The sequence below is a fragment of the Triturus cristatus genome, chromosome 1_1 (genome assembly GCF_964204655.1).
Source record: "Triturus cristatus chromosome 1_1, aTriCri1.1, whole genome shotgun sequence".
In the NCBI taxonomy this organism is placed as follows: Eukaryota; Metazoa; Chordata; class Amphibia; order Caudata; family Salamandridae; genus Triturus; species Triturus cristatus.
The window spans coordinates 701,016,082-701,086,154 of NC_140579.1; positions in this window are offsets into that span (position 1 = coordinate 701,016,082).

Below are 70,073 nucleotides of genomic sequence, written 5' to 3' on the forward strand. Positions count from 1 at the left end.
TTCTCTCCCTCTAAAACAGCTCTGCTGACCTGGTTTCTCTGGCTCTAGAGCAGCTCTGCTGACTTGGTTCTCTGGCTTTGAAGCACTTCTGCTGACCTGGTTATCTGGCTCTAAAGCAACTCTGCTGACCTGGTTCTCTGGCTCTAGAGCACCTCTGCTGAGCTGGTTCTCTGGCTCTACAACGGCTCCGCTGACCTGTTTCTCTGGCTCTAAAGCAGCTTTGCTGACCTGGTTCTCTGGCTCTACAACAGCTCTGCTGACCTTGTTCTCTGGCTCTAAAGTAGCTCTGCTGACCTGGTTCTCTGGCCTTGAAGCACCTCTGCTGACCTGGTTCTCAGGCTCTAGAGCAGCTCTGCTGGCCTGGTTCTCTGGCTCTAGAGCACCTCTACTGAGCTGGTTTTCTGGCTCTGCTGACCTGTTTCAGTGGCTCTAAAGCAGTTTTGCTGACCTGGTTCTCTGGCTCTACAACAGCTCTGCAGACCTTGTTCTCTGGCTCTAAAGCAGCTCTGTTGACCTGGTTCTCTGACTCTAGAGCGGCTCTGCTGACCTGGATCTCTAGCTCTACAGCAGCTCTACTGACCTTGTTCTCTGGTTCTAGAGGAGCTCTGTTGACCTGGTTCTTAGGCTCTAGAGCAGCTCTGCTGACCTGGTTCTCAGGCTGTACAACGGCTCTGCTGACCTGGTTCTTTGACTGTAGAGCAGCTCTGCTGTTCTTGTTCTCTGGCTGTACAGCAGCTCTGCTGACCTGGTTCTCTGGTTCTACAGCGGCTCTGCTGACCTGGTTCTCTGGCTGTATGGTGGCTCTGCTGATATGGTTCTCAGGCTCTAGAGCAGCTCTGCTGACCTAGTTCTCTGGCTCTAGAGAAGCTCTACTGACCTGGTTCTCTGGCTCTACAACGGTTCTGCTGACCTGTTTCTCTGGCTCTACAGCGGCTCTGTTGACATGGTTCTCTGGCTCTACAGCATCTTTGCTGACCTGGTTCTCTGGCTCTAGAGCAGCTCTGCTGACCTGGTACTTAGGCTCTAGAACAGCTCTGCTGACCTGGTTCTTAGGCTCCAGAGCAGCTCTGCTGACCTGGTTCTCTGGATTTGAAGCAGCTTAGCTGACCTGGGTTTCTGGCTCTAAAACAACTTTGCTGACCTGGTTCTCTGGCTCTACAACAGCTCTGCTGACCTTGTTCTCTATCTCTAAAGCAGCATTGCTGATCTGGTTCTCTGACTCTAGAGCGGCTCTGCTGACCTGGATCTATAGCTCTACAGTAGCTCTGCTGACCTAGTTCTCTGGCTCTAGAGCAGCTCTGCTGACCTGGTTCTCTGGGTCTACCACGGCTCCTCTGACCTGGTTCTCTGGCTCTAAAGCAGCTCTGCTGACCTGGTTCTCTGGCTCTAGAGCAGCTCTTCTGACATGGTTATCTGTCTCTAAAGCAGCTCTGCTGACCTGGTTCTCTGGCTCTAAAGCAGCTCTGCTGACCTGGTTCTCTCCCTCTAAAACACCTCTGCTGACATGGTTTCTCTGGCTCCAGAGCAGCTCTGCTGACCTGGTTCTCTGGATTTGAAGCAGCTTAGCTGGCCTGGTTTTCTGGCTCTAAAGCAGCTTTGCTGACCTGGTTCTCTGGCTCCACAACGGCTCTGCTGACCTTGTTCTCTGTCTCTAAAGCAGCATTGCTGACCTGGTTCTCTTACTCTAGAGCGGCTCTGCTGACCTGGATCTCTAGCTCTACAGCAGCTCTGCTGACCTAGTTCTCTGGCACTAGAGCAGCTCTGCTGACCTGGTTCTCTGGCTCTACCACAGCTCCTCCGACCTGGTTCTCTTGCTCTAAAGCAGATCTGCTGACCTGGTTCTCGGGCTCTAGAGCAGCTCTTCTGACCTGGTTATCTGTCTCTAAAGCAGCTCTGCTGACCTGGTTCTCTGTCTCTAAAGCAGCTCTGCTGACCTGGTTCTCTGGCTCTAAAGCAGCTCTGCTGACCTGGTTCTCTCCCTCTAAAACAGCTCTGCTGACCTGGTTTCTCTGGCTCTACAGCATCTCTGCTGACCTGGTTCTCTGCCTCAAGAGCAGCTCTGCTGACCTGGTTCTCAGGATCTAGAGCAGCTCTGCTGACCTGGTTCTCAGGCTCTAGAGCACCTCTGCTGACCTGGGTCTTAGGCTCTAGAGCAGCTCTGCTGACCTGGTTCTCTAGCTCTAAAGCAACTCTGCTGACCTGGTTCTCTGGCTCTACAACGGCTCTGCTGACCTGTTTCTCTGGCTCTAAAGCAGCTTTGCTGACCTGGTTCTCTGGCTCTACAACGGCTCTGCTGACCTTGTTCTCTGGCTCTAAAGCAGCTATGCTGACCTGGTTCTCTCCCTCTAAAACAGCTTTGGAGACTTGGTTTCTCTGACTCAAGAGCATCTCTGCTGACATGGTTCTCTGCCTCTAGAGCAGCTCTATTGACCTGGTTCTCTGGCTCTAGAGCACCTCTGCTGACCTGGTTCTCTGGGTCTAGAGCAGCTCTGCTGACCTGGTTCTCAGGCTCTATAGCAGCTCTGTTGACCTGGGTCTTAGGCTCTAGAGCAGCTCTGCTGACTTGGTTCTCTGGCTTTGAAGCACCTCTGCTGACCTGATTCTCTGGCTCTAAAGCAACTCTGCTGACCTGGTTCTCTGGCTCTAGAGCACCTCTGCTGACCTGGTTCTCTGGCTCTACAACGGCTCCGCTGACCTGTTTCTCTGGCTCTAAAGCAGCTTTGCTGACCTGGTTCTCTGGCTCTACAACAGCTCTGCTGACCTTGTTCTCTGGCTCTAAAGTAGCTCTGCTGACCTGGTTCTCTGGCCTTGAAGCACCTATGCTGACCTGGTTCTCAGGCTCTAGAGCAGCTCTGCTGGCCTGGTTCTCTGGCTCTAGAGCACCTCTACTGAGCTGGTTTTCTGGCTCTGCAACGGCTCTGCTGACCTGTTTCAGTGGCTCTAAAGCAGTTTTGCTGACCTGGTTCTCTGGCTCTACAACAGCTCTGCAGGCCTTGTTCTCTGGCTCTAAAGCAGCTCTGTTGACCTGGTTCTCTGACTCTAGAGCAGCTCTGCTGACCTGGATCTCTAGCTCTACAGCAGCTCTACTGACCTTGTTCTCTGGTTCTAGAGGAGCTCTGTTGACCTGGTTCTTAGGCTCTAGAGCAGCTCTGCTGACCTGGTTCTCAGGCTGTACAACGGCTCTGCTGACCTGGTTCTTTGACTGTAGAGCAGCTCTGCTGTTCTTGTTCTCTGGCTGTACAGCAGCTCTGCTGACCTGGTTCTCTGGTTCTACAGCGGCTCTGCTGACCTGGTTCTCTGGCTGTATGGTGGCTCTGCTGATATGGTTCTCAGGCTCTAGAGCAGCTCTGCTGACCTAGTTCTCTGGCTCTAGAGAAGCTCTACTGACCTGGTTCTCTGGCTCTACAACGGTTCTGCTGACCTGTTTCTCTGGCTCTACAGCGGCTCTGCTGACCTGGTTCTCTGGCTCTAAAGCAACTCTGCTGACCTGTTTCTCTGGCTCTAAAGCAGCTTTGCTGACCTGGTTCTCTGGCTCTACAACGGCTCTGCTGACCTTGTTCTCTGGCTCTAAAGCAGCTCTGCTGACCTGGTTCTCTCCCTCTAAAACAGCTCTGCTGACTTGGTTTCTCTGGCTCAAGAGCATCTCTGCTGACATGGTTCTCTGCCTCTAGAGCAGCTCTGCTGACCTGGTTCTCTGGCTCAAGAGCATCTCTGCTGGCATGGTTCTCTGCCTCTAGAGCAGCTCTGCTGACCTGGTTCTCTGGCTCTAGAGCAGCTCTGCTGACCTGGTTCTCTGGGTCTAGAGCAGCTCTGCTGACCTGGTTCTCAGGCTCTAGAGCAGCTCTGTTGACCTGGGTCTTAGGCTCTAGAGCAGCTCTGCTGACTTGGTTCTCTGGCTTTGAAGCACCTCTGCTGACCTGGTTCTCTGGCTCTAATGCAACTCTGCTGACCTGGTTCTCTGGCTCTAGAGCACCTCTGCTGAGCTGGTTCTCTGGCTCTACAACGGCTCCGCTGACCTGTTTCTCTGGCTCTAAAGCAGCTTTGCTGAACTGGTTCTCTGGCTCTACAACGGCTCTGCTGACCTTGTTCTCTGGCTCTAAAGTAGCTCTGCTGACCTGGTTCTCTGGCTTTGAAGCACCTCTGCTGACCTGGTTCTCTGGCTCTAGAGCAGCTCTGCTGACCTGGTTCTCTGGCTCTAAAGCAACTCTGCTGACCTGGTTCTCTGGCTCTAGAGCACATCTACTGAGCTGGTTTTCTGGCTCTGCACCGGCTCGGCTGACCTGTTTCAGTGGCTTTAAAGCAGCTTTGCTGACCTGGTTCTCTGGCTCTACAACAGCTCTGCAGACCTTGTTCTCTGGCTCTAAAGCAGCTCTGTTGACCTGGTACTCTGACTCTAGAGCGGCTCTGCTGACCTGGATCTCTAGCTCTACAGCAGCTCTACTGACCTTGTTCTCTGGCTCTAGAGGAGCTCTGTTGACCTGGTTCTTAGGCTCTAGAGCAGCTCTGCTGACCTGGTTCTCAGGCTGTACAACGGCTCTGCTGACCTGGTTCTTTGACTGTAGAGCAGCTCTGCTGTTCTTGTTCTCTGGCTGTACAGCAGCTCTGCTGACCTGGTTCTCTGGTTCTACAGCGGCTCTGCTGACCTGGTTCTCTGGCTGTATGGTGGCTCTGCTGATATGGTTCTCAGGCTCTAGAGCAGCTCTGCTGACCTAGTTCTCTGGCTCTAGAGAAGCTCTACTGACCTGATTCTCTGGCTCTACAACGGTTCTGCTGACTTGGTTCTCTGGCTTTGTAGCACCTCTGCTGACCTGGTTCTCTGGCTCTAAAGCAACTCTGCTGACCTGGTTCACTTGCTCTAGAGCACCTCTGCTGAGCTGGTTCTCTGGCTCTACAATGGCTCCGCTGACCTGTTTCTCTGGCTCGAAAGCAGCTTTGCTGACCTGGTTCTCTGGCTCTACAACGGCTCTGCTGACCTTGTTCTCTGGCTCTAAAGTAGCACTGCTGACCTGGTTCTCTGGCTTTGAAGCACCTCTGCTGACCTGGTTCTCTGGCTCTAGAGCAGCTCTGCTGACCTGGTTCTCTGGCTCTAAAGCAACTCTGCTGACCTGGTTCTCTGGCTCTAGAGCACGTCTACTGAGCTGGTTTTCTGGCTCTGCAACGGCTCGGCTGACCTGTTTCAGTGGCTCTAAAGCAGCTTTGCTGACCTGGTTCTCTGGCTCTACAACAGCTCTGCAGACCTTGTTCTCTGGCTCTAAAGCAGCTCTGTTGACCTGGTTCTCTGACTCTAGAGCGGCTCTGCTGACCTGGATCTCTAGCTCTACAGCAGCTCTACTGACCTTGTTCTCTGGCTCTAGAGGAGCTCTGTTGACCTGGTTCTTAGGCTCTAGAGCAGCTCTGCTGACCTGGTTCTCAGGCTGTACAACGGCTCTGCTGACCTGGTTCTCTGGCTCTAGAGCAGCTCTTCTGACCTGGTTATCTGTCTCTAAAGCAGCTCTGCTGACCTGGTTCTCTGGCTCTAAAGCAGCTCTGCTGACCTGGTTCTCTCCCTCTAAAACAGCTCTGCTGACCTGGTTTCTCTGGCTCTAGTGCATCTCTGCTGACCTGGTTCTCTGCCTCAAGAGCAGCTCTGCTGACCTGGTTCTCAGGATCTAGAGCAGCTCTGCTGACCTGGTTCTCAGGCTCTAGAGCACCTCTGCTGACCTGGGTCTTAGGCTCTAGAGCAGCTCTGCTGACCTGGTTCTCTAGCTCTAAAGCAACTCTGCTGACCTGGTTCTCTGGCTCTACAACGGCTCTGCTGACCTGTTTCTCTGGCTCTAAAGCAGCTTTGCTGACCTGGTTCTCTGGCTCTACAACGGCTCTGCTGACCTTGTTCTCTGGCTCTAAAGCAGCTCTGCTGACCTGGTTCTCTCCCTCTAAAACAGCTTTGCTGACTTGGTTTCTCTGACTCAAAAGCATCTCTGCTGACATGGTTCTCTGCCTCTAGAGCAGCTCTATTGACCTGGTTCTCTGGCTCTAGAGCACCTCTGCTGACCTGGTTCTCTGGGTCTAGAGCAGCTCTGCTGACCTGGTTCTCAGGCTCTATAGCAGCTCTGTTGACCTGGGTCTTAGGCTCTAGAGCAGCTCTGCTGACTTGGTTCTCTGGCTTTGAAGCACTTCTGCTGACCTGGTTCTCTGGCTCTAAAGCAACTCTGCTGACCTGGTTCTCTGGCTCTAGAGCACCTCTGCTGAGCTGGTTCTCTGGCTCTACAACGGCTCCGCTGACCTGTTTCTCTGGCTCTAAAGCAGCTTTGCTGACCTGGTTCTCTGGCTCTACAACAGCTCTGCTGACCTTGTTCTCTGGCTCTAAAGTAGCTCTGCTGACCTGGTTCTCTGGCCTTGAAGCACCTCTGCTGACCTGGTTCTCAGGCTCTAGAGCAGCTCTGCTGGCCTGGTTCTCTGGCTCTAGAGCACCTCTACTGAGCTGGTTTTCTGGCTCTGCTGACCTGTTTCAGTGGCTCTAAAGCAGTTTTGCTGACCTGGTTCTCTGGCTCTACAACAGCTCTGCAGACCTTGTTCTCTGGCTCTAAAGCAGCTCTGTTGACCTGGTTCTCTGACTCTAAAGCGGCTCTGCTGACCTGGATCTCTAGCTCTACAGCAGCTCTACTGACCTTGTTCTCTGGTTCTAGAGGAGCTCTGTTGACCTGGTTCTTAGGCTCTAGAGCAGCTCTGCTGACCTGCTTCTCAGGCTGTACAACGGCTCTGCTGACCTGGTTCTTTGACTGTAGAGCAGCTCTGCTGTTCTTGTTCTCTGGCTGTACAGCAGGTCTGCTGACCTGGTTCTCTGGTTCTACAGCGGCTCTGCTGACCTGGTTCTCTGGCTGTATGGTGGCTCTGCTGATATGGTTCTCAGGCTCTAGAGCAGCTCTGCTGACCTAGTTCTCTGGCTCTAGAGAAGCTCTACTGACCTGGTTCTCTGGCTCTACAACGGTTCTGCTGACCTGTTTCTCTGGCTCTACAGCGGCTCTGTTGACATGGTTCTCTGGCTCTACAGCATCTTTGCTGACCTGGTTCTCTGGCTCTAGAGCAGCTCTGCTGACCTGGTACTTAGGCTCTAGAACAGCTCTGCTGACCTGGTTCTTAGGCTCCAGAGCAGCTCTGCTGACCTGGTTCTCTGGATTTGAAGCAGCTTAGCTGACCTGGGTTTCTGGCTCTAAAACAACTTTGCTGACCTGGTTCTCTGGCTCTACAACAGCTCTGCTGACCTTGTTCTCTATCTCTAAAGCAGCATTGCTGATCTGGTTCTCTGACTCTAGAGCGGCTCTGCTGACCTGGATCTATAGCTCTACAGTAGCTCTGCTGACCTAGTTCTCTGGCTCTAGAGCAGCTCTGCTGACCTGGTTCTCTGGGTCTACCACGGCTCCTCTGACCTGGTTCTCTGGCTCTAAAGTAGCTCTGCTGACCTGGTTCTCTGGCTCTAGAGCAGCTCTTCTGACATGGTTATCTGTCTCTAAAGCAGCTCTGCTGACCTGGTTCTCTGGCTCTAAAGCAGCTCTGCTGACCTGGTTCTCTCCCTCTAAAACACCTCTGCTGACATGGTTTCTCTGGCTCCAGAGCAGCTCTGCTGACCTGGTTCTCTGGATTTGAAGCAGCTTAGCTGGCCTGGTTTTCTGGCTCTAAAGCAGCTTTGCTGACCTGGTTCTCTGGCTCCACAACGGCTCTGCTGACCTTGTTCTCTGTCTCTAAAGCAGCATTGCTGACCTGGTTCTCTTACTCTAGAGCGGCTCTGCTGACCTGGATCTCTAGCTCTACAGCAGCTCTGCTGACCTAGTTCTCTGGCACTAGGGCAGCTCTGCTGACCTGGTTCTCTGGCTCTACCACAGCTCCTCCGACCTGGTTCTCTGGCTCTAAAGCAGATCTGCTGACCTGGTTCTCGGGCTCTAGAGCAGCTCTTCTGACCTGGTTATCTGTCTCTAAAGCAGCTCTGCTGACCTGGTTCTCTGTCTCTAAAGCAGCTCTGCTGACCTGGTTCTCTGGCTCTAAAGCAGCTCTGCTGACCTGGTTCTCTCCCTCTAAAACAGCTCTGCTGACCTGTTTTCTCTGGCTCTACAGCATCTCTGCTGACCTGGTTATCAGGATCTAGAGCAGCTCTGCTGACCTGGTTCTCAGGCTCTAGAGCACCTCTGCTGACCTGGGTCTTAGGCTCTAGAGCAGCTCTGCTGACCTGGTTCTCTAGCTCTAAAGCAACTCTGCTGACCTGGTTCTCTGGCTCTACAACGGCTCTGCTGACCTGTTTCTCTGGCTCTAAAGCAGCTTTGCTGACCTGGTTCTCTGGCTCTACAACGGCTCTGCTGACCTTGTTCTCTGGCTCTAAAGCAGCTCTGCTGACCTGGTTCTATCCCTCTAAAACAGCTTTGCTGACTTGGTTTCTCTGACTCAAGAGCATCTCTGCTGACATGGTTCTCTGCCTCTAGAGCAGCTCTATTGACCTGGTTCTCTGGCTCTAGAGCACCTCTGCTGACCTGGTTCTCTGGGTCTAGAGCAGCTCTGCTGACCTGGTTCTCAGGCTCTATAGCAGCTCTGTTGACCTGGGTCTTAGGCTCTAGAGCAGCTCTGCTGACTTGGTTCTCTGGCTTTGAAGCACCTCTGCTGACCTGATTCTCTGGCTCTAAAGCAACTCTGCTGACCTGGTTCTCTGGCTCTAGAGCACCTCTGCTGACCTGGTTCTCTGGCTCTACAACGGCTCCGCTGACCTGTTTCTCTGGCTCTAAAGCAGCTTTGCTGACCTGGTTCTCTGGCTCTACAACAGCTCTGCTGACCTTGTTCTCTGGCTCTAAAGTAGCTCTGCTGACCTGGTTCTCTGGCCTTGAAGCACCTCTGCTGACCTGGTTCTCAGGCTCTAGAGCAGCTCTGCTGGCCTGGTTCTCTGGCTCTAGAGCACCTCTACTGAGCTGGTTTTCTGGCTCTGCAACGGCTCTGCTGACCTGTTTCAGTGGCTCTAAAGCAGTTTTGCTGACCTGGTTCTCTGGCTCTACAACAGCTCTGCAGACCTTGTTCTCTGGCTCTAAAGCAGCTCTGTTGACCTGGTTCTCTGACTCTAGAGCAGCTCTGCTGACCTGGATCTCTAGCTCTACAGAAGCTCTACTGACCTTGTTCTCTGGATCTAGAGGAGCTCTGTTGACCTGGTTCTTAGGCTCTAGAGCAGCTATGCTGACCTGGTTCTCAGGCTGTACAACGGCTCTGCTGACCTGGTTCTTTGACTGTAGAGCAGCTCTGCTGTTCTTGTTCTCTGGCTGTACAGCAGCTCTGCTGACCTGGTTCTCTGGTTCTACAGCGGCTCTGCTGACCTGGTTCTCTGGCTGTATGGTGGCTCTGCTGATATGGTTCTCAGGCTCTAGAGCAGCTCTGCTGACCTAGTTCTCTGGCTCTAGAGAAGCTCTACTGACCTGGTTCTCTGGCTCTACAACGGTTCTGCTGACCTGTTTCTCTGGCTCTACAGCGGCTCTGTTGACATGGTTCTCTGGCTCTACAGCATCTTTGCTGACCTGGTTCTCAGGCTCTAGAGCAGCTCTGCTGGCCTGGTTCTCTGGCTCTAGAGCACCTCTACTGAGCTGGCTTTCTGGCTCTGCAACGGCTCTGCTGACCTGTTTCAGTGGCTCTAAAGCAGTTTTGCTGACCTGGTTCTCTGGCTCTACAACAGCTCTGCAGACCTTGTTCTCTGGCTCTAAAGCAGCTCTGTTGACCTGGTTCTCTGACTCTAGAGCGGCTCTGCTGACCTGGATCTCTAGCTCTACAGCAGCTCTACTGACCTTGTTCTCTGGTTCTAGAGGAGCTCTGTTGACCTGGTTCTTAGGCTCTAGAGCAGCTCTGCTGACCTCGTTCTCAGGCTGTACAACGGCTCTGCTGACCTGGTTCTTTGACTGTAGAGCAGCTCTGCTGTTCTTGTTCTCTGGCTGTACAGCAGCTCTCCTGACCTGGTTCTCTGGTTCTACAGCGGCTCTGCTGACCTGGTTCTCTGGCTGTATGGTGGCTCTGCTGATATGGTTCTCAGGCTCTAGAGCAGCTCTGCTGACCTAGTTCTCTGGCTCTAGAGAAGCTCTACTGACCTGGTTCTCTGGCTCTACAACGGTTCTGCTGACCTGTTTCTCTGGCTCTACAGCGGCTCTGTTGACATGGTTCTCTGGCTCTACAGCATCTTTGCTGACCTGGTTCTCTGGCTCTAGAGCAGCTCTGCTGACCTGGTACTTAGGCTCTAGAACAGCTCTGCTGACCTGGTTCTTAGGCTCCAGAGCAGCTCTGCTGACCTGGTTCTCTGGATTTGAAGCAGCTTAGCTGACCTGGGTTTCTGGCTCTAAAACAACTTTGCTGACCTGGTTCTCTGGCTCTACAACAGCTCTGCTGACCTTGTTCTCTATCTCTAAAGCAGCATTGCTGATCTGGTTCTCTGACTCTAGAGCGGCTCTGCTGACCTGGATCTCTAGCTCTACAGTAGCTCTGCTGACCTAGTTCTCTGGCTCTAGAGCAGCTCTGCTGACCTGGTTCTCTGGGTCTACCACGGCTCCTCTGACCTGGTTCTCTGGCTCTAAAGCAGCTCTGCTGACCTGGTTCTCTGGCTCTAGAGCAGCTCTTCTGACATGGTTATCTGTCTCTAAAGCAGCTCTGCTGACCTGGTTCTCTGGCTCTAAAGCAGCTCTGCTGACCTGGTTCTCTCCCTCTAAAACACCTCTGCTGACATGGTTTCTCTGGCTCCAGAGCAGCTCTGCTGACCTGGTTCTCTGGATTTGAAGCAGCTTAGCTGGCCTGGTTTTCTGGCTCTAAAGCAGCTTTGCTAACCTGGTTCTCTGGCTCCACAACGGCTCTGCTGACCTTGTTCTCTGTCTCTAAAGCAGCATTGCTGACCTGGTTCTCTTACTCTAGAGCGGCTCTGCTGACCTGGATCTCTAGCTCTACAGCAGCTCTGCTGACCTAGTTCTCTGGCACTAGAGCAGCTCTGCTGACCTGGTTCTCTGGCTCTACCACAGCTCCTCCGACCTGGTTCTCTGGCTCTAAAGCAGATCTGCTGACCTGGTTCTCGGGCTCTAGAGCAGCTCTTCTGACCTGGTTATCTGTCTCTAAAGCAGCTCTGCTGACCTGGTTCTCTGGCTCTAAAGCAGCTCTGCTGACCTGGTTCTCTCCCTCAAAAACAGCTCTGCTGACCTGGTTTCTTTGGCTCTAGAGCATCTCTGCTGACATGGTTCTCAGGATCTAGAGCAGCTCTGCTGACCTGGTTCTCAGGCTCTAGAGGAGCTCTGCTGACCTAGGTCTTAGGCTCCAGTGCAGCTCTGCTGACCTGGTTCTCTAGCTCTAAAGCAACTCTGCTGACCTGGTTCTCTGGCTCTACAACGGCTCTGCTGACCTGTTTCTCTGGCTCTAAAGCAGCTTTGCTGACCTGGTTCTCTGGCTCTACAACGGCTCTGCTGACCTTGTTCTCTGGCTCTAAAGAAGCTCTGCTGACCTGGTTCTCTCCCTCTAAAACAGCTCTGGTTACTTGGTTTCTCTGGCTCAAGAGCATCTCCGCTGACATGGTTCTCTGCCTCTAGAGCAGCTCTGCTGACCTGGTTCTCTGGCTCAAGAGCATCTCTGCTGGCATGGTTCTCTGCCTCTAGAGCAGCTCTGCTGACCTGGTTCTCTGGCTCTAGAGCAGCTCTGCTGACCTGGTTCTCTGGGTCTAGAGAAGCTCTGCTGACCTGGTTCTCAAGCTCTAGAGCAGCTCTGTTGACCTGGGTCTTAGGCTCTAGAGCAGCTCTGCTGACTTGGTTCTCTGGCTTTGAAGCACCTCTGCTGACCTGGTTCTCTGGCTCTAACGCAACTCTGCTGACCTGGTTATCTGGCTCTAGAGCACCTCTGCTGAGCTGGTTCTCTGGCTCTACAACGGCTCCGCTGACCTGTTTCTCTGGCTCTAAAGCAGCTTTGCTGAACTGGTTCTCTGGCTCTACAACGGCTCTGCTGACCTTGTTCTCTGGCTCTAAAGTAGCTCTGCTGACCTGGTTCTCCGGCTTTGAAGCACCTCTGCTGACCTGGTTCTCTGGCTCTAGAGCAGCTCTGCTGACCTGGTTCTCTGGCTCTAAAGCAACTCTGCTGACCTGGTTCTCTGGCTCTAGAGCACCTCTACTGAGCTGGTTTTCTGGCTATGCAACGGCTCTGCTGACCTGTTTCAGTGGCTCTAAAGAAGCTTTGCTGACCTGGTTCTCTGGCTCTACAACAGCTCTGCAGACCTTGTTCTCTGTCTCTAAAGCAGCTCTGTTGACCTGGTTCTCTGACTCGAGAGCAGCTCTGCTGACCTGGTTCTCTGGTTCTACAGCGGCTCTGCTGACCTGGTTCTCTGGCTGTATGGTCGCTCTACTGATATGGTTCTCAGGCTCTAGAGCAGCTCTGCTGACCTAGTTCTCTGGCTCTACAGAAGCTCTACTGACCTGGTTCTCTGGCTCTACAACGGTTCTGCTGACTTGGTTCTCTGGCTTTGAAGCACCTCTGCTGACCTGGTTCTCTGGCTCTAAAGCAACTCTGCTGACCTGGTTCACTGGCTCTAGAGCACCTCTGCTGAGCTGGTTCTCTGGCTCTACAATGGCTCCGCTGACATGTTTCTCTGGCTGGAAAGCAGCTTTGATGACCTGATTCTCTGGCTCTACAACGGCTCTGCTGACCTTGTTCTCTGGCTCTAAAGTAGCACTGCTGACCTGGTTCTCTGGCTTTGAAGCACCTCTGCTGACCTGGTTCTCTGGCTCTAGAGCAGATCTGCTGACCTGGTTCTCTGGCTCTAAAGCAACTCTGCTGACCTGGTTCTCTGGCTCTAGAGCACGTCTACTGAGCTGGTTTTCTGGCTCTGCAACGGCTCGGCTGACCTGTTTCAGTGGCTCTAAAGCAGCTTTGCTGACCTGGTTCTATGGCTCTACAACAGCTCTGCAGACCTTGTTCTCTGGCTCCAAAGCAGCTCTGTTGACCTGGTTCTCTAGAGTGGCTCTGCTGACCTGGATCTCTAGCTCTACAGCAGCTCTACTGACCTTGTTCTCTGGCTCTAGAGGAGCTCTGTTGACCTGGTTCTTAGGCTCTAGAGCAGCTCTGCTGACCTGGTTCTCAGGCTGTACAACAGCTCTGCTGACCTGGTTCTCTGGCTCTAGAGCAGCTCTTCTGACCTGGTTATCTGTCTCTAAAGCAGCTCTGCTGACCTGGTTCTCTGGCTCTAGAGCAGCTCTGCTGACCCGGTTTCTCTGGCTCTACAGCATCTCTGCTGACCTGTTCCTCTGCCTCAAGAGCAGCTCTGCTGACCTGGTTCTCAGGATCTAGAGCACCTCTACTGAGCTGGTTTTCTGGCTCTGCAACGGCTCTGCTGACCTGTTTCAGTGGCTCTAAAGCAGCTTTGCTGACCTGGTTCTCTGGCTCTACAACAGCTCTGCAGACCTTGTTCTCTGGCTCTAAAGCAGCTCTGTTGACCTGGTTCTCTGACTGTAGAGCTGCTCTGCTGACCTGGATCTCTAGCTCTACAGCAGCTCTACTGACCTTGTTCTCTGGTTCTAGAGGAGCTCTGTTGACCTGGTTCTTAGGCTCTACAACAGCTCTGCTGACCCTGTTCTCTGGCTCTAAAGTTGCTCTGCTGACCTGGTTCTCTGGCGTTGAAGCAGCTCTGCTGGCCTGGTTCTCTGGCTCTAAAGCAACTCTGCTGACCTGGTTCTCTGGCTCTAAAGCACCTCTACTGAGCTGGTTTTCTGGCTCTGCAACGGCTCTGCTGACCTGTTTCAGTGGCTCTAAAGCAGCTTTGCTGACCTGGTTCTCTGGCTCTACAACGGCTCTGCTGACCTTGTTCTCTGGCTCTAAAGCAGCTCTGCTGACCTGGTTCTCTCCCTCTAAAACAGCTTTGCTGACTTGGTTTCTCTGGCTCAAGAGCATCTCTGCTGACATGGTTCTCTGCCTCTAGAGCAGCTCTATTGACCTGGTTCTCTGGCTCTAGAGCACCTCTGCTGACCTGGTTCTCTGGGTCTAGAGCAGCTCTGCTGACCTGGTTCTCAGGCTCTAGAGCAGCTCTGTTGACCTGGGTCTTAGGCTCTAGAGCAGCTCTGCTGACTTGGTTCTCTGGCTTTGAAGCACCTCTGCTGACCTGGTTCTCTGGCTCTAAAGCAACTCTGCTGACCTGGTTATCTGGCTCTAGAGCACCTCTGCTGAGCTGGTTCTCTGGCTCTACAACGGCTCCGCTGACCTGTTTCTCTGGCTCTAAAGCAGCTTTGCTGACCTGGTTCTCTGGCTCTACAACAGCTCTGTTCTCTGGCTCTAAAGTAGCTCTGCTGATCTGGTTCTCTGGCGTTGAAGCACCTCTGCTGACCTGGTTCTCTGGCTCTAGAGCAGCTCTGCTGACCTGGTTCTCTGACTCTAAAGCAACTCTGCTGACCTGGTTCTCTGGCTCTAGAGCACCTCTACTAAGCTGGTTTTCTGGCTCTGCAACGGCTCTGCTGACCTGTTTCAGTGGCTCTAAAGCAGCTTTGCTGACCTGGTTCTCTGGCTCTACAACAGCTCTGCAGACCTTGTTCTCTGGCTATAAAGCAGCTCTGTTGACCTGGTTCTTTGACTCTAGAGCGGCTCTGCTGACCTGGATCTCTAGCTCTACAGCAGCTCTACTGACCTTGTTCTCTGGCTCTAGAGGAGCTCTGCTGACCTGGTTCTCAGGCTGTACAACGGCTCTGCTGACCTGGATCTTTGACTGTAGAGCAGCTCTGCTGTTCTTTTCTCTGGCTGTACAGCAGCTCTGCTGATCTGGTTCTCTGGTTCTACAGCGGCTCTGCTGACCTGGTTCTCTGGCTGTATGGTGGCTCTGCTGATATGGTTCTCAGGCTCTAGAGCAGCTCTGCTGACCTAGTTCTCTGGCTCTAGAGAAGCTCTACTGACCTGGTTCTCTGGCTCTACAACGGTTCTGCTAACCTGTTTCTCTGGCTCTAAATCAGCTTTGCTGACCTGGTTTTGTGGCTCTACAACAGCTCTGCTGACCTTGTTCTCTTGGTCTAAAGCAGCTCTGCTGACCTGGTTCTCTGGCTCTACAGTGGCTCTGTTGACCTGGTTCTCTGGCTCTAAAGCAGCTCTACTGACCTGGTTCTCTGACACTAGAGCGGCTCTGCTGACCTAGATCTCTAGCTCTACAGCAGTTCTGCTGACCTAGTTCTCTGGCTGTAAAGCAGCTTTGCTGGCATGGTTATCTGACTCTACAACAGCTCTCCTGACCTGCTTCATTGGCTCTATAGCAGCTCTGCTGACCTGGATCTCTGGCTCTAAAGCAGCTCTGCTGACCTGGGTCTCTGGCTCTACAGCAGCTCTGCTGACCTGTTGCTCTGGCTCTAGAGCCCCTCTGCTGACCTGGTTCTTAGGCGATAGAGCAGCTCTGCTGACCTGGATCTCAGGCTGTACAACAGCTCTGCTGACCTGGTGCTCTGACTGTAGAGCAGCTCTGCTCACCTGGTTCACTGGCTGTACAGCAGCTCTCCTGATCTGGTTCACTGGCTCTACAGCGGTTCTGCTGACCTGGTTCGCTGGCTCTACAACAGCTCTGCTGACCTGGTTCTCAGGCTCTAGAGCAGCTCTGCTGACCTTGTTCTCTGGCTCTACAGCAGCTCTACTGACCTGGTTCTCTGGATCTACAACGGCTTTTCTGACCTGGTTCTCAAGCTCTACAGCAGCTCTGCTGACCTGGTTCTCTGGCTGTACAACGGCTCTGCTGACCTGGTTCCCTGGCTCTAGAGCAGCTCTTCTGACCTGGTTATCTGTCTCTAAAGCGGCTCTGCTGACCTGGTTCTCTGCCTCTAAAGCAGCTCTGCTGACCTGGTTCTCTCCCTCTAAAACAGCTCTGCTGACCTGGTTTCTCTGGTTCTACAGCATCTCTGCTGACCTGGTTCTCTGCCTCAAGAGCAGCTCTGCTGACCTGGTTCTCAGGATCTAGAGCAGCTCTGCTGACCTGGTTCTCAGGCTCTAGAGCACCTCTGCTGACCTGGGTCTTAGGCTCTAGAGCAGCTCTGCTGACCTGGTTCTCTAGCTCTAAAGCAAATCTGCTGACCTGGTGCTCTGGCTCTACAACGGCTCTGCTGACCTGTTTCTCTGGCTCTAAAGCAGCTCTGCTGACCTGGTTCTCTCCCTCTAAAACAGCTTTGCTGACTTGGTTTCTCTGACTCAAGAGCATCTCTGCTGACATGGTTCTCTGCCTCTAGAGCAGCTCTATTGACCTGGTTCTCTGGCTCTAGAGCACCTCTGCTGACCTGGTTCTCTGGGTCTAGAGCAGCTCTGCTGACCTGGTTCTCAGGCTCTATAGCAGCTCTGTTGACCTGGGTCTTAGGCTCTAGAGCAGCTCTGCTGACTTGGTTCTCTGGCTTTGAAGCACCTCTGCTGACCTGGTTCTCTGGCTCTAAAGCAACTCTGCTGACCTGGTTCTCTGGCTCTAGAGCACCTCTGCTGAGCTGGTTCTCTGGCTCTACAACGGCTCCGCTGACCTGTTTCTCTAGCTCTAAAGCAGCTTTGCTGACCTGGTTCTTCGGCTCTACAACAGCTCTGCTGACCTTGTTCTCTGGCTCTAAAGTAGCTCTGCTGACCTGGTTCTCTGGCCTTGAAGCACCTCTGCTGACCTGGTTCTCAGGCTCTAGAGCAGCTCTGCTGGCCTGGTTCTCTGGCTCTAGAGCACCTCTACTGAGCTGGTTTTCTGGCTCTGCAACGGCTCTGCTGACATGTTTCAGTGGCTCTAAAGCAGTTTTGCTGACCTGGTTCTCTGGCTCTACAACAGCTCTGCAGACCTTGTTCTCTGGCTCTAAAGCAGCTCTGTTGACCTGGTTCTCTGACTCTAGAGCGGCTCTGCTGACCTGGATCTCTAGCTCTACAGCAGCTCTACTGACCTTGTTCTCTGGCTCTAGAGGAGCTCTGTTGACCTGGTTCTTAGGCTCTAGAGCAGCTCTGCTGACCTGGTTCTCAGGCTGTACAACGGCTCTGCTGACCTGGTTCTTTGACTGTAGAGCAGCTCTGCTGTTCTTGTTCTCCGGCTGTACAGCAGCTCTGCTGACCTGGTTCTCTGGTTCTACAGCGGCTCTGCTGACCTGGTTCTCTGGCTGTATGGTGGCTCTGCTGATATGGTTCTCAGGCTCTAGAGCAGCTCTGCTGACCTAGTTCTCTGGCTCTAGAGAAGCTCTACTGACCTTGTTCTCTGGCTCTACAACGGTTCTGCTGACCTGTTTCTCTGGCTCTACAGCGGCTCTGTTGACATGGTTCTCTGGCTCTACAGCATCTTTGCTGACCTGGTTCTCTGGCTCTAGAGCAGCTCTGCTGACCTGGTACTTAGGCTCTAGAACAGCTCTGCTGACCTGGTTCTTAGGCTCCAGAGCAGCTCTGCTGACCTGGTTCTCTGGATTTGAAGCAGCTTAGCTGACCTGGGTTTCTGGCTCTAAAACAACTTTGCTGACCTGGTTCTCTGGCTCTACAACAGCTCTGCTGACCTTGTTCTCTATCTCTAAAGCAGCATTGCTGATCTGGTTCTCTGACTCTAGAGTGGCTCTGCTGACCTGGATCTCTAGCTCTACAGTAGCTCTGCTGACCTAGTTCTCTGGCTCTAGAGCAGCTCTGCTGACCTGGTTCTCTGGGTCTACCACGGCTCCTCTGACCTGGTTCTCTGGCTCTAAAGCAGCTCTGCTGACCTGGTTCTCTGGCTCTAGAGCAGCTCTTCTGACATGGTTATCTGTCTCTAAAGCAGCTCTGCTGACCTGGTTCTCTGGCTCTAAAGCAGCTCTGCTGACCTGGTTCTCTCCTTCTAAAACACCTCTGCTGACATGGTTCCTCTGGCTCCAGAGCAGCTCTGCTGACCTGGTTCTCTGGATTTGAAGCAGCTTAGCTGGCCTGGTTTTCTGGCTCTAAAGCAGCTTTGCTGACCTGGTTCTCTGGCTCCACAATGGCTCTGCTGACCTTGTTCTCTTTCTCTAAAGCAGCATTGCTGACCTGGTTCTCTTACTCTAGAGCGGCTCTGCTGACCTGTATCTCTAGCTCTACAGCAGCTCTGCTGACCTAGTTCTCTGGCACTAGAGCAGCTCTGCTGACCTGGTTCTCTGGCTCTACCACAGCTCCTCCGACCTGGTTCTCTGGCTTTAAAGCAGATCTGCTGACCTGGTTCTCGGGCTCTAGAGCAGCTCTTCTGACCTGGTTATCTGTCTCTAAAGCAGCTCTGCTGACCTGGTTCTCAGGCTCTAAAGCAGCTCTGCTGACCTGGTTCTCTCCCTCAAAAACAGCTCTGCTGACCTGGTTTCTTTGGCTCTAGAGCATCTCTGCTGACATGGTTCTCAGGATCTAGAGCAGCTCTGCTGACCTGGTTCTCAGGCTCTAGAGGAGCTCTGCTGACCTGGGTCTTAGGCTCCAGTGCAGCTCTGCTGACCTGGTTCTCTAGCTCTAAAGCAACTCTGCTGACCTGGTTCTCTGGCTCTACAACGGCTCTGCTGACCTGTTTCTCTGGCTCTAAAGCAGCTTTGCTGACCTGGTTCTCTGGCTCTACAACGGCTCTGCTGACCTTGTTCTCTGGCTCTAAAGAAGCTCTGCTGACCTGGTTCTCTCCCTCTAAAACAGCTCTGGTTACTTGGTTTCTCTGGCTCAAGAGCATCTCTGCTGACATGGTTCTCTGCCTCTAGAGCAGCTCTGCTGACCTGGTTCTCTGGCTCAAGATCATCTCTGCTGGCATGGTTCTCTGCCTCTAGAGCAGCTCTGCTGACTTGGTTCTCTGGCTCTAGAGCAGCTCTGCTGACCTGGTTCTCTGGGTCTAGAGCAGCTCTGCTGACCTGGTTCTCAAGCTCTAGAGCAGCTCTGTTGACCTGGGTCTTAGGCTCTAGAGCAGCTCTGCTGACTTGGTTCTCTGGCTTTTAAAGCACCTCTGCTGACCTGGTTCTCTGGCTCTAATGCAACTCTGCTGACCTGGTTCTCTGGCTCTAGAGCACCTCTGCTGAGCTGGTTCTCTGGCTCTACAACGGCTCCGCTGACCTGTTTCTCTGGCTCTAAAGCAGCTTTGCTGAACTGGTTCTCTGGCTCTACAACGGCTCTGCTGACCTTGTTCTCTGTCTCTAAAGCAGCATTGCTGACCTGGTTCTCTTACTCTAGAGCGGCTCTGCTGACCTGGATCTCTAGCTCTACAGCAGCTATGCTGACCTAGTTCTCTGGCACTAGAGCAGCTCTGCTGACCTGGTTCTCTGGCTCTACCACGGCTCCTCCGACCTGGTTCTCTGGCTCTAAAGCAGATCTGCTGACCTGGTTCTCGGGCTCTAGAGCAGCTCTTCTGACCTGGTTATCTGTCTCTAAAGCAGCTCTGCTGACCTGGTTCTCTGGCTCTAAAGCAGCTCTGCTGACCTGGTTCTCTCCCTCAAAAACAGCTCTGCTGACCTGGTTTCTTTGGCTCTAGAGCATCTCTGCTGACATGGTTCTCAGGATCTAGAGCAGCTCTGCTGACCTGGTTCTCAGGCTCTAGAGGAGCTCTGCTGACCTGGGTCTTAGGCTCCAGTGCAGCTCTGCTGACCTGGTTCTCTAGCTCTAAAGCAACTCTGCTGACCTGGTTCTCTGGCTCTACAACGGCTCTGCTGACCTGTTTCTCTGGCTCTAAAGCAGCTTTGCTGACCTGGTTCTCTGGCTCTACAACGGCTCTGCTGACCTTGTTCTCTGGCTCTAAAGAAGCTTTGCTGACCTGGTTCTCTCCCTCTAAAACAGCTCTGCTGACTTGGTTTCTCTGGCTCAAGAGCATCTCTGCTGACATGGTTCTCTGCCTCTAGAGCAGCTCTGCTGACCTGGTTCTCTGGCTCAAGAGCATCTCTGCTGGCATGGTTCTCTGCCTCTAGAGCAGCTCTGCTGACCTGGTTCTCTGGCTCTAGAGCAGCTCTGCTGACCTGGTTCTCTGGGTCTAGAGCAGCTCTGCTGACCTGGTTCTCAAGCTCTAGAGCAGCTCTGTTGACCTGGGTCTTAGGCTCTAGAGCAGCTCTGCTGACTTGGTTCTCTGGCTTTGAAGCACCTCTGCTGACCTGGTTCTCTGGCTCTAACACAACTCTGCTGACCTGCTTCTCTGGCTCTAGAGCACCTCTGCTGAGCTGGTTCTCTGGCTCTACAACGGCTCCGCTGACCTGTTTCTCTGGCTCTAAAGCAGCTTTGCTGAACTGGTTCTCTGGCTCTACAACGGCTCTGCTGACCTTGTTCTCTGGCTCTAAAGTAGCTCTGCTGACCTGGTTCTCTGGCTTTGAAGCACCTCTGCTGACCTGGTTCTCTGGCTCTAGAGCAGCTCTGCTGACCTGGTTCTCTGGCTCTAAAGCAGCTCTGCTGACCTGGTTCTCTGGCTCTAGAGCACCTCTACTGAGCTGGTTTTCTTGCTCTGCAACGGCTCTGCTGACCTGTTTCAGTGGCTCTAAAGAAGCTTTGCTGACCTGGTTCTCTGGCTCTACAACAGCTCTGCAGACCTTGTTCTCTGGCTCTAAAGCAGCTCTGTTGACCTGGTTCTCTGACTCTAGAGCGGCTCTGCTGACCTGGTTCTCTGGTTCTACAGCGGCTCTGCTGACCTGGTTCTCTGGCTGTTTGGTGGCTCTGCTGATATGGTTCTCAGGCTCTAGAGCAGCTCTGCTGACCTAGTTCTCTGGCTCTAGAGAAGCTCTACTGACCTGGTTCTCTGGCTCTACAACGGTTCTGCTGACTTGGTTCTCTGGCTTTGAAGCACCTCTGCTGACCTGGTTCTCTGGCTCTAAAGCAACTCTGCTGACCTGGTTCACTGGCTCTAGAGCACCTCTGCTGAGCTGGTTCTCTGGCTCTACAATGGCTCCGCTGACATGTTTCTCTGGCTCGAAAGCAGCTTTGCTGACCTGATTCTCTGGCTCTACAACGGCTCTGCTGACCTTGTTCTCTGGCTCTAAAGTAGCACTGCTGACCTGGTTCTCTGGCTTTGAAGCACCTCTGCTGACCTGGTTCTCTGGCTCTAGAGCAGCTCTGCTGACCTGGTTCTCTGGCTCTAAAGCAACTCTGCTGACCTGGTTCTCTGGCTCTAGAGCACGTCTACTGAGCTGGTTTTCTGGCACTGCAACGGCTCGGCTGACCTGTTTCAGTGGCTCTAAAGCAGCTTTGCTGACCTGGTTCTCTGGCTCTATAACAGCTCTGCAGACCTTTTTCTCTGGCTCTAAAGCAGCTCTGTTGACCTGGTTCTCTAGAGCGGCTCTGCTGACCTGGATCTCTAGCTCTACAGCAGCTCTACTGACCTTGTTCTCTGGCTCTAGAGCAGCTCTGTTGACCTGGTTCTTAGGCTCTAGAGCAGCTCTGCTGACCTGGTTCTCAGGCTGTTCAACAGCTCTGCTGACCTGGTTCTCTGGCTCTAGAGCAGCTCTTCTGACCTGGTTATCTGTCTCTAAAGCAGCTCTGCTGACCTGGTTCTCTGGCTCTAAAGCAGCTCTGCTGACCTGGTTCTCTCCCTCTAAAACAGCTCTGCTGACCTGGTTTCTCTGGCTCTACAGCATCTCTGCTGACCTGTTCCTCTGCCTCAAGAGCAGCTCTGCTGACCTGGTTCTCAGGATCTAGAGCACCTCTACTGAGCTGGTTTTCTGGCTCTGCAACGGCTCTGCTGACCTGTTTCAGTGGCTCTAAAGCAGCTTTTCTGACCTGGTTCTCTGGCTCTACAACAGCTCTGCAGACCTTGTTCTCTGGCTCTAAAGCAGCTCTGTTGACCTGGTTCTCTGACTGTAGAGCGGCTCTGCTGACCTGGATCTCTAGCTCTACAGCAGCTCTACTGACCTTGTTCTCTGGTTCTAGAGGAGCTCTGTTGACCTGGTTCTTAGGCTCTACAACAGCTCTGCTGACCCTGTTCTCTGGCTCTAAAGTAGCTCTGCTGACCTGGTTCTCTGGCGTTGAAGCACCTCTGCTGACCTGGTTCTCTGGCTCTAGAGGAGCTCTGCTGGCCTGGTTCTCTGGCTCTAAAGCAACTCTGCTGACCTGGTTCTCTGGCTCTAGAGCACCTCTACTGAGCTGGTTTTCTGGCTCTGCAACGGCTCTGCTGACCTGTTTCAGTGGCTCTAAAGCAGCTTTGCTGACGTGGTTCTCTGGCTCTACAACAGCTCTGCAGACCTTGTTCTCTGGCTATAAAGCAGCTCTGTTGACCTGGTTCTCTGACTCTAGAGCGGCTCTGCTGACCTGGATCTCTAGCTCTACAGCAGCTCTACTGACCTTGTTCTCTGGCTCTAGAGGAGCTCTGTTGACCTGGTTCTTAGGCTCTAGAGCAGCTCTGCTGACCTGGTTCTCAGGCTGTACAACGGCTCTGCTGACCTGGTTCTTTGACTGTAGAGCAGCTCTGCTGTTCTTGTTCTCCGGCTGTACAGCAGCTCTGCTGACCTGGTTCTCTGGTTCTACAGCGGCTCTGCTGACCTGGTTCTCTGGCTGTATGGTGGCTCTGCTGATATGGTTCTCAGGCTCTAGAGCAGCTCTGCTGACCTAGTTCTCTGGCTCTAGAGAAGCTCTACTGACCTTGTTCTCTGGCTCTACAACGGTTCTGCTGACCTGTTTCTCTGGCTCTACAGCGGCTCTGTTGACATGGTTCTCTGGCTCTACAGCATCTTTGCTGACCTGGTTCTCTGGCTCTAGAGCAGCTCTGCTGACCTGGTACTTAGGCTCTAGAACAGCTCTGCTGACCTGGTTCTTAGGCTCCAGAGCAGCTCTGCTGACCTGGTTCTCTGGATTTGAAGCAGCTTAGCTGACCTGGGTTTCTGGCTCTAAAACAACTTTGCTGACCTGGTTCTCTGGCTCTACAACAGCTCTGCTGACCTTGTTCTCTATCTCTAAAGCAGCATTGCTGATCTGGTTCTCTGACTCTAGAGTGGCTCTGCTGACCTGGATCTCTAGCTCTACAGTAGCTCTGCTGACCTAGTTCTCTGGCTCTAGAGCAGCTCTGCTGACCTGGTTCTCTGGGTCTACCACGGCTCCTCTGACCTGGTTCTCTGGCTCTAAAGCAGCTCTGCTGACCTGGTTCTCTGGCTCTAGAGCAGCTCTTCTGATATGGTTATCTGTCTCTAAAGCAGCTCTGCTGACCTGGTTCTCTGGCTCTAAAGCAGCTCTGCTGACCTGGTTCTCTCCTTCTAAAACACCTCTGCTGACATGGTTTCTCTGGCTCCAGAGCAGCTCTGCTGACCTGGTTCTCTGGATTTGAAGCAGCTTAGCTGGCCTGGTTTTCTGGCTCTAAAGCAGCTTTGCTGACCTGGTTCTCTGGCTCCACAACGGCTCTGCTGACCTTGTTCTCTTTCTCTAAAGCAGCATTGCTGACCTGGTTCTCTTACTCTAGAGCGGCTCTGCTGACCTGTATCTCTAGCTCTACAGCAGCTCTGCTGACCTAGTTCTCTGGCACTAGAGCAGCTCTGCTGACCTGGTTCTCTGGCTCTACCACAGCTCCTCCGACCTGGTTCTCTGGCTTTAAAGCAGATCTGCTGACCTGGTTCTCGGGCTCTAGAGCAGCTCTTCTGACCTGGTTATCTGTCTCTAAAGCAGCTCTGCTGACCTGGTTCTCAGGCTCTAAAGCAGCTCTGCTGACCTGGTTCTCTCCCTCAAAAACAGCTCTGCTGACCTGGTTTCTTTGGCTCTAGAGCATCTCTGCTGACATGGTTCTCAGGATCTAGAGCAGCTCTGCTGACCTGGTTCTCAGGCTCTAGAGGAGCTCTGCTGACCTGGGTCTTAGGCTCCAGTGCAGCTCTGCTGACCTGGTTCTCTAGCTCTAAAGCAACTCTGCTGACCTGGTTCTCTGGCTCTACAACGGCTCTGCTGACCTGTTTCTCTGGCTCTAAAGCAGCTTTGCTGACCTGGTTCTCTGGCTCTACAACGGCTCTGCTGACCTTGTTCTCTGGCTCTAAAGAAGCTCTGCTGACCTGGTTCTCTCCCTCTAAAACAGCTCTGGTTACTTGGTTTCTCTGGCTCAAGAGCATCTCTGCTGACATGGTTCTCTGCCTCTAGAGCAGCTCTGCTGACCTGGTTCTCTGGCTCAAGATCATCTCTGCTGGCATGGTTCTCTGCCTCTAGAGCAGCTCTGCTGACTTGGTTCTCTGGCTCTAGAGCAGCTCTGCTGACCTGGTTCTCTGGGTCTAGAGCAGCTCTGCTGACCTGGTTCTCAAGCTCTAGAGCAGCTCTGTTGACCTGGGTCTTAGGCTCTAGAGCAGCTCTGCTGACTTGGTTCTCTGGCTTTGAAGCACCTCTGCTGACCTGGTTCTCTGGCTCTAATGCAACTCTGCTGACCTGGTTCTCTGGCTCTAGAGCACCTCTGCTGAGCTGGTTCTCTGGCTCTACAACGGCTCCGCTGACCTGTTTCTCTGGCTCTAAAGCAGCTTTGCTGAACTGGTTCTCTGGCTCTACAACGGCTCTGCTGACCTTGTTCTCTGTCTCTAAAGCAGCATTGCTGACCTGGTTCTCTTACTCTAGAGCGGCTCTGCTGACCTGGATCTCTAGCTCTACAGCAGCTATGCTGACCTAGTTCTCTGGCACTAGAGCAGCTCTGCTGACCTGGTTCTCTGGCTCTACCACGGCTCCTCCGACCTGGTTCTCTGGCTCTAAAGCAGATCTGCTGACCTGGTTCTCGGGCTCTAGAGCAGCTCTTCTGACCTGGTTATCTGTCTCTAAAGCAGCTCTGCTGACCTGGTTCTCTGGCTCTAAAGCAGCTCTGCTGACCTGGTTCTCTCCCTCAAAAACAGCTCTGCTGACCTGGTTTCTTTGGCTCTAGAGCATCTCTGCTGACATGGTTCTCAGGATATAGAGCAGCTCTGCTGACCTGGTTCTCAGGCTCTAGAGGAGCTCTGCTGACCTGGGTCTTAGGCTCCAGTGCAGCTCTGCTGACCTGGTTCTCTAGCTCTAAAGCAACTCTGCTGACCTGGTTCTCTGGCTCTACAACGGCTCTGCTGACCTGTTTCTCTGGCTCTAAAGCAGCTTTGCTGACCTGGTTCTCTGGCTCTACAACGGCTCTGCTGACCTTGTTCTCTGGCTCTAAAGAAGCTTTGCTGACCTGGTTCTCTCCCTCTAAAACAGCTCTGCTGACTTGGTTTCTCTGGCTCAAGAGCATCTCTGCTGACATGGTTCTCTGCCTCTAGAGCAGCTCTGCTGACCTGGTTCTCTGGCTCAAGAGCATCTCTGCTGGCATGGTTCTCTGCCTCTAGAGCAGCTCTGCTGACCTGGTTCTCTGGCTCTAGAGCAGCTCTGCTGACCTGGTTCTCTGGGTCTAGAGCAGCTCTGCTGACCTGGTTCTCAAGCTCTAGAGCAGCTCTGTTGACCTGGGTCTTAGGCTCTAGAGCAGCTCTGCTGACTTGGTTCTCTGGCTTTGAAGCACCTCTGCTGACCTGGTTCTCTGGCTCTAACACAACTCTGCTGACCTGGTTCTCTGGCTCTAGAGCACCTCTGCTGAGCTGGTTCTCTGGCTCTACAACGGCTCCGCTGACCTGTTTCTCTGGCTCTAAAGCAGCTTTGCTGAACTGGTTCTCTGGCTCTACAACGGCTCTGCTGACCTTGTTCTCTGGCTCTAAAGTAGCTCTGCTGACCTGGTTCTCTGGCTTTGAAGCACCTCTGCTGACCTGGTTCTCTGGCTCTAGAGCAGCTCTGCTGACCTGGTTCTCTGGCTCTAAAGCAGCTCTGCTGACCTGGTTCTCTGGCTCTAGAGCACCTCTACTGAGCTGGTTTTCTGGCTCTGCAACGGCTCTGCTGACCTGTTTCAGTGGCTCTAAAGAAGCTTTGCTGACCTGGTTCTCTGGCTCTACAACAGCTCTGCAGACCTTGTTCTCTGGCTCTAAAGCAGCTCTGTTGACCTGGTTCTCTGACTCTAGAGCGGCTCTGCTGACCTGGTTCTCTGGTTCTACAGCGGCTCTGCTGACCTGGTTCTCTGGCTGTTTGGTGGCTCTGCTGATATGGTTCTCAGGCTCTAGAGCAGCTCTGCTGACCTAGTTCTCTGGCTCTAGAGAAGCTCTACTGACCTGGTTCTCTGGCTCTACAACGGTTCTGCTGACTTGGTTCTCTGGCTTTGAAGCACCTCTGCTGACCTGGTTCTCTGGCTCTAAAGCAACTCTGCTGACCTGGTTCACTGGCTCTAGAGCACCTCTGCTGAGCTGGTTCTCTGGCTCTACAATGGCTCCGCTGACATGTTTCTCTGGCTCGAAAGCAGCTTTGCTGACCTGATTCTCTGGCTCTACAACGGCTCTGCTGACCTTGTTCTCTGGCTCTAAAGTAGCACTGCTGACCTGGTTCTCTGGCTTTGAAGCACCTCTGCTGACCTTGTTCTCTGGCTCTAGAGCAGCTCTGCTGACCTGGTTCTCTGGCTCTAAAGCAACTCTGCTGACCTGGTTCTCTGGCTCTAGAGCACGTCTACTGAGCTGGTTTTCTGGCACTGCAACGGCTCGGCTGACCTGTTTCAGTGGCTCTAAAGCAGCTTTGCTGACCTGGTTCTCTGGCTCTACAACAGCTCTGCAGACCTTTTTCTCTGGCTCTAAAGCAGCTCTGTTGACCTGGTTCTCTAGAGCGGCTCTGCTGACCTGGATCTCTAGCTCTACAGCAGCTCTACTGACCTTGTTCTCTGGCTCTAGAGCAGCTCTGTTGACCTGGTTCTTAGGCTCTAGAGCAGCTCTGCTGACCTGGTTCTCAGGCTGTTCAACAGCTCTGCTGACCTGGTTCTCTGGCTCTAGAGCAGCTCTTCTGACCTGGTTATCTGTCTCTAAAGCAGCTCTGCTGACCTGGTTCTCTGGCTCTAAAGCAGCTCTGCTGACCTGGTTCTCTCCCTCTAAAACAGCTCTGCTGACCTGGTTTCTCTGGCTCTACAGCATCTCTGCTGACCTGTTCCTCTGCCTCAAGAGCAGCTCTGCTGACCTGGTTCTCAGGATCTAGAGCACCTCTACTGAGCTGGTTTTCTGGCTCTGCAACGGCTCTGCTGACCTGTTTCAGTGGCTCTAAAGCAGCTTTTCTGACCTGGTTCTCTGGCTCTACAACAGCTCTGCAGACCTTGTTCTCTGGCTCTAAAGCAGCTCTGTTGACCTGGTTCTCTGACTGTAGAGCGGCTCTGCTGACCTGGATCTCTAGCTCTACAGCAGCTCTACTGACCTTGTTCTCTGGTTCTAGAGGAGCTCTGTTGACCTGGTTCTTAGGCTCTACAACAGCTCTGCTGACCCTGTTCTCTGGCTCTAAAGTAGCTCTGCTGACCTGGTTCTCTGGCGTTGAAGCACCTCTGCTGACCTGGTTCTCTGGCTCTAGAGGAGCTCTGCTGGCCTGGTTCTCTGGCTCTAAAGCAACTCTGCTGACCTGGTTCTCTGGCTCTAGAGCACCTCTACTGAGCTGGTTTTCTGGCTCTGCAATGGCTCTGCTGACCTGTTTCAGTGGCTCTAAAGCAGCTTTGCTGACCTGGTTCTCTGGCTCTACAACGGCTCTGCTGACCTTGTTCTCTGGCTCTAAAGCAGCTCTGCTGACCTGGTTCTCTCCCTCTAAAACAGCTTTGCTGACTTGGTTTCTCTGGCTCAAGAGCATCTCTGCTGACATGGTTCTCTGCCTCTAGAGCAGCTCTATTGACCTGGTTCTCTGGCTCTAGAGCACCTCTGCTGACCTGGTTCTCTGGGTCTAGAGCAGCTCTGCTGACCTGGTTCTCAGGCTCTAGAGCAGCTCTGTTGACCTGGGTCTTAGGCTCTAGAGCAGCTCTGCTGACTTGGTTCTCTGGCTTTGAAGCACCTCTGCTGACCTGGTTCTCTGGCTCTAAAGCAACTATGCTGACCTGGTTCTCTGGCTCTAGAGCACCTCTGCTGAGCTGGTTCTCTGGCTCTACAACGGCTCCGCTGACCTGTTTCTCTGGCTCTAAAGCAGCTTTGCTGACCTGGCTCTCTGGTTCTACAATAGCTCTGTTCTCTGGCTCTAAAGTAGCTCTGCTGACCTGGTTCTCTGGCGTTGAAGCACCTCTGCTGACCTGGTTCTCTGGCTCTAGAGCAGCTCTGCTAACCTGGTTCTCTGGCTCTAAAGAAACTCTGCTGACCTGGTTCTCTGGCTCTAGAGCACCTCTACTGAGCTGGTTTTCTGGCTCTGCAACGGCTCTGCTGACCTGTTTCAGTGGCTCTAAAGCAGCTTTGCTGACGTGGTTCTCTGGCTCTACAACAGCTCTGCAGACCTTGTTCTCTGGCTATAAAGCAGCTCTGTTGACCTGGTTCTCTGACTCTAGAGCGGCTCTGCTGACCTGGATCTCTAGCTCTACAGCAGCTCTACTGACCTTGTTCTCTGGCTCTAGAGGAGCTCTGTTGACCTGGTTCTTAGGCTCTAGAGCAGCTCTGCTGACCTGGTTCTCAGGCTGTACAACGGCTCTGCTGACCTGGATCTTTGACTGTAGAGCAGCTCTGCTGTTCTTGTTCTCTGGCTGTACAGCAGCTCTGCTGATCTGGTTCTCTTGTTCTACAGCGGCTCTGCTGACCTGGTTCTCTGGCTGTATGGTGGCTCTGCTGATATGGTTCTCAGGCTCTAGAGCAGCTCTGTTGACCTAGTTCTCTGGCTCTAGAGAAGCTCTACTGACCTGGTTCTCTGGCTCTACAACGGTTCTGCTGACCTGTTTCTCTGGCTCTAAATCAGCTTTGCTGACCTGGTTTTGTGGCTCTACAACAGCTCTGCTGACCTTGTTCTCTTGGTCTAAAGCAGCTCTGCTGACCTGGTTCTCTGGCTCTACAGTGGCTCTGTTGACCTGGTTCTCTGGCTCTAAAGCAGCTCTACTGACCTGGTTCTCTGACACTAGAGCAGAGCGCTGACCTAGATCTCTAGCTCTACAGCAGTTCTGCTGACCTAGTTCTCTAGCTTTGCTGGCATGGTTATCTGACTCTACAACAGCTCTCCTGACCTGCTTCATTGGCTCTATAGCAGCTCTGCTGACCTGGATCTCTGGCTCTAAAGCAGCTCTGCTGACCTGCGTCTCTGGCTCTACAGCAGCTCTGCTGACCTGTTGCTCTGGCTCTAGAGCCCCTCTGCTGACCTGGTTCTTAGGAGATAGAGCAGCTCTGCTGAGCTGGATCTCAGGCTGTACAACAGCTCTGCTGACCTGGTGCTCTGACTGTAGAGCAGCTCTGCTCACCTGGTTCACTGGCTGTACAGCAGCTCTCCTGATCTGGTTCACTGGCTCTACAGCGGTTCTGCTGACCTGGTTCGCTGGCTCTACAACAGCTCTGCTGACCTGGTTCTCAGGCTCTAGAGCAGCTCTGCTGACCTTGTTCTCTGGCTCTACAGCAGCTCTGCTGGCCTAGTTCTCTGGCTCTAGAGCAGCTCTACTGACCTGGTTCTCTGGATCTACAACGGCTTTTCTGACCTGGTTCTCAAGCTCTACAGCAGCTCTGCTGACCTGGTTCTCTGGCTGTACAACGGCTCTGCTGACCTGGTTCTCTGGCTCTAGAGCAGCTCTTCTGACCTGTTTATCTGTCTCTAAAGCAGCTCTGCTGACCTGGTTCTCTGGCTCTAAAGCAGCTCTGCTGACCTGGTTCTCTGGCTCTAAAGCAGCTCTGCTGACCTGGTTCTCTGACTCTAGAGCGGCTCTGCTGACCTGGTTCTCTGGCTCTACCACAGCTCCTCCGACCTGGTTCTCTGGCTTTAAAGCAGATCTGCTGACCTGGTTCTCGGGCTCTAGAGCAGCTCTTCTGACCTGGTTATCTGTCTCTAAAGCAGCTCTGCTGACCTGGTTCTCAGGCTCTAAAGCAGCTCTGCTGACCTGGTTCTCTCCCTCAAAAACAGCTCTGCTGACCTGGTTTCTTTGGCTCTAGAGCATCTCTGCTGACATGGTTCTCAGGATCTAGAGCAGCTCTGCTGACCTGGTTCTCAGGCTCTAGAGGAGCTCTGCTGACCTGGGTCTTAGGCTCCAGTGCAGCTCTGCTGACCTGGTTCTCTAGCTCTAAAGCAACTCTGCTGACCTGGTTCTCTGGCTCTACAACGGCTCTGCTGACCTGTTTCTCTGGCTCTAAAGCAGCTTTGCTGACCTGGTTCTCTGGCTCTACAACGGCTCTGCTGACCTTGTTCTCTGGCTCTAAAGAAGCTCTGCTGACCTGGTTCTCTCCCTCTAAAACAGCTCTGGTTACTTGGTTTCTCTGGCTCAAGAGCATCTCTGCTGACATGGTTCTCTGCCTCTAGAGCAGCTCTGCTGACCTGGTTCTCTGGCTCTAGAGCACCTCTGCTGACCTGGTTCTCTGGGTCTAGAGCAGCTCTGCTGACCTGGTTCTCAAGCTCTAGAGCAGCTCTGTTGACCTGGGTCTTAGGCTCTAGAGCAGCTCTGCTGACTTGGTTCTCTGGCTTTGAAGCACCTCTGCTGACCTGGTTCTCTGGCTCTAATGCAACTCTGCTGACCTGGTTCTCTGGCTCTAGAGCACCTCTGCTGAGCTGGTTCTCTGGCTCTACAACGGCTCCGCTGACCTGTTTCTCTGGCTCTAAAGCAGCTTTGCTGAACTGGTTCTCTGGCTCTACAACGGCTCTGCTGACCTTGTTCTCTGTCTCTAAAGCAGCATTGCTGACCTGGTTCTCTTACTCTAGAGCGGCTCTGCTGACCTGGATCTCTAGCTCTACAGCAGCTATGCTGACCTAGTTCTCTGGCACTAGAGCAGCTCTGCTGACCTGGTTCTCTGGCTCTACCACGGCTCCTCCGACCTGGTTCTCTGGCTCTAAAGCAGATCTGCTGACCTGGTTCTCGGGCTCTAGAGCAGCTCTTCTGACCTGGTTATCTGTCTCTAAAGCAGCTCTGCTGACCTGGTTCTCTGGCTCTAAAGCAGCTCTGCTGACCTGGTTCTCTCCCTCAAAAACAGCTCTGCTGACCTGGTTTCTTTGGATCTAGAGCATCTCTGCTGACATGGTTCTCAGGATCTAGAGCAGCTCTGCTGACCTGGTTCTCAGGCTCTAGAGGAGCTCTGCTGACCTGGGTCTTAGGCTCCAGTGCAGCTCTGCTGACCTGGTTCTCTAGCTCTAAAGCAACTCTGCTGACCTGGTTCTCTGGCTCTACAACGGCTCTGCTGACCTGTTTCTCTGGCTCTAAAGCAGCTTTGCTGACCTGGTTCTCTGGCTCTACAACGGCTCTGCTGACCTTGTTCTCTGGCTCTAAAGAAGCTTTGCTGACCTGGTTCTCTCCCTCTAAACCAGCTCTGCTGACTTGGTTTCTCTGGCTCAAGAGCATCTCTGCTGACATGGTTCTCTGCCTCTAGAGCAGCTCTGCTGACCTGGTTCTCTGGCTCAAGAGCATCTCTGCTGGCATGGTTCTCTGCCTCTAGAGCAGCTCTGCTGACCTGGTTCTCTGGCTCTAGAGCAGCTCTGCTGACCTGGTTCTCTGGGTCTAGAGCAGCTCTGCTGACCTGGTTCTCAAGCTCTAGAGCAGCTCTGTTGACCTGGGTCTTAGGCTCTAGAGCAGCTCTGCTGACTTGGTTCTCTGGCTTTGAAGCACCTCTGCTGACCTGGTTCTCTGGCTCTAGAGCAGCTCTGCTGACCTGGTTCTCTGGCTCTAAAGCAACTCTGCTGACCTGGTTCTCTGGCTCTAGAGCACCTCTACTGAGCTGGTTTTCTGGCTCTGCAACGGCTCTGCTGACCTGTTTCAGTGGCTCTAAAGAAGCTTTGCTGACCTGGTTCTCTGGCTCTACAACAGCTCTGCAGACCTTGTTCTCTGGCTCTAAAGCAGCTCTGTTGACCTGGTTCTCTGACTCTAGAGCGGCTCTGCTGACCTGGTTCTCTGGTTCTACAGCGGCTCTGCTGACCTGGTTCTCTGGCTGTTTGGTGGCTCTGCTGATATGGTTCTCAGGCTCTAGAGCAGCTCTGCTGACCTAGTTCTCTGGCTCTAGAGAAGCTCTACTGACCTGGTTCTCTGGCTCTACAACGGTTCTGCTGACTTGGTTCTCTGGCTTTGAAGCACCTCTGCTGACCTGGTTCTCTGGCTCTAAAGCAACTCTGCTGACCTGGTTCACTGGCTCTAGAGCACCTCTGCTGAGCTGGTTCTCTGGCTCTACAATGGCTCCGCTGACATGTTTCTCTGGCTCGAAAGCAGCTTTGCTGACCTGATTCTCTGGCTCTACAACGGCTCTGCTGACCTTGTTCTCTGGCTCTAAAGTAGCACTGCGGACCTGGTTCTCTGGTTTTGAAGCACCTCTGCTGACCTGGTTCTCTGGCTCTAGAGCAGCTCTGCTGACCTGGTTCTCTGGCTCTAAAGCAACTCTGCTGACCTAGTTCTCTGGCTCTAGAGCACGTCTACTGAGCTGGTTTTCTGGCACTGCAACGGCTCGGCTGACCTGTTTCAGTGGCTCTAAAGCAGCTTTGCTGACCTGGTTCTCTGGCTCTACAACAGCTCTGCAGACCTTGTTCTCTGGCTCTAAAGCAGCTCTGTTGACCTGGTTCTCTAGAGCGGCTCTGCTGACCTGGATCTCTAGCTCTACAGCAGCTCTACTGACCTTGTTCTCTGGCTCTAGAGGAGCTCTGTTGACCTGGTTCTTAGGCTCTAGAGCAGCTCTGCTGACCTGGTTCTCAGGCTGTTCAACAGCTCTGCTGACCTGGTTCTCTGGCTCTAGAGCAGCTCTTCTGACCTGGTTATCTGTCTCTAAAGCAGCTCTGCTGACCTGGTTCTCTGGCTCTAAAGCAGCTCTGCTGACCTGGTTCTCTCCCTCTAAAACAGCTCTGCTGACCTGGTTTCTCTGGCTCTACAGCATCTCTGCTGACCTGTTCCTCTGCCTCAAGAGCAGCTCTGCTGACCTGGTTCTCAGGATCTAGAGCACCTCTACTGAGCTGGTTTTCTGGCTCTGCAACGGCTCTGCTGACCTGTTTCAGTGGCTCTAAAGCAGCTTTGCTGACCTGGTTCTCTGGCTCTACAACAGCTCTGCAGACCTTGTTCTCTGGCTCTAAAGCAGCTCTGTTGACCTGGTTCTCTGCCTGTAGAGCGGCTCTGCTGACCTGGATCTCTAGCTATACAGCAGCTCTACTGACCTTGTTCTCTGGTTCTAGAGGAGCTCTGTTGACCTGGTTCTTAGGCTCTACAACAGCTCTGCTGACCCTGTTCTCTGGCTCTAAAGTAGCTCTGCTGACCTGGTTCTCTGGCGTTGAAGCACCTCTGCTGACCTGGTTCTCTGGCTCTAGAGCAGCTCTGCTGGCCTGGTTCTCTGGCTCTAAAGCAACTCTGCTGACCTGGTTCTCTGGCTCTAGAGCACCTCTACTGAGCTGGTTTTCTGGCTCTGCAACGGCTCTGCTGACCTGTTTCAGTGGCTCTAAAGCAGCTTTGCTGACCTGGTTCTCTGGCTCTACAACGGCTCTGCTGACCTTGTTCTCTGGCTCTAAAGCAGCTCTGCTGACCTGGTTCTCTCCCTCTAAAACAGCTTTGCTGACTTGGTTTCTCTGGCTCAAGAGCATCTCTGCTGACATGGTTCTCTGCCTCTAGAGCAGCTCTATTGACCTGGTTCTCTGGCTCTAGAGCACCTCTGCTGACCTGGTTCTCTGGGTCTAGAGCAGCTCTGCTGACCTGGTTCTCAGGCTCTAGAGCAGCTCTGTTGACCTGGGTCTTAGGCTCTAGAGCAGCTCTGCTGACTTGGTTCTCTGGCTTTGAAGCACCTCTGCTGACCTGGTTCTCTGGCTCTAAAGCAACTCTGCTGACCTGGTTCTCTGGCTCTAGAGCACCTCTGCTGAGCTGGTTCTCTGGCTCTACAACGGCTCCACTGACCTGTTTCTCTGGCTCTAAAGCAGCTTTGCTGACCTGGCTCTCTGGTTCTACAATAGCTCTGTTCTCTGGCTCTAAAGTAGCTCTGCTGACCTGGTTCTCTGGCGTTGAAGCACCTCTGCTGACCTGGTTCTCTGGCTCTAGAGCAGCTCTGCTGACCTGGTTCTCTGGCTCTAAAGAAACTCTGCTGACCTGGTTCTCTGGCTCTAGAGCACCTCTACTGAGCTGGTTTTCTGGCTCTGCAACGGCTCTGCTGACCTGTTTCAGTGGCTCTAAAGCAGCTTTGCTGACCTGGTTCTCTGGCTCTACAACAGCTCTGCAGACCTTGTTCTCTGGCTATAAAGCAGCTCTGTTGACCTGGTTCTCTGACTCTAGAGCGGCTCTGCTGACCTGGATCTCTAGCTCTACAGCAGCTCTACTGACCTTGTTCTCTGGCTCTAGAGGAGCTCTGTTGACCTGGTTCTTAGGCTCTAGAGCAGCTCTGCTGACCTGGTTCTCAGGCTGTACAACGGCTCTGCTGACCTGGATCTTTGACTGTAGAGCAGCTCTGCTGTTCTTGTTCTCTGGCTGTACAGCAGCTCTGCTGATCTGGTTCTCTGGTTCTACAGCGGCTCTGCTGACCTGGTTCTCTGGCTGTATGGTGGCTCTGCTGATATGGTTCTCAGGCTCTAGAGCAGCTCTGTTGACCTAGTTCTCTGGCTCTAGAGAAGCTCTACTGACCTGGTTCTCTGGCTCTACTACGGTTCTGCTGACCTGTTTCTCTGGCTCTAAATCAGCTTTGCTGACCTGGTTTTGTGGCTCTACAACAGCTCTGCTGACCTTGTTCTCTTGGTCTAAAGCAGCTCTGCTGACCTGGTTCTCTGGCTCTACAGTGGCTCTGTTGACCTGGTTCTCTGGCTCTAAAGCAGCTCTACTGACCTGGTTCTCTGACACTAGAGCAGAGCGCTGACCTAGATCTCTAGCTCTACAGCAGTTCTGCTGACCTAGTTCTCTAGCTTTGCTGGCATGGTTATCTGACTCTACAACAGCTCTCCTGACCTGCTTCATTGGCTCTATAGCAGCTCTGCTGACCTGGATCTCTGGCTCTAAAGCAGCTCTGCTGACCTGCGTCTCTGGCTCTACAGCAGCTCTGCTGACCTGTTGCTCTGGCTCTAGAGCCCCTCTGCTGACCTGGTTCTTAGGAGATAGAGCAGCTCTGCTGAGCTGGATCTCAGGCTGTACAACAGCTCTGCTGACCTGGTGCTCTGACTGTAGAGCAGCTCTGCTCACCTGGTTCACTGGCTGTACAGCAGCTCTCCTGATCTGGTTCACTGGCTCTACAGCGGTTCTGCTGACCTGGTTCGCTGGCTCTACAACAGCTCTGCTGACCTGGTTCTCAGGCTCTAGAGCAGCTCTGCTGACCTTGTTCTCTGGCTCTACAGCAGCTCTGCTGGCCTAGTTCTCTGGCTCTAGAGCAGCTCTACTGACCTGGTTCTCTGGATCTACAACGGCTTTTCTGACCTGGTTCTCAAGCTCTACAGCAGCTCTGCTGACCTGGTTCTCTGGCTGTACAACGGCTCTGCTGACCTGGTTCTCTGGCTCTAGAGCAGCTCTTCTGACCTGTTTATCTGTCTCTAAAGCAGCTCTGCTGACCTGGTTCTCTGGCTCTAAAGCAGCTCTGCTGACCTGGTTCTCTGGCTCTAAAGCAGCTCTGCTGACCTGGTTCTCTGACTCTAGAGCGGCTCTGCTGACCTGGTTCTCTGGTTCTACAGCGGCTCTGCTGACCTGGTTCTCTGGCTGTATGGTGGCTCTGCTGATATGGTTCTCAGGCTCTAGAGCAGCTCTGCTGACCTAATTCTCTGGCTCTAGAGAAGCTCTACTGACCTGGTTCTCTGGCTCTACAACGGTTCTGCTGACTTGGTTCTCTGGCTTTGAAGCACCTCTGCTGACCTGGTTCTCTGGCTCTAAAGCAACTCTGCTGACCTGGTTCACTGGCTCTAGAGCTCCTCTGCTGAGCTGGTTCTCTGGCTCTACAATGGCTCCGCTGACATGTTTCTCTGGCTCGAAAGCAGCATTGCTGACCTGGTTCTCTGGCTCTACAACGGCTCTGCTGACCTTCTTCTCTGGCTCTAAAGTAGCACTGCTGACCTGGTTCTCTGGCTTTGAAGCACCTCTGCTGACCTGGTTCTCTGGCTCTAGAGCAGCTCTGCTGACCTGGTTCTCTGGCTCTAAAGCAACTCTGCTGACCTGGTTCTCTGGCTCTATTGCACGTCTACTGAGCTGGTTTTCTGGCTCTGCAACGGCTCGGCTGACCTGTTTCAGTGGCTCTAAAGCAGCTTTGCTGACCTGGTTCTCTGGCTCTACAACACCTCTGCAGACCTTGTTCTCTGGCTCTAAAGCAGCTCTGTTGGCCTGGTTCTCTAGAGCGGCTCTGCTGACCTGGATCTCTAGCTCTACAGCAGCTCTACTGACCTTGTTCTCTGGCTCTAGAGGAGCTCTGTTGACCTGGTTCTTAGGCTCTAGAGCAGCTCTGCTGACCTGGTTCTCAGGCTGTACAACAGCTCTGCTGACCTGGTTCTCTGGCTCTAGAGCAGCTCTTCTGACCTGGTTATCTGTCTCTAAAGCAGCTCTGCTGACCTGGTTCTCTGGCTCTAAAGCAGCTCTGCTGACCTGGTTCTCTCCCTCTAAAACAGCTCTTCTGACCTGGTTTCTCTGGCTCTACAGCATCTCTGCTGACCTGTTCCTCTGCCTCAAGAGCAGCTCTGCTGACCTGGTTCTCAGGATCTAGAGCACCTCTACTGAGCTGGTTTTCTGGCTCTGCAACGGCTCTGCTGACCTGTTTCAGTGGCTCTAGAGCAGCTTTGCTGACCTGGTTCTCTGGCTCTACAACAGCTCTGCAGACCTTGTTCTCTGGCTCTAAAGCAGCTCTGTTGACCTGGTTCTCTGACTGTAGAGCGGCTCTGCTGACCTGGATCTCTAGCTCTACAGCAGCTCTACTGACCTTGTTCTCTGGTTCTAGAGGAGCTCTGTTGACCTGGTTCTTAGGCTCTACAACAGCTCTGCTGACCCTGTTCTCTGGCTCTAAAGTAGCTCTGCTGACCTGGTTCTCTGGCGTTGAAGCACCTCTGCTGACCTGGTTCTCTGGCTCTAGAGCAGCTCTGCTGGCCTGGTTCTCTGGCTCTAAAGCAACTCTGCTGACCTGGTTCTCTGGCTCTAGAGCACCTCTACTGAGCTGGTTTTCTGGCTCTGCAACGGCTCTGCTGACCTGTTTCAGTGGCTCTAAAGCAGCTTTGCTGACCTGGTTCTCTGGCTCTACAACGGCTCTGCTGACCTTGTTCTCTGGCTCTAAAGCAGCTCTGCTGACCTGGTTCTCTCCCTCTAAAACAGCTTTGCTGACTTGGTTTCTCTGGCTCAAGAGCATCTCTGCTGACATGGTTCTCTGCCTCTAGAGCAGCTCTATTGACCTGGTTCTCTGGCTCTAGAACACCTCTGCTGACCTGGTTATCTGGGTCTAGAGCAGCTCTGCTGACCTGGTTCTCAGGCTCTAGAGCAGCTCTGCTGACCTGGGTCTTAGGCTCTAGAGCAGCTCTGTTGACTTGGTTCTCTGGCTTTGAAGCACCTCTGCTGACCTGGTTCTCTGGCTCTAAAGCAACTCTGCTGACCTGGTTCTCTGGCTCTAAAGCACCTCTGCTGAGCTGGTTCTCTGGCTCTACAATGGCTCCGCTGACCTGTTTCTCTGGCTCTAAAGCAGCTTTGCTGACCTGGTTCTCTGGCTCTACAACAGCTCTGCTGACCTTGTTCTCTGGCTCTAAAGTAGCTCTGCTGACCTGGTTCTCTGGCGTTGAAGCACCTCTGCTGACCTGGTTCTCTGGCTCTAGAGCAGCTCTGCTGGTCTGGTTCTCTGGCTCTAAAGTAACTCTGCTGACCTGGTTCTCTGGCTTTAGAGCACCTCTACTGAGCTGGTTTTCTGGCTCTGCAACGGCTCTGCTGACCTGTTTCAGTGGCTCTAAAGCAGCTTTGCTGACCTGGTTCTCTGGCTCTACAACAGCTCTGCAGACTTTGTTCTCTGGCTCTAAAGCAGCTCTGTTGACCTGGTTCTCTGACTGTAGAGCGGCTCTGCTGACCTGGATCTCTAGCTCTACAGCAGCTCTACTGACCTTGTTCTCTGGTTCTAGAGGAGCTCTGTTGACCTGGTTCTTAGGCTCTACAACAGCTCTGCTGACCCTGTTCTCTGGCTCTAAAGTAGCTCTGCTGACCTGGTTCTCTGGCGTTGAAGCACCTCTGCTGACCTGGTTCTCTGGCTCTAGAGCAGCTCTGCTGGCCTGGTTCTCTGGCTCTAAAGCAACTCTGCTGACCTGGTTCTCTGGCTCTAGAGCACCTCTACTGAGCTGGTTTTCTGGCTCTGCAACGGCTCTGCTGACCTGTTTCAGTTGCTCTAAAGCAGCTTTGCTGACCTGGTTCTCTGGCTCTACAACAGCTCTACAGACCTTATTCTCTGGCTCTAAAGCAGCTCTGTTGACCTGGTTCTCTGACTCTAGAGCGGCTCTGCTGACCTGGATCTCTAGCTCTACAGCAGCTCTACTGACCTTGTTCTCTGGTTCTAGAGGAGCTCTGTTGACCTGGTTCTTTGACTGTAGAGCAGCTCTGCTGTTCTTGTTCTCTGGCTGTACAGCAGCTCTGCTGACCTGGTTCTCTGGTTCTACAGCGGCTCTGCTGACCTGGTTCTCTGGCTGTATGGTGGCTCTGCTGATATGGTTCTCAGGCTCTAGAGCAGCTCTGCTGACCTAGTTCTCTGGTTCTAGAGAAGCTCTACTGACCTGGTTCTCTGGCTCTACAACGGTTCTGCTGACCTGTTTCTCTGGCTCTAAATCAGCTTCGCTGACCTGGTTTTGTGGCTCTACAACAGCTCTGCTGACCTTGTTCTCTGGCTCTAAAGCAGCTCTGCTGACCTGGTTCTCATGCTCTACAGTGGCTCTGTTGACCTGGTTCTCTGGCTCTAAAGCAGCTCTGCTGACCTGGTTCTCTGACACTAGAGCGGCTCTGCTGACCTAGATCTCTAGCTCCACATCAGTTCTGCTGACCTAGTTCTCTGGCTGTAGAGCAGTTTTGCTGACATGGTTCTCTGACTCTACAACAGCTCTCCTGACCTGCTTCATTGGCTCTATAGCAGCTCTGCTGACCTGGTTCTCTGGCTCTAAAGCAGCTCTGCTGACCTGGGTCTCTGGCTCTACAGCAGCTCTGCTGACCTGTTTCTTTAGCTCTACAGCAGCTCTACTGACCTTGTTCTCTGGCACTAGAGGAGCTCTGTTGAGCTGGTTCCTAGGCTCTAGAGCAGCTCTGCTGACCTGGTTCTCAGGCTGTACAACGGCTCTGCTGACCTGGTTCTCTGGCTCTAGAGCAGCTCTTCTGACCTGGTTATCTGTCTCTAAAGCAGCTCTGCTGACCTGGTTCTCTGGCTCTAAAGCAGCTCTGCTGACCTGGTTCTCTTCCTCTAAAACAGCTCTGCTGACCTGGTTTCTCTGCCCCAAGAGCAGCTCTGCTGACCTGGTTCTCAGGATCTAGAGAATCTCTGCTGACCTGGTTCTCTGCCCCAAGAGCAGCTCTGCTGACCTGGTTGTCAGGATCTAGAGCAGCCCTGCTGACCTGGTTCTCAGGCTCTAGAGCAGCACCTCTGCTGACCTGGGTCTTAGGCTCTGAAGTACTGGGTTTTTCGGAACCAACCCAGCGGTGCCAGGGGACACACCCGAAGACTTCGAGTTCTTCCTGTTTCAGACTACAGAAACACAGAGTCTTCTAGGTGAAGTCAAAGATCGTACTTATTGGCTGCAGACCAATCACAGGTATCCGAGAAGTACAGCACGGTGTATGTTCTCAGGAGACTGCTCTTCTACCAAAAACCAGTCTTTTCTTATATACAGAATATTACGCTCTGGGCAACACCGCCCCTATTTTACAAGTCGTCATTCACATATTTTCGCTTCAAAGAAAGAGCAAAGTCATGATGATAATCCCACATTTCAGCTCGGTCAGCCCATAATTATTTACCCAGCGAGGCTCAGAACCCTCATCAGATATCAGCAGACCCCAATAAAAACGGGCACCCCCTCCTCGTAAAACAAGCCATAAAGTAGGAAACAGAGTCAGATGTGAAAGAGATTAGTCAGGGTTCGTGTGGGATGCACGACTTTATGATGTGTCGGGCCCTGATGCTAATCCCATTTGGCCGCAGTAAAAGGAACCGGCCGGGCAGGACTGACCTCAGGCAGTGGAGTCAGTTTGCACAGGTCACAAAGAAGTCACAGAAAGATTGCGTGTCCTTTAGGCCTAGGCATGGCCTCAGTGCGCAGCCTATGTGAGGGCAACCACAAAATGGTTACCGTTTTAAAATGGAACCCGAGGGTTTAATATGTAGTATCGTATACACGGTGAGTTCATCGGGGAAACATGACGAAAACACTCATACATACCGCATTAGTCATTTGCGGTTCGCTGATACCAAAATTAGCATGGTAGGACCATGCTACCAACATGGTTCCGAAATTTACAGTACCACAGACCCTCCTTTTGCCCTTACATAGGCAATAACTATATTCATACTAATCTGAGTCCAGGTCTATATTCATAAAGTCATGAAGATGTTGCTGTAGCATCATCTTATTGCTTAGTTCGTCCCTTGATACAGGTTTCCTTACACATGATGTAACACAGAGGCTACACATTACAGGAGCACACTGTATACATAGACAGAACAGGAAAAGAATGGCTAAGATCGTCCCAGTGACTATTAGAATCTTCCATCCCCAAGCTGATATCAGTCCCCAGAACCACCCCATCATCGACCAGTCTCCTTTATCCACATGAATGGATTCGGAAATCTTATGCAGTTTGGAAATGGCCTGATAGACTGTCGGAGCGTTATCTGGTATGAAAATACAGCAGCTTGATTGGATAACCTTACATACCCCACCATGGTCTGCAAGTATGACATCTAGAACCATACGGATCTGCAACGTCATGAGGCGATCCGCTTGGAGCTCAGCTGTCAAGTTACCAAGGGCACCAGCCGTTACATTAACAGTGGATTCAACTACACGAGTCAGTTGTCTCAGGTTCCTGCTATTGACCATTGGTCCCCAAAACGGCAGGAAACCCAGGAAGAAGTCTCCCGCTTCCTGACCGGCAGTATCCTCCTTACTAGCAACGCCTCTCACAACTCTGGTCTTGTGATAATCAGAGGCGGCAGTAAATGTCGGCGGTAGCAAATTTGCAACATAACACGTGCCCAAGAAATCAGGGGCAACCATGTATATGCTTGGTCATTACAAACAAAGTATGTACCCTTGGCAGGCAAAAACGCAGGGGAAAACTGTGATTGAAAAATGTACGTTTCAGCACAGTCACTCTTCCCTACTTGAGCTCTTGGATTCTGACCATTGCCTTGTAAACAGAACCGACCTATGTGGGGTACGACCCAAATCGGAGATGAACTTTTACGCTGTTTCTCGCCCAGACTAATGCTATACCCCGTCGCGTTCCAACCCACATAAGCTCGCAACTCATCCTTGGGAATAGATGAATATGCATCGATATCTCTACTCATATCAGCAACTCCTCTCATCAAGGCTTTATTGTTCGTGCTAGGTCTATTGGAACGCGGTGGTCGTGGGGAATAGGTCTCAAGTGCAAAAAGAAACATAGTCTGGAATGCCCATGATGACCCATTATAGCTAAACGGCAGCACTAGATACGGGATACCCTTGTCAATGGTATGCGGCATCAAACCACACACCCAGCAATTTGTTGTGTTCATAACTAGTTGGTGCTGGTGCAGGAGTTGAATAAACGAATTGTTTACGAACTCAGAACGTCTAGCTTGTTCGTGTTCAGGCAGAGGGTGGAAAGAGTGTGAGGGAACAGTAGGAGGAGGTATGGGCTGTATAGTGGGTGCAAACGGCACTTGAAAAGACAATAATACATAACCTACAGAAAACATCATCATGCTAAATAGTACAAATAGACATAATATTACAAAACGTTTGCTATTCATTACTTTACATATTCTGCTCTTAAAATTTATTTCCTCAGCGGGTCTCTCCATCTCGAAAAACTCCATCCTCTAATCGTACTGTTCGCGGCGGATGAGTATCTTCTGCTAAGGAGTACACCTGTCAGTCCAGGGAACGCCCTAGACCAACCAGACCGTTGACCTAACGTCTCCAGCTTGTACCCCAAAGTCTTGGCACCGCGACCCTACAGCTGAACCAGGATGGTGGTTCGAAAAACAAAAATAAAAAAAAATAAAAAATCCTTCAGATGGGAGAGGTGTAATATTAGTAAATAGCAAGGGAAAGGAATTTTGTATTTGTCCATAGTCTTTGACCTCAAATTGTAATGACTTTTCCCAGGTACTGTTTGGTCTTGAAACAAAAGTTCAGGTTCTGTAGTGTCCAATCGAATTGACGGTGGCACAGCTTCTTGCAAAATGTCATTGCTTTCCTTCTCAGAAAGCGTTCCTTTTACTCGTGCATCGCTAAACGGCAGAAAACGAGGCACAGTCTCAGTCTCTGAGTCAGCGATCCCTTCCTGGACCCACTGGTCGTAAGGCAAAGGCAAAGGGACCCTCTTGCAATGAACGCCGTGGATCCAGTTCTTTTTCCCTTTCACTCGAACAGCTGATCTCGTCGAGAGAAGGACGAGATGGGGGGCGGTCCAACGGGGCTCATCATTTTTCGTCCGCTGAAAGTTTTTTGACCAGCACCCATGATCCAGGATTGATGGGGTGTCCTGGAGCTTCAGAGACCTGAGGCAGAGTATCATGCACCTGTTGGTGTAAAACACGCAATTTAGCCGTCCATTCATACAGGTAATCAAGCAGTACTGGATGTTCAATTTCGCTGAATTTTGTCGGTCTTGGCACACCCCATATATTGGCCGGACGGCCAAACACAATCTCGTACGGACTAAGTCTCACTCGTGAATGCACAGTCATTCTTGTTGATAGGAGTGCTAAGGGCAGAGCATCAGGCCATTTAAGACCAGAACTCGCCTGAATCTTAGCCAACTTAAGTTTCAAAGTGCCATTGTAACACTCTACTGGTCCAGCTGATTGGGGGTGATTTGCAGCGTGGAATTTCTGCTTAATACCTAGTCCCTCACATACATTCTTCATCACTCGACCTACAAATTCACTCCCATTATCACTCCATACCATTCTTGGCATTCCAAACCTAGGGAAAAATTCTTTGACAAGGGCTTTAGCTGTGGATAAGGCAGTATTGTCTTTTAGGGGATATGCTTCTATCCACCTTGAAAAAGCGCAGACAACAACAAGTACATATTTCAAATTGTTGCACCTTTCCATGTGGATGAAATCTAGCTGCAAAACCTCAAACGGATACGTTGGAGGCGCAAAATGACCAGCTGGAGTTGGGGTTCCCCTACCAGGATTGTATTTCAAACAAACCATGCAATTTTTGACCACATTCTCCGCACACTTGGGAATTCCAGCATTCTGCCATACTGGAGCCAACAACTTACAAATCCCTTTCACACTGATATGCGCCATTCCATGTGCCATCGTGACCACTGGAAGCACATATGCATCAGGCAACAACCATCGCTGGTGTTCTGACAAATCAATCCAACAACCATTTTCATCCAATTTACCCTTACTTTCTTTCCACACACTCGATTCTTTCTCTGTGGCTTCAGCTTGAAGAGACTTCACACTCTCTATTGTGTCTTCACACATCCCAACATCACCAACCCATCTTGCAAGGCCTGCAACATACATTCGAGTTGTAACATCTTTTGCTGTTTCTTTCGCTACTTCGTCAGCAAAAGCATTACCACGACCAACATCATCGGTAACCTTCTTGTGCGCACTGCATTTTACAATCACAACTTGTAACGGCAAGGTCAACGACTCAAGGAGATCATTCACCAACTGACCATTCTGAATCTTAGTTCCATGCGAAGTCAGGAACCCACGTTCTTTCCACAAGCGCCCAAAACTATGGGCCACGCCAAAGGCATACTGACTGTCAGTATATATGTTCACTTTCATTCCTTTCGACAACACGCATGCTCTTGTACGTGCAATTAATTCTGCTGCTTGAGCCGAATTATGTGGTATACGTGCAGTTTCAACAATCGTGTGCAAAGTCGTGATAGCATATGCAGCAGTCGTATCACCATTCGGAAGCTTGAAGCACGAACCATCCACCCATAAGGTACCATCACTCTCAACCAGGGGAGTATCTTTAAGATCCACTCTCCCTTTTGTTTCTTCTTCTGTTCTGTTCTGAACAGACAATCTCATCTGTGTCTGCTGAAATCGGCAATAATGTAGCTGGATTCAACGTGTTGCACCTCTTTATGTGCATATGACTCGCTAACAGTGTTAACTCATAACCTGACAATCGAGCACTAGTTAAGTGCTGTGTCTTGGTCTTGTTTAACAATGTGTCCACTGTGCATGCGGAACCATTACAATCAACGTGTTATCCATCACTAACCCAGCAGACTGTCGAATAGACACAGCTGCTGCCGCTGTGACTCTCAAGCAACTCGGCAATGCCTTAGCTACCGGATCCAAAGTCGACGAAAAATACGCGCATGGACGCTGTTTGTCTCCAAAAGACTGTGTTAACACTGACAATGCGCAACCTTCCTTCTCATAAACATACAATGTAAAGGGTTTACTGTAGTCGGGGGTACCCAACACAGGAGCTGAACATAATGCATTACGCAATTCTGAAAAACTTCTCTGACACTCTTCAGACCACGGGACGGGATTCGGGGTATCTTTACATGTTAATGCTATCAAAGGTTTTGCCAGCAAAGAAAAACTCGGGATCCACTGCCTACAGTATGAAGTAATACCCAAGAAAGCACGCACTTCTCTCTGTGTTCTTGGCACGCTCAATTGTGCAATGGCCTGAATTCTTTCTGGGGTCAGTTTTCTTCCCTCTTTCGATAAGAGATGACCTAAGTAGGTCACTTCTTGTCGACAATATTGCTTATGACTATAACAGAGATACCCCTACTACAGAACTGGAGTTACAGGTAAGAAACTACTCCTTCTGTAGTAGGGGATCTCTGTGTATAGTCATAATCTATGAATAGAATGGCAAGCCCATCCCAACCAACAAACAGCGGTGGAGTAAAAACCGAACACCAACAAATCACTGTGCAAACAAATTCCTCAGAGAAGCCTGTCCAACCTGCGCATCTGCCCTAGCATCAGAGTCCAGGCAGTAATGTTTTGTAAACGTATGGACCGACTTCCAGGTGGCAGCCTTACAAATGTCAGCAATTGGAACATTCCTAAGCAAAGCTGTAGTCGCTGCTTTGCCCCTAGTCGAATGCGCTGTAGGCTTACCCCCTAACGTCTTATTAGCTTTCTGATAGCAGAGCTGAATACAGGACACAATCCATCTGGAGATGGACTGTTTCGAGGTAGCTAGACCAGTTCTTACTGAACCATAATTTACAAACAGTTGATCCGACCTGCGGATGTCTTTTGTCTTATCTAGATAGAATTTCAACACTGTACGCACATCTAGCGAATGCAGAGACCCCTCCGCCGGAGAGGAAGGATGCTGAAAAAATGTAGGCAAAGTTATCATTTGATTCACATGGAAATCAGATACCACTTTAGGCAAAAACTTAGGATGAGTACGCATTACCACTTTAGAAGCATGGAATACAGTATACGGCTCTTGACAACACAGAGCCTGAATCTCACTTACTCTCCTGGCCGATGTAATTGCCACAAGGAAGGCAGCCTTCCAGGACAAATGCTGCAGAGAAGCCTTATGAATAGGCTCAAAAGGCTCCCTCATTAATCTGGACAACACCACGTTCAGTTCCCATGGTGGAGAAGGTGGTCTAACAGGGGGAAACACCTTATGCAAACCCTCCAAAAAATCTTTAATCACAGGGATTTGAAAAAATGAGGTTTGGGAAGGGCCCTTTCTATACGCAGTCAAAGCTGCGAGATGAACTTTAATAGACTGAAAATTAAGCCCAGATTGAGCTAACTGCAGCAGATAAGGCAAATAACATCTTCTTTACAGGAAGTAGGGTCAATGTCCTTTGCCTTGCACCATAAGCAGAATCTCTTCCACTTATAGGCGTAAGAAGTCCTCGTAGACGGTCTCTTCGCTTCTTTCAAGATCTCCATACAGTCCTGAGGTAGGTTCAAGTGTCCATACTGTATTAGCTCACGAGCCATGCTGCCAAACTCAAGGACGAGAGATTGAGGTGAACCATCTGTCCTCCGAATTTCGTGAGAAGGTCCGGCCGACACGGCAGTCGCCGGTGAGGCAGAACAGACCGGTGAAGAAGGTCGGTGAACCACCATTGCCTCGGCCACTCTGGAGCAATCAGGATCATCCTGGCTCTGGATTGCGACAGCTTGATCAGCACCGCCGGAATCAGGGGAATGGGTGGAAAGGCGTAGAGAAAGCTGTTGGACCAGCTGATCCATAGGGCATTCCCCAGTGTCCCTGGTTGGTAGTACCTGGACGCGAAGTCGCGGCATTTGCTGTTTTCTGCCGTAGCGAACAGATCGATATCCGGAGTGCCCCACTCTGCGAAGACGTCTCTTAGCACGTCGTCGTTTAGCACCCACTCGTGATTTTCTTGAACGAGCCTGCTGAGCGCATCGGCTTGGGCATTCTGCACTCCCGGCAGATGGGTTGCCGTGATCGTTAGGTTCCTGGCCACCAGCCAATTCCAGATCGTCTGTGCCTCCCGAGACAGCGTGCGTGAACGGGAGCCCCCCTGCTTGTTGAGGTAATACATGGTAGTAGTATTGTCCGTCTGAACCAGCAGGGAGTTCGTCTTGAAGGAGGGATGGAACGCCTTCAGGGCCAAGTGTACTGCCCTGAGTTCCAAAAAGCTGATGTGGTAAGTCATCTCCGTCTGTGACCATATCCCCTGAATCTGAAGAGGGCCCGAATGTGCCCCCCAGCCCTGGAGAGACGCATCGGTCACTATGGTCTGGACCGGAATATCCTTGTGAAAGGGAGTCCCCTTGCAGACATTCTCTGAGGAGCACCACCATTTCAGAGACTGTAGAGCGTGTTGGGACAGATGAATCGTGTCCTCCCAACGCCCCCGCCTCTGGTCCCATTGATCCTCCAGACATTCCTGCAGAGGCCTCATATGCAGACGTGCATTGGGGGTGAGAAAGATGCAGGAAGCCATCGACCCCAGTAAAGAGGACACCGTCCTCACTGTAGGAGAGTGGGCTGAGAGGAGGTGCAGGGCCTTCCAATGGACAGATAAGCGTCTCTCCTCCGAAGGACACACGCTTGCGTTCAAAGTATTGACTGAGGCCCCCAAGTACTGGAGACACTGCACAGGGATCGGCACTGACTTCGACATGTTGATGTGCAGTCCCAGGCGATGAAGCAAGGCAGCTGTCCTGTTGAAATGACACTGGGCTTCCCGGTACGTGGAAGCTTTGATCAGCCAATCGTCCAGGTATGGATACACAAACACTTTGTTCTGCCGCAAGTGTGCTGCCACCACTGCCATGCACTTGGAGAACGTCCTTGGTGCAGACTTCAGCCCAAACGGGAGTACCGTATACTGGTAATGGTTGTTGCCTACCAGAAACCTCAGGAACTTGCGATGCTTTTGTGCGATCGGCACATGAAAGTAAGCGTCCTGCAGATCTATGGCGCACAGCCAGTCTCCTTGATGCAACTGAGGATAAATCTGATGCAGGGACAACATACGGTACTTTTCTCTGCGGATCCACTTGTTTGCTTGACGCAGATCTAGAATAGGCCTGAACTCGTTCTTGTCCTTTATTCTGACGAGAAAGAACCTTGAGTAAAGACCTTTTCCTCTTTGCCTCAAAGGAACAGTTTCTATCGCCTTCTTCTTTAACAGAATGTCTGCCTCCCACTGGAGCTCTCGCACCATGAAGGGAGAGCGCACTGGTGGAATCTGTGGAGGCGGGCTGGTGAAACGAAGACTGTACCCATTGCAAACAATATTCAGCACCCACTTGTCCTGAGTTATTGTTCTCCACTCTGCCAGGTAGCATTGAATACTTCCCCCCAACGGAGCGGGTAATGGATGAGGGGGAAGTGACCTTTCAGGGCTTCGACCCGGCCGGGCCTTTGTTCCCCGACGAGGATTGATGCTGGCCTCTGCCCCTCTGGCGCTTTTGAAAGGACTGCCTCGGGAACTGTTGTTGTTGCTGGTGTTGTTGTTGTTGACCAGACTGACGCCCTTGGCCGCGTTGTTTAGAATAACGCCTGCCATAGGAACGGAATGATCTCTTCTGTTCCTTGGGTTTTTCCAACCCCAAGGCCTTCAGGGTTTCTGCTTCGGCCTTCATGCGGGCCATTTCGTCATCCGCATGAGACCCGAACAACGTCGTGCCAGAGAAAGGCAAGTTAGCAATCTTTTGCTGCGCTTCAGGCTTTAGAGAGGTAAGTCTCAGCCAGGAATGTCTCCTCATGTGTATTCCATGACAGTACCCATGGGCCGCCAGCAATGACACATCTCCCGCTGCACTGATGATCTGGTTGGAGACCATCATGCCCTCATTCAACACCTCCTGGAAGTCTTCCCGTTTATCCCTAGGCAGGGAGTCAGCAAACTGTTGCAGGGAGTCCCATAACGATCGGTCATAGCGACCCAGCAGAGCGGAGGCGCTAGCAGCCTTCATAGTCGAGGCTGACGTAGAGCACATCCTCCTCCCCAAGGAGTCCATCTTGCGACTCTCCTTATCCGGAGGAGCTGTGGAAGAGGGCACCGTGGCATGTTGCTTCCTAGCCGCAACCACAATGACAGAGTCCGGGGGAGGGTCCACCCTGAGGAACGCCGGGTCCGAATCAGGGGCCCTGTATTTCTTTTGCAACCTTGAGGGGGCAGAATTCACCATGGCCAGTGTCAAGAAGACCTCCATGGCTGGTTCCTCCAGACCTGGAACCAAAGGGAGGAGGGGGCGTGAGAGATGCACCATGTGTAAAGTCTCGAATATCACAGAGGTAGGGGGAACTGGTACTGTCACTGAGATTCCCAATTTTGCCGCTCCTCTCATCAGAACATCTTGGAAAGTGGCAATATCATCCACTGGCGAGATTCTAGTAGGCGGCGTTTCCGATAACGTGGGGGAAAGCCTTCCAGTGCCAGAAGAGTCCGAATACCTCGTGCCTCTGGATCGAGATCTATACCTCCGTCGTCCATGCCTTGTGTGAGTGGACGATCTGTGTCTGCTCCGTGACCTCCGGCGCGATCTAGAGCGTGATCTCAGTCTCTTAGGAGCCACTGGTCGCCGAGGAGAAGGCGGGAGCTGTGGCACCGGAGGCGGTGGTGGCGGAGGTGGCGTAGGTCGCTTAGGAGGCGCCACTGGGAGCCGGGGGTCAGGTGGAGGAGGAGGAGGAGGAGGAGGAGGAGGAGGAGGAGGAGGAGGAGGAGGAGGAGGAGGCGTGGGAGGCTTAGGCTGCGGTCGCGGTAGAGGCAGCAGCAGGAGGTCCAGTGGAGACTCTCTCCCATCACTCCTTGCGGGAGAACCCGGACTAGCCCTGTCCGGACTTCCATCCACCCTTCTCTTCTTTGCGGGTCTACTCCGTGAAGAGGCCGAAGTGAACGAGGGGGAGCATCCCGCTCTCCTAGATCCACGACTGGAGATCATAATCACTGAAGAAGTGTCACCAGGTGATCTCGTCCTCGACGTCGAGCCGTGCGTGGACCTCGTACGGCTTCTCCTCGCCGTTGAACGCAAACGGCGTCCCCTCGATGTCGAACGGCGTCTCCTCGACGTCAAGTGCCTTCGTCTCGACGGCGAGCCTCTCGACATCGACGGTGATCTCCTTCGCTTCGACGGCGATCTCCGTCGCCTCGACGGCGATCTCCTTCGCCTCGACGGCGATCTCCTTCGCCTCGACGGCGATCTCCCTCGAATCGACGTCCGTTACCGGTGGCTTCGTGTCGATGTCGTCGACGTCGATCCATGAGTCAACGGCGAAGGAGGCGAGCGGGCTCGCCTCGACGGCGAGCGGCGCTGGCTGCGGGGCTCAGCACGACGTCGATGTTGTGTCGACGTCGACTGTGAAGCTTTCGACGGCGACCTAGTCCGAGGTCTCGCCGGCCCCTCTTTCGACGGCGAACATCGAGGATGCCGAGATCCAGAGCCCTGGATCGACGGCGATCACACCGGTGCTGTACCTTTCGCCGTCGACGTCGTAGTCCTCGACGTCGAGCGGGATCTTCCGGCCGGTAGGCGCCGTTTCTGCTCCTTTTTCTGCCCGGAGGTCCCTCCAGTGGCTGAAGCATGGGCAGAGGATGGGGAAGGAGATCCTCCATGCCCAGAGGTCCCACCTGTTCTCTGCTGCTCCTGTCCCTGAAGGCGAATCTTCTCTCTGTCCCTCAGGGTCCTCTTGGAGAAGGTTTTGCAGATGTCACATGTAGCAGGGACATGTGAAGATGATAAGCAGAGGATACAGACATCATGTGGGTCCGTCTTGGCCATTTTCCTCCCACACTCAGGGCATTTATCAAATAAAGCCATGCTGAGAATGGGTCAAACTGCACCAAATTGCAGGATGCAGCAGAGAAAGGCTCTAGACGTCGAATGAACAAACTTTTTTATCACAAAAACCAATTTTTATCCAAAATATCCACCCAAAAGGGTAGAGCTCAAGCTCCAGGGTCCTGCTAGCAGGAGCCGGAAAAAAGAACTGAAAGTAACTTGCTTTGGCTGTGCATCCTGGGATACCGGGGGTCTCTGGAGAGTTCCTTAAAGGCACGGTATCCTTTTAGCAGACACATAATGACAGCCTATAGGGCTTGTCTGTCCACCCCTTCCTCTCTATTGTTTAAAGGGATTTTGGTGAAGGGAGTGTGGTACACTAAAGGAACATGTCAGATGTGAATAAAAATGACATTTAAACTTTATTTTGGCTTTTGTGTTCACTTCAGATGAAGTGCTGGCCAGTGCAGCCATATTGTTATTAGGCTGTATTATTTTGTCTGTCTCTTAAGTGTCTTTGCAGGTTTGCAAATGCAGGACAGCTTAAGAGATATTTTGATTGCTCCGGGGTCCCCGCACATGGGCGGGACTATTCATAGATTATGACTATAACAGAGATTCCCCTACTACAGAACAACGCTTTCTCACCTTCATTAGAGATCTTATATTGGGGAATGCGTGGCAATTTAACATTGGCTTTCAAAGTGACCACATATGGCGGTATTTCCAAGAGGCCCACATCATTAGGACCAGTAGCCCAAAGGACATCTGGAAGAGACGACAATTCAGCTGGCAGTTTATTCTTCGACAAATACATTGGAGAAATCACTTTCCTACCCAGTGTAAGTTGTACTCCTAAGGGAGAACAATATAATGTCGCATGTAACCTCTTTAACAAATCCAATCCTAACAGGTTTTCACCACAACCTGTCGTTAGGATAAGGGGTGCTTTCAGCTCACAAGGTCCAACAGAAAGGGGCATTGCACTAGAGATCGGGTTCCTAACCGGGGTGCCAGAAAAACCTACTGAAACATTCATTTCGCCAGACAAAGGCACGCCAGGGAGTTTTGAGTGCATAATAGAACTCTTTGCAGCACCAGTATCCAATAGAAAAGGCTCTGACACACCCGCTGTAGTCACCTTGACATACGGTCCACTCTGATCCACTGGCACTGAAACAACTCCCTCTCTTTGTCTATGGCTGTCCTAGTAATCATTACCTTCCGCATTTTCATCTTCCGCATAATAGTCGTTATTATAGTACTGAGCCGTCCTACCAGTTGCATTGGCTTGCTGATCAAAACTATTCATCGTATTTTGAGGCGGAAGAGGACGCGCGTTCTGGGGAACATTTCCACGCCCTCTACCTCTAAGAGCTTGCTGACCACCTCTACCTCTTGTGCCATAAGCATTATTCGTACGCTGCAACAATATAGGACAACTATACTTAAAATGACCTTCTTCTTTACAATATGAACATTGATTGGGACCTACAGGAACACGCGGTTGGGAATATTCGAACCTTTGCATGTTTCTTTGAAACTGCTGAGGTTGCTGATAGTTACTCTGACTACCGCGTGGTGGGTAGGCCTGCTGTAACAGAACCTTCATCTTTAATTCTTTTGTTTTCTTGTCTGCTCTATCCTTCTCATCTTTATCCCTATTTTCGTAATACTGTGCAGTAGCCAGTATTTGCGCTGAAGAGGAAACAGCCCAAGAACTCTCTGAATCTTTTAATTTCTTGCACAACTCGGGAAGCAAATTATGCACGAATTTATCAACATATAACCGTTGACCACCTTCCGTACTCATGTCTTGACCACTGTGGTCGATAAATGTTTCTTCAAACCTGGTGAAGAAATCAGACACTGACTCATCTTTCTTCTGCTTGCATGCGGATAATTTATACCAATTCACACGCATCGCAGGCATTAAAGTTTTCATGTAGGTAATAATTCTAGCAGGGAGTTGTGCTACTAAGGGCTCAGGTTTCGCACCACCAACTTGTCTAGTGTCTGCAGCAATGATATTAGCACATGTGTCACCTAGTTCTGTAGCATGATCTGCATTACGAATCGATCCCCATAAAGGCTGCGGAACAACATTCCCGAACAACATATCTATGTCAGCTAGATTCATGACACACGATTCTGCGGTCTGTGATAACTCCTTATAATATCCTGCAGGGTTTTTACGGGGGTCAGGCAAGGTCTGCTTAAGGGCTAAAACTTCAGATCGCTTCCAAGGAACATGTACCCAAACACGCTGAAAATGAGCTGGCACAGCAACAATACCTTGAGCGGCATCAGCTGCAACAGCATCCTTCCATACCGGAGGGACTTCTCTCATCGGGTATTGTTTAACCTTTTTATCAGAGGAGTCATGTTCAAACAGCGACTGAGAAGGACCCTCTATCCTGAAAGACAGTAAAGTCGCAACTGCTTTCTCAACATCGGGACCCACAATCATACCTTTTTCAAAATCAAACCGTACATGACACAACTCCTGCGGGCTTGAGTCTAAACCATGATCTTCCAATTCCTCACAGAGGAATTCACACATTTTCTCGAAAACGTATCTCTGTTTTGGTGCTTCCCATTGATGAAAAACATTTACAACAGACCTTACATCAAATCTTGAAGGATAAACAATCCATTTATATGCCATGCGGTCTAATACTTCTTTCTCTTCAGAACCAGGCAGCTGACTACGCAACTGCTTACGTTGTGAACCAGGGGTCGTACTAGATGACCCGAAGAGAGGCGATATAAAACTAGTGACTGCACTAGCTATTCATTGTCGTGTAGAAGGTGAAGTTGAGGCAAGAACAGGGGGAAAGACAGAGGGAAGAAAAATGGGTGTGGATACAGGTACAGGGGTCGTATCAGGAAGAGCGCCGAGAGAGGCAGCTGATGTACTAGGTAGAGTCGCAGGAAGCGCAGAAGAGATTGGTAGCGAAATCGGCGGCCCGAGAGAGGGCTGCGTGGTAGGGATAGGAGCCGACTGAGGAGGAGCTGGCGGTTGCGGGAAGGCTTGCGGCAAATTAACTGGAGGCTGTACATTTAAAGGTTGCGGAGGCGCTGTAGCACTCTGCGCATACGGGGGTGGCAAACTCAGCAAATGTCACAACAACTTGGGGTGGATTGCCACCCCAAACCGGATGCACAGCATGCTTAAAGTTGCATCTGAATAAATGCCACAAAGTTATTGGTCTCCCATGTTTTCAAGTTTATTAAATGCTTTTTCCAAGTAGTCCAAAATTTACAATCTTCTTGCTTTTCACTCATCACAAGAGAGGCGTTTATGTAAACTCAGCAAATGTGACATTAGGGGATCTTTCTCCCTTTCTTTTGACGCATCTTGCTGAAGGGGCGGCAAAACTGGGTAACATTTATCAATCACTAGTTTACGTTGCCTTCGCAACTGCTCATTCATTTGTTCTTCTTCATTATCTTTAAACTGTAAAGCTGCTTGCATTATCGACATACCTTTCTCTCTTTTATTTTCCTTCGCTAATTTGATTTCTTTCTGTTTGGCTTCTTTTCGCCATAGGCGGAAAGAATCAAACAGATTATCCAGAATCTCTGTGTCGAAACTACCATATTGGGGCCATTTTAAATCACCATCTTTCCTGGTGTATCGAATCCATACTTCATTGTACGTAATGGAGCCCACGCCATGTTTCACATAAAGCTCATAAGTTGGAGTTCCAATTGGAGGAACCGGACACGAATCCTCTAATCGGGAGTCCTTATTACAACCCAGACAAAACAAATTTTCAAATATACTAGAACCAGGCATCTTCGCTCACTAGTCTAGTTTCAAACTTCAAAGGATTATCGAATATGATAGTCTCGTGAATACACGAGTCCTTCGACTTTGGCACTTGCAAGTTCCAAATCAAAGCGATCCCAAAGGGATACCAAACGAAGGACTGGGAGACGCTCCACTTATACTTAACTGAGGTATCGATGACGTCACCAGAAGACTCGTTAAATCGTTTCGCTCTACCAAATCATCAAGGGTCCAAAACAGGGCGATAGTCAGGGCAGCAGTCCTTCGTAGCCGTCGGGACGCGGGGAACCTCGCAGTAAAGACTTTCGGACCACGTCGACATGCAGGGGTCGATGAAGTGGCGGCCTTCCTCCAGAATTTTCACACAAAGCTCCTCACGAACCTCTGGCTTGGACCGGTACCGCTGAAATCGCCCAACGATGGGCGCCAACTGAAGTACTGGGTTTTTCGGAACCAATCCAGCGGTGCCAGGGGACACACCCGAAGACTTCGAGTTCTTCCTGTTTCAGACTACAGAAACACAGAGTCTTCTAGGTGAAGTCAAAGATCGTATTTATTGGTTGCAGACCAATCACAGGTATCCGAGAAGTACAGCACGGTGTATGTTCTCAGGAGACTGCTCTTCTACCAAAAACCAGTCTTTTCTTATATACAGAATATAACGCTCTGGGCAACACCGCCCCTATTTTACAAGTCGTCATTCACATATTTTCGCTTCAAAGAAAGAGCAAAGTCATGATGATAATCCCACATTTCAGCTCGGTCAGCCCATAATTATTTACCCAGCGAGGCTCAGAACCCTCATCAGATATCAGCAGACCCCAATAAAAACGGGCACCCCCTCCTCGTAAAACAAGCCATAAAGTAGGAAACAGAGTCAGATGTGAAAGAGATTAGTCAGGGTTCGTGTGGGATGCACGACTTTATGATGTGTCGGGCCCTGATGCTAATCCCATTTGGCCGCAGTAAAAGGAACCGGCCGGGCAGGACTGACCTCGGGCAGCGGAGTCAGTTTGCACAGGTCACAAAGAAGTCACAGAAAGATTGCGTGTCCTTTAGGCCTAGGCATGGCCTCAGTGCGCAGCCTATGTGAGGGCAACCACAAAATGGTTACCGTTTTAAAATGGAACCCGAGGGTTTAATATGTAGTATCGTATACACGGTGAGTTCATCCAAACATGACGAAAACACTCATACATACCGCATAAGTCATTTGCGGTTCGCTGATACCAAAATTAGCATGGTAGGACCACGCTACCAACATGGTTCCGAAATTTACAGTACCACAGCTCTAGAGCAGCTCTGCTGACCTGGTTCTCTGGCTCTACAACGGCTCTGCTGACCTGTTTCTCTGGCTCTAAAGCAGCTTTGCTGACCTGGTTCTCTGGCTCTACAACGGCTCTGCTGACCTTGTTCTCTGGCTTTAAAGCAGCTCTGCTGACCTGGTTCTCTCCCTCTAAAACAGCTCTGCTGACTTGGTTTCTCTGACTCAATAGCATCTCTGCTGACATGGTTCGCTGCCTCTAGAGCAGCTCTGCTGACCTGGTTCTCTGGCTCTAGAGCACCTCGGCTGACCTGGTTCTCTCGGTCTAGAGCAGCTCTGCTGACCTGGTTCTCAGGCTCTAGAGCAGCTCTGTTGACCTGGGTCTTAGGCTCTAGAGCAGCTCTGCTGACTTGGTTCTCTGGCTTTGAAGCACCTCTGCTGACCTGGTTCTCTGGCTCTAAAGCAACTCTGCTGACCTGGTTCTCTGGCTCTAGAGCACCTCTGCTGAGCTGGTTCTCTGGCTCTACAACGGCTCCGCTGACCTCTTTCTCTGGCTCTAAAGCAGCTTTGCTGACCTGGTTCTCTGGCTCTACAACAGCTCTGCTGACCTTGTTCTCTGGCTCTAAAGTAGCTCTGCTGACCTGGTTCTCTGGCGTTGAAGCACCTCTGCTGACCTGGTTCTCTGGCTCTAGAGCAGCTCTGCTGACCTGGTTCTCTGGCTCTAAAGCAAATCTGCTGACCTGGTTCTCTGGCTCTAGAGCACCTCTACTGAGCTGGTTTTCTGGCTCTGCAACGGCTCTGCTGACCTGTTTCAGTGGCTCTAAAGCAGCTTTGCTGACCTGGTTCTCTGGCTCTACAACAGCTCTGCAGACCTTGTTCGCTGGCTATAAAGCAGCTCTGTTGACCTGGTTCTCTGACTCTAGAGCGGCTCTGCCGACCTGGATCTCTAGCTCTACAGCAGCTCTACTGACCTTGTTCTCTGGCTCTAGAGGAGCTCTGTTGACCTGGTTCTTAGGCTCTAGAGCAGCTCTGCTGACCTGGTTCTCAGGCTGTACAACGGCTCTGCTGACCTGGATCTTTGACTGTAGAGCAGCTCTGCTGTTCTTGTTCTCTGGCTGTACAGCAGCTCTGCTGATCTGGTTCTCTGGTTCTACAGCGGCTCTGCTGACCTGGTTCTCTGGCTGTATGGTGGCTCTGCTGATATGGTTCTCAGGCTCTAGAGCAGCTCTGCTGACCTAGTTCTCTGGCTCTAGAGAAGCTCTACTGACCTGGTTCTCTGGCTCTACAACGGTTCTGCTGACCTGTTTCTCTGGCTCTAAATCAGCTTTGCTGACCTGGTTTTGTGGCTCTACAACAGCTCTGCTGACCTTGTTCTCTTGGTCTAAAGCAGCTCTGCTGACCTGGTTCTCTGGCTCTACAGTGGCTCTGTTGACCTGGTTCTCTGGCTCTAAAGCAGCTCTGCTGACCTGGTTCTCTGACACTAGAGCGGCTCTGCTGACCTAGATCTCTAGCTCTACAGCAGTTCTGCTGACCTAGTTCTCTGGCTGTAAAGCAGCTTTGCTGGCATGGTTATCTGACTCTACAACAGCTCTCCTGACCTGCTTCATTGGCTCTATAGCAGCTCTGCTGACCTGGATCTCTGGCTCTAAAGCAGCTCTGCTGACCTGGGTCTCTGGCTCTACAGCAGCTCTGCTGACCTGTTGCTCTGGCTCTAGAGCCCCTCTGCTGACCTGGTTCTTAGGCGATAGAGCAGCTCTGCTGACCTGGATCTCAGGCTGTACAACAGCTCTGCTGACCTGGTGCTCTGACTGTAGAGCAGCTCTGCTCACCTGGTTCACTGGCTGTACAGCAGCTCTCCTGATCTGGTTCACTGGCTCTACAGCGGTTCTGCTGACCTGGTTCGCTGGCTCTACAACAGCTCTGCTGACCTGGTTCTCAGGCTCTAGAGCAGCTCTCCTGACCTTGTTCTCTGGCTCTACAGCAGCTCTGCTGGCCTAGTTCTCTGGCTCTAGAGCAGCTCTACTGACCTGGTTCTCTGGATCTACAACGGCTTTTCTGACCTGGTTCTCAAGCTCTACAGCAGCTCTGCTGACCTGGTTCTCTGGCTTTACAACAGCTCTGCTGACCTGTTTCTCTGGCTGTGAAGCAGCTTTGCTGACCTGGTTCTCTGGCTCTACAACGACTCTGATGGCCTGGTTCTGTGGCGCTAAAGCAGCTCTGCTGACCTGGTTCTCTGGCTCTACAGCGACTCTGTTGAACTGGTTCTCTGGCTCTAAAGCAGCTCTGCTGACCTGGTTCTCTGGCTCTAGAGCGGCTCTGCTGACCTGGTTCTCTGGCTCTACAGCAGCTCTGCTGACCTGATTCTCTGGCTCTACAGCGGCTCTGTTGACATGGTTCTCTGGCTCTACAGCATCTTTGCTGACCTGGTTCTCTGGCTCTAGATCAGTGCTGCTAACCTGGTACTTAGGCTCTAGAACAGCTCTGCTGACCTGGTTCTTAGGCTCCAGAGCAGCTCTGCTGACCTGGTTCTCTGGATTTGAAGCAGCGTAGCTGACCTGGGTTTCTGGCTCTAAAACAGCTTTGCTGACCTGGTTCTCTGGCTCTACAATGGCTCTGCTGACCTTGTTCTCTGTCTCTAAAGCAGCATTGCTGATCTGGTTCTCTGACTCTAGAGCGGCTCTGCTGACCTGGATCTCTAGCTCTACAGTAGCTCTGCTGACCTAGTTCTCTGGCTCTAGAGCAGCTCTGCTGACCTCGTTCTCTGGCTCTACCACGGCTGCTCTGACCTGGTTCTCTGGCTCTAAAGCAGCTCTGCTGACATGGTTCTCTGGCTCTACAGCAGCTCTTCTGACATGGTTATCTGTCTCTAAAGCAGCTCTGCTGACCTGGTTCTCTGGCTCTAAAGCAGCTCTGCTGACCTGGTTCTCGCCCTCTAAAACACCTCTGCTGACCTGGTTTCTCTGGCTCTAGAGCATCTCTGCTGACCTGGTTCTCTGGTTCTAGAGCAGCTCTGCTGACCTGGTTCTCTGGGTCTAGAGCAGCTCTGCTGACCTGGTTCTCAGGCTCTAGAGCAGCTCTGCTGACCTGGGTCTTAGGCTCTATAGCAGCTCTGCTGACTTGGTTCTCTGGCTTTGAAGGACCTCTGCTGACCTGGTTCTCTGGCTCTAGAGCAGCTCTGCTGACCTGGTTCTCTGGCTCTAAAGCAACTCTGCTGACCCGGTTCTGTGCCTCTAGAGCCCCTCTTCTGACCTTGTTCTTAGGCGATAGAGCAGCTCTGTTGACCTGGTTCTCAGGCTGTAAAACAGCTCTGCTGACCTGGTGCTCTGACTGTAGAGCAGTTCTGCTGACCTGGTTCTCTGGCTGTACAGCAGCTCTCCTGACCTGGTTCTCTGGCACTACAGCGGCTCTGCTGACCTGGTTCTCAGGCTGTAGAGCAGCTCTGCTGACCTTGTTCTCTGGCTCTAAAGCAGCTATGGTGGCCTAGTTCTCTGGCTCTAGAGCAGCTCTACTGACCTGGATCTCTCTCTCTACAACGGCTTTGCTGACCTGGTTCTCAGGCTGTAGAGCAGCTCTGCTGACCTTGTTCTCTGGGTCTAGAGCGTCTCTGCTGACCTGGTTCTCTGGCTCTACAGCAGCTCTGCTGACCTGGTTCTCTGGCTCTACAGCGGCTCTGTTGACATGGTTCTCTGGCTCTACAGCATCTTTGCTGACCTGGTTCTCTGAATCTAGAGCAGCTCTGCTGACCTGGTACTTAGGCTCTACAACAGCTCTGCTGACCTGGTTCTTAGGCTACAGAGCAGCTCTGCTGACCTGGTTCTCTGGATTTGAAGCAGCTTAGCTGGCCTGGTTTTCTGGCTCTAAAGCAGCTTTGCTGACCTGGTTCTCTGGCTCCACAACGGCTCTGCTGACCTTGTTGTCTGTCTCTAAAGCAGCATTGCTGACCTGGTTCTCTGACTCTAGAGCGCCTCTGCTGACCTGGATCTCTAGCTCTACAGCAGCTCTGCTGACCTAGTTCTCTGGCTCTAGAGCGGCTCTGCTGACCTGGTTCTCTGGCTCTACCACGGCTCCTCTGACCTGGTTCTCTGGCTCTAAAGCAGCTCTGCTGACCTGGTTCTCTGGCTCTAGAGCAGCTCTTCTGACCTGGTTATCTGTCTCTAAAGCAGCTCTGCTGACCTGGTTCTCTCCCTCTAAAACAGCTCTGCTGACCTGGTTTCTCTGGCTCTAGAGCCTCTCTGCTGACCTGGTTCTGTGCCTCTAGAACAGCTCTGCTGACCTGGTTCTCTGGCTCTAGAGCAGCTCTGCTGACCTGGTTCTCTGGGTCTAGAGCAGCTCTGCTGACCTGATTCTAAGGCTCTAGAGCAGCTCTGCTGACCTGGGTCTTAGGCTCTAGAGCAGCTCTGCTGACTTGGTTCTCTGTCTTTGAAGCACCTCTGCTGACCTGGTTCTCTGGCTCTAGAGAAGCTCTGCTGACCTGGTTCTCTAGCTCTAAAGCAACTCTGCTGACCTGGTTTTCTGGCTCTAGAGCACCTCTGCTGAGCTGATTCTCTGGCTCTACAACGGCTCTGCTGACCTGTTTCTCTGGCTCTAAAGCAGCTTTGCTGACCTGGTTCTCTGGCTCTACAACGGCTCTGCTGACCTTGTTCTCTGGCTCTAAAGTAGCTCTGCTGACCGGTTTCTCTGGCTTTGAAGAACCTCTGCTGACCTGGTTCTCTGGCTCTAGAGCAGCTCTGCTGACCTGGTTCTCTTGTTTTAAAGCAACTCTGCTGACCTGGTTCTCTGGCTCCAGAGCACCTCTACTGAGCTGGTTTTCTGGCTCTGCAACAGCTCTGTTGACCTGTTTCTCTGGCTCTAAAGCAGCTTTCCTGACCTGGTTCTCTGGCTCTACAACGGCTCTGAAGACCTTGTTCTCTGGCTCTAAAGCAGCTCTGTTGACCTGGTTCTGTGACTCTAGAGCGGCTCTGCTGACCTGGATCTCTAGCTCTACAGCAGCTCTGCTGACCTAGTTCTCTGGCTCTAGAGGAGCTCTGTTGACCTGGTTCTCTGGCTCTACAACGGCTCTGTTGACCTGGTTCTCTGGCTTTACAGCAGCTCTGCTGACCTGGTTCTCTAGCTCTAAAGCAGTTCTGCTGACCTGGGTCTCTGGCTCTACAGCAGCTCTGCTGACACTGTTCTCTGGCTCTAGACCAGCTTGCTGACCTGTTTCTCTGGCTCTAAATGAGCATTGCTGACCTTGTTCTCTGGCTCTAAAGCAGCTCTGCTGACCTGGTTCTCTGGCTCTACAGTGGCTCTGTTGACCTGGTTCTCTTGCTCTAAAGCAGCTTGTAGGAGAGTAGGATCTGCACTTATGTTGCCCCCACTTTTTTTCTGATGTATACACTGGTTTTTGACTATAGTCTGGCTGGGTCCCTGCTAATCAGGGCCCCAGTCTCACTGATCTCTCTAAAACAGCTTGGTGTGCATATTAGATGCACTAGTGATTGGATACTGTACTACCTTATGAGCCCCTAGTATATGGTACCTTAGGTACCTAGGGCATTGGTACTTCACAGGCCTACCAGGGGCTGCAGCATGTATTATGCCACCCCTGGGAAGCATTCACAATCTGACACCACAGGCCTGCTACTGCAGCCTGTGTGAGGTAGTGTTAGCACTCCTCACTCAGGTATAGGTTCCTATATCTCACCATACACACACATATAAACCTATCAGTCACCCCTCTTGCAGGCCCTAACAATCCTGAGGGAAGGGTGCTTGGTTTACTATGTGAGGGGGTGCTTCTGCCTGAGCAGGACCCCTCTGCAGCTGGCAGAGTCTATTCTCTGCTGCTGTTTGTGGATACGTTTAAACGATATACTCTTAAGTGCATCATAACCTCGCGGTAAATGCTAACTTTGGAATAACTGCATCAAAACATGTCGTGTTTGGTGTCAAACAACTTGGAATCCTACACCCACACCAGTAACTGGTGTGGGAGTAGGATCCCACCCTTCTAGAGGGGACGACATGTACCCACTGTACTAAACGGTAGAAATCTTCTAGAACCCTGGCATCACAAAATGGATGCCACCAGCACAGACACTGGGCTGCCCTCCTGCTGCTGACCGAAACTCGCAGTGGAGGAAGCCCAACAAAGGGTATCCTGTCACAGGGAGGTGTCACCACCTCCCAGACAGGCTTTAGTGTATTGGAGCTGGGTGGGTGCACTCTTAGATTGCTTTGAAGTCCTGCACTGGGGGAGCAGTAGGCTCCTCTGTGCATATGCCAGCTCAAACCGGTTCAGGGGCTACCTGCCCCTGCTCTGGCGCGAAACTGGACAAAGGGAAGTGGGTGTAACCACCCACTACCCTGACCCTCCTAGAGGAGTGGTCATAGAGCTAGTCCCTCCCCTATCTTCACTATAAGATACCAAGCATTGCCAATGCAATTCAGATTAACCCTGGACGACGCTCTACAAAGAAGAATCCTGGCCCTTCGATGTTCCACTATCTCTGGAAGACTGAAGAATTTCGCTTGGAGTCAAGGAGTGACTTCCCTGCTTGGCAGGCACCAGTAACTTGATCAACAGTTGCAAACTTCACCGCTCCCGCCGGAGTCCGAAGTCCCTGCATCCCTTGAAGCAGATTTCCTGACCTCTTGTTGGCCATTTTGAGACGCCAGCGAAGCTGTGGCATATGGACCCCACGAGTGATGAGGAACAGCAATACCAGGGAAGCGTGCACTGATTTTGAGTGCAAACCCTAAACTATGTTCTACGAACTTGTGCTTTGGACCATCTGTCGTCCAAGTCCCTAGCAGGTCTGGTTCCGAAAATCAGCAGCCTACCCCGTCCCGAGTGACCGTGGGCTCCTGTGGAACTTTTCCTGCAAAGGCGTCTTCGCGGTTGCTTGCCCATTGGCTAGTGATTTACCCGAAGACTTTCTCATCAACTTCAAGAGCTCTCCTGGTTGGGCCGGGCCTGCCCTCACTTACCCTCGCTGGGTAAGTCCATCAGACCTTGTTGGTCTGCATCATCGACAATCTTCACTCCACACAAGACTTGCAGTTGCCAAGGTTTGTTGGCTCCAATCCGGTTGCCGACACCGTCATCAGCTGCAGACATTGTGGGACCCTCCAAATCCAGCTGCTGGTCATCGTCGATCTCTCCTGGACCTCGTGAGCGAAGAGACAAATCACCATCGATGACCTGAAGCGACACAACATCAGTGGTCATCCATCCTGCTGGCCACCGGTCACTGGCAAGTGACTTTGAACACTGTCCCCTCAATTTTCAGGTCCTCTTCAACTCCAATCCATCTTCGGATTCCAGCGGACACCTCTCCAGTCATCACAAGCAGCAAGTCTTCAGTGATCTCCATTGAAAACAGCATCGCGACCCGACACCAAAAGACACCTATGCACCCGGCTTCCGTGGGTGAGGTAACTCGTGCACTCCGGTGCCCAAGTGTGTGTTGGCCCTCGAAATACTTACCCTGTAAGTGGCTTGCTTGTTGACTTCTCCGAAGTGCCCTAAAACTTTAAATTACAAACCGCGACTTGTGCCATTGAAACCAATAGGAAACCCGCGGCTGTGTTTAGACACTGCACGCGTCTCCCGTGGGCTGATTACTTACCTGCTAACACTGCAGAAGTGAAGCCCCAGCGATTCCCAAGGACCTAGGCCTTTTCATTTTGCAAGTCGAGTTTGTTAAACCATTTTCTTAGTATATGGTCTGGTACGCCCCTAGGGCTACAGCCACATTTGTGCTTAATTTATTGAGAAGTGTTGACATTTGAATGTGTATCTGGGTTCTAATCTCATAAAGATATTAGTAGAGTGTATCTAAGAATAAATACATATATATTTGATATATATACCTGTGTGGTGTCCCTTTCATTTGGTAATTCAAGAGATTATAAGGTAAAACAAGCTGCTTTACATTCCTCAGAGACTTAGCCTGAAGGCTTCTCTCCACAGCTACCACTAGGATAGCTTTCTTTAAAAGGTTGTCTTAAACCTATCTACCATAAGAGTCGAATTGGACGGGTGCAAGGTGTCCACTATAACTAGTGACCAGCATATGCCAGGCCAACTTCTCACACAGCTCTGCTGACTTAGATCTCTAGCTCTACAGCAGTTCTGCTGACCTAGTTCTCTGGCTGTAGAGCAGCTTTGCTGACATGGTTCTCTGGCTCTACAACAGCTCTGCTGACCTGCTTCATTGGCCCTATAGCAGCTCTGCTGACCTGGTTCTCTGGCTCTAAAGCAGCTCTGCTGACCTGGGTCTCTGGCTCTACAGCAGCTCTGCTGAACTGATTTTCTGGCTCTAGAGCACCTCTGCTGACCTGGTTCTCTGCCTCTAGAGCCCCTCTGCTGACCTGGTTCTTAGGCGATAGAGCAGCTCTGCTGACCTGGTTCTCAGGCTGTACAACAGCTCTGCTGACCTGGTGCTCTGACTGTAGAGCAGCTCTGCTCACCTGGTTCACTGGCTGTACAGCAGCTCTCCTGACCTGGTTCTCTGGCTCTACAGCGGCTCTGCTGACCTGGTTCGTTGGCTCTACAACAGCTCTGCTGACCTGATTCTCAGGCTCTAGAGAAGCTCTGCTGACCTTGTTCTCTGGCTCTACAGCAGATCTGCTGACCTAGTTCTCTGGCTCTAGAGTAGCTCTACTGACCTGGATCTCTGGCTCTACAACGGCTTTGCTGACCTGGTTCTCTAGCTCTACAGCAGCTCTGCTGACCTGGTTCTCTGGCTTTACAACGGCTCTGCTGACCTGTTTCTCTGGCTGTAAAGCAGCTTTGCTGACCTGGTTCTCTGGTTCTACAACGGCTCTGTTGAACTGGTTCTCTAGCTCCAAAGCAGCTCAGCTGAACTGGTTCTCTGGCTCTAGAGCGGCTCTGCTGACCTGGTTCTCTGGCTCTACAGCAGCTCTGCTGACCTCGTTCTCTGGCTCTACATCGGCTCTGTTGACATGGTTCTCTGGCTCTACAGCATCTTTGCTGACCTGGTTCTCTGGCTCTAGACCAGCTCTGCTGACCTAGTACTTAGGCTCTAGAACAGCTCTGCTGATCTGGTTCTTAGGCTCCAGATCAGCTCTGCTGACCGGGTTCTCTGGATTTGAAGCAGCTTAGCTGATCTGGTTTTCTGGCTCTAAAGCAGCTTTGCTGACCTGGTTCTCTGGCTCTGCTGACCTTGTTCTCTGTCTCTAAAGCAGCATTGCTGACCTGGTTCTCAGGCTCTAGAGCGGCTCTGCTGACCTGGATCTCTAGCTCTACAGCAGCTCTTCTGACCTGGTTCTCTGGCTCTAAAGCAGCTCTGCTGACCTGGTTCTCTGGCTCTACCACGGCTCCTCTGACCTGGTTATAAACAAAAATCCGATTGGCCGCACTCTGCTAGTCCTACCAGCGTGTTACCCCGAAGAATTGTGGTCCATGAAGTAGCGTCGGCGGGTACGCCTATGCCGAAAGTTTAAAATGAAAATGAGTGCCGCGTTAGCCATCCCTGGACACGTGTTTCGAGGTAGTTGCCTCTCGTCAGCAGGGAGTAGGTATGTGTGTAGGGTTGCTGCATAGGCTGCCAAAAAATATTCTCAGGTAAAGTACCACTCAAGGCGCGCAGGTGCGTAGCCATGGGCTCGTCAGCCCCACCGGCTCAAGGGAGCCTGAATATAGACAAAAATCCGATTGGCCGCACTCTGCTAGTCCTACCAGCGTGTTACCCCCAAAGAATTGTGGTCCATGAAGTAGCGTCGGCGGGTACGCCTATGCCAAAAGTTTAAAATGAAAATGAGTGTCCTCTGACCTGGTTCTCTGGCTCTAAAGCAGCTCTGCTGATCTGGTTCTCTGGCTCTAGAGCAGCTCTTCTGACCTGGCTATCTGTCTCTAAAGCAGCTCTGCTGACCTGGTTCTCTGGCTCTAAAGCAGCTCTGCTGACCTGGTTCTCTCCCTCTAAAACAGCTCTGCTGACCTGGTTTCTCTGGTTCTAGAGCATATCTGCCTACCTGGTTCTCTGCCTCTAGAGCAGCTCTGCTGACCTGGTTCTCTGGCTCTAGAGCAGCTCTGCTGACCTGGTTCTCTGGGTCTAGAGCAGCTCTGCTGACCTGGTTCTCAGGCTCTAGAGCAGCTCTGCTGACCTGGGTATCAGGCTCTAGAGCAGCTCTGCTGACTTGGTTCTCTGGCTTTGAAGCACCTCTGCTGACCTGGTTCTCTGGCTCTAGAGCAGCTCTGCTGACCTGGTTCTCTGGCTCTAAAGCAACTCTGCTGACCTGGTTTTCTGGCTCTAGAGCACCTCTGCTGAGCTTGTTCTCTGGCTCTACAACGGCTCTGCTGACCGGTTTCTCTGGCTCTAAAGCAGCTTTGCTGACCTGGTTCTCTGGCTCTACAACGGCTCCGCTGACCTTGTTCTCTGGCTCTAAAGTAGCTCTGCTGACCTGGTTCTCTGGCTTTGAAGCATCTCTGCTGACCCGGTTCTCTGGCTCTAGAGCAGCTCTGCTGACCTGTTTCTCTGGCTCTAAAGCAGCTTTGCTGACCTAGTTCTCTAGCTCTACAACGACTCTGCAGTCCTTGTTCTCTGGCTCTAAAGCAGCTCTGTTGACCTGGTTCTCTGACTCTAGAGCGGTGCTGCTGATCTGGATCTCTAGCTCTACAGCAGCTCTGCTGACCTTGTTCTCTGGCTCTAGAGGAGCTCTGATGACCTGGTTCTCTGGCTCTACAACGGCTCTGTTGACCTGGTTCTCTGGCTTTACAGCAGCTCTGCTGACCTGGTTCTCTGGCTCTAAAGCAGTTCTGCTGACCTGGGTCTCTGGCTCTACAGCAGCTCTGCTGACACGGTTCTCTGGCTGTAGAGCAGCTCTGCTGACCTGGTTATTATGCTCCACAGCGGCTCTGCTGACCTAGATCTCTAGCTCTACAGCAGTTCTGCTGACCTAGTTCTCTAGCTGTAGAGCAGCTTTGCTGACATGGTTCTCTGGCTCTACAACAGCTCTGCTGACCTGCTTCATTGGCTCTATAGCAGCTCTGCTGACCTGGTTCTCTGGCTCTAAAGCAGCTCTGCTAACCTGGGTCTCTGGCTCTACAGCAGCTCTGCTGACCTGTTTCTCTGGCTCTAGAGCACCTCTGCTGACCTGGTTCTCTGCCTCTAGAGCCCCTCTGCGGACCTGGTTCTTAGGCGATAGAGCAGCTCTGCTGACCTGGTTCTCAGGCTGTACAACACCTCTGCTGACCTGGTGCTCTGACTGTAGAGCTGCTCTGCTCACCTGGTTCACTGGCTGCACAGCAGCTCTCCTGTCCTGGTTCTCCGGCTCTACAGCAGCTCTGCTGACACGGTTCTTAGGCTCTAGAGCAGCTCTGCTGACCTGGTTCTCAGGCTGTACAACGGCTCTGCTGACCTAGTTCTTTGACTGTAGAGCAGCTCTGCTGACCTTGTTCTCTGGCTGTACAGCAGCTCTGCTGACCTGGTTCTCTGGCTCTAAAGCAACTCTGCTGACCTGGTTCTCTGGCTCTAGAGCACCTCTACTGAGCTGGTTTTCTGGCTCTGCAACAGCTCTGCTGACCTGTTTCTCTGGCTCTAAAGCAGCTTTGCTGACCTGGTTCTCTGGCCCTACAACGGCTCTGCTGACCTTGTTCTCTGGCTCTAAAGTAGCTCTGCTGACCTGGTTCTCTGGCTTTGAAGCACCATTGCTGACCTGGCTCTCTGGCTCTCTGGCTCTAGAGCAACTCTGCTGACCTGGTTCTCTGGCTCTAGAGCACCTCTACTGAGCTGGTTTTCTGGCTCTTCAACAGCTCTGCTGACCTGTTTCTCTGGCTCTAAAACAGCTTTGCCGACCTGGTTCTCTGGCTCTACAACAGCTCTGCAACCCTTGTTCTCTGGCTCTAAAGCAGCTCTGTTGACCTGGTTCTCTGACTCTAGAGCGGCTCTGCTGACCTGGATCTCTAGCTCTACAACAGCTCTGCTGACCTTGTTCTCTGGCTCTAGAAGAGCTCTGTTGACCTGGTTCTCTGGCTCTACAACGGCTCTGTTGACCTGGTTCTCTGGCTTTACATCAGCTCTGCTGACCTGGTTCTCTGGCTCTAAAGCAGTTCTGCTGACCTGGGTCTCTGGCTCTACAGCAGCTCTGCGGACACGGTTCTCTGGCTGTAGAGCAGCTCTGCTGACCTGGTTCTTAGGCTCTAGAGCAGCTCCGCTGACCTGGTTCTCAGGCTGTACAACGGCTCTGCTGACCTGGTTCTTTGACTGTAGAGCAGCTCTGCTGACCTTGTTCTCTGGCTGTACAGCAGCTCTGCTGACCTGGTTCTCTGGTTCTACAGCGGCTCTGCTGACCTGGTTCTCTGGCTGTATGGTGGCTCTGCTGATCTGGTTCTCAGGCTCTAGAGCAGCTCTGCTGACCTGGTTCTCTGGCTCTACAACGGTTCTGCTGACCTGTTTCTCTGGCTCTAAATCAGCTTTGCTGACCTGGTTCTATGGCTCTACAACAGCTCTGCTGACCTTGTTCTCTGGCTCTACAGCAGTTCTGCTGACCTGCTTCATTGGCTCTATAGCAGCTCTGCTGACCTGGTTCTCTGGCTCTAAAGCAGCTCTGCTGACCTGGGTCTCTGGCTCTACAGCAGCTCTGCTGACCTGTTTCTCTGGCTCTAGAGCACCTCTGCTGACCTGGTTCTCTGCCTCTAGAGCAGCTCTGCTGACCTGGTTCTCAGGCTGTACAACGGCTCTGTTGACCTGGTTCTTTGACTGTAGAGCAGCTCTGCGGACCTTGTTCTCTGGCTGTACAGCAGCTCTGCTGACCTGGTTCTCTGGTTCTACAGCGGCTCTGCTGACCTGGTTCTCTGGCTGTATGGTGGCTCTGCTGATCTGGTTCTCAGGATCTAGAGCAGGTCTGCTGACCTAGTTCTCTGGCTCTAGAGAAGCTCTACTGACCTGGTTCTCTGGCTCTACAACGGTTCTGATGACCTGTTTCTCTGGCTCTAAATCAGCTTTGCTGACCTGGTTCTGTGGCTCTACAACAGCTCTGCTGACATTGTTCTCTGGCTCTAAAGCAGCTCTGCTGACCTGGTTCTCTGGCTCTACAGTGGCTTTGTTGACCTGGTTCTCTGGCTCTAAAGCAGCTCTGCTGACCTGGTTCTCTGACTCAAGAGCGGCTCTGCTGACCTAGATCTCTAGCTCTACAGCAGTTCTGCTGACCTAGTTCTCTGTCTGTAGAGCAGATTTGCTGACATGGTTCTCTGGCTCTACAACAGCTCTGCTGCACTGCTTCATTGGCTCTATAGCAGCTCTGTTGACCTGGTTCTCTGGCTCTAAAGCAGCTCTGCTGACCTGGGTCTCTGGCTCTACAGCAGCTCTGCTGACCTGGTTCTCTGGCTCTAGAGCACCTCTGCTGACCTGGTTCTCTGCCTCTAGAGCCCCTCTGCTGACCTGGTTCTTAGGCGATAGAGCAGCTCTGCTGACCTGGTTCTCAGGCTGTACAACAACTCTGCTGACCTGGTCCTCTGACTGTAGAGCAGCTCTGCTCACCTGGTTCACTGGCTGTACAGCAGCTCTCCTGACCTGGTTCTCTGGCTCAACAGCGGCTCTGCTCACCTGGTTCGCTGGCTCTACAACAGCTCTGCTCACCTGGTTCTCAGGTTCTAGAGCAGCTTTGCTGACCTTGTTCTCTGGCTCTACAGCAGCTCTGCTGACCTAGTTCTCTGGCTACAGAGCAGCTCTTCTGACCTGGTTCTCTGTGTCTAGAGCATCTCTGCTGACCTGGTTCTTAGGCGAAAGAGCAACTCTGCTTACCTGATGCTCTGACTGTAGAGCAGCTCTGCTCACCTGGTTCACTGGCTGTACATCAGCTCTCCTGTCCTGGTTCTCTGGCTCTACAGCAGCTCTGCTGACACGGTTCTCTGGCTCTAGAGCAGCTCTGCTGACCTGGTTCTCAGGCTGTACAACGGCTCTGCTGACCTGGTTCTTTGACTGTAGAGCAGCTCTGCTGACCTTGTTCTTGGGCTGTACAGCAGCTCTGCTGACCTGGAGCTCTGGGTCTAGAGCAGCTCTGCTGACCTGGTTCTCAGGCTCTAGAGCAGCTCTGCTGACCTGGGTCGTAGGCCCGAGAGAAGCTCTGCTGACTTGGTTCTCTGGCTTTGAAGCACCTCTGCTGACCTGGTTCTCTGGCTCCAGAGCAGCTCTGCTGACCTGGTTCTCTTTTTTTTTTTTTTAATCTCTTTATTGTCAGTTTCATTTAATGCAAGCAGGGAACAGCGATTATATAACTAAAGCAAAAAAACAGAACACATAATATATCAACACAATATACAAGATTATTAACGAAAATAAAGGGCGTCCAAGCACATGATAAATAAATAAACATCTTAGTTCGTAATCTCATTAATCCAATTCTCTAGAGGCGCCCAGAGTTGTACACCCATCATTCTCCTTTTCCTGCCTTTAGCCCTATATATAGCCCTTTCCAAATTATAATTAGCTAGTAAGCGTGCTCTCCAAGAAGAAAAAGAGGGGGAGTCTGGGCTCACCCAAGCTTGAGTAATGCATGCCCTCCAAGTTGCCATAGAAATAAAGAGAAAGTTTGTCTGACCTTCGGATAAATCGAGAGACGATACGCCTATTAGCACTAGTTCTCCTGACAGAACAATTGTCTGATCCATCAATATTTTAAGAAAAGGTTTGGATTTCAGACAGTACAGAGGACAATCGAGGGCACGCAAAAAACATGTGAATTGCATCTGCTGCAAAAAGTCCACATCTGTTACATGAGGTACCTACATTAGTACCCCATTTACTAATTTTGGAGGGTGAATCATATAGATCAAATAAGGCCATATAATGTTGTGTACGGGCTCTCCCAGTTATTAGTATAGTGTTAATATTAATATTAATCTTCGTTATTCGGTTTTCAAGAAAAAAAAAAAACCATAAAA